We start from the raw sequence: 60,948 nt of genomic DNA on the forward strand, positions 1-60,948 counted from the left end.
AGGGGGGCTCATAGCAATCAAGGACCCCGGTCATGCCCGTGGAGGCAGCGTTAGAAGACCCTGCATGTGAGAAACTGGAGGAAATTGTTATAGATGATGACCCGGAGAAATTTTTTCAGGTCGGAGCTCAGTTGCCTTCCCAAGAGAAGAAGGAGATGGTTATATTTTTGAAGAGGAACATCGATGTATTCTCATGGAATGCTTATGAAGCCCCCAAGGTAGACCTAAATTTCATTTGCCATCACCTAAATGTCAACCCAGAAGTCTCCCCAAAGAAGCTACCACATCGGCGTTCATATAAGGAGCATTTTGATGTTGTTAAGGTGGAAGTAAACAAGCTCAAGCAGGCAGGGGCTATCAAAGAAGTGTTCTACCCGAAGTGGTTAGCCAATACAGTAGTGGTAAAGAAGAAGAATGGGAAGTGGCATATATTTGTCGACTTCACAGCTTTGAATAAAGCTTGTTCCAAGGATCCTTTCCCCATGTCTCGGATAGACTAGTTGGTCAATACTATTGTGGGTCATCCTCGGATGAGTTTTCTGGACGCTTTTCAAGAATATCATCAGATACCTTTGGCTTTAGCTGACCAAGAAAAGACAGCTTTTGTTACTCCTATAGGGAATTATCACTACAAGGTAATGCCTTTTGATTTAAAGAACGCAGGGGTTACTTATCAAAGGATGATGACTAGGATGTTTGAGCCATAACTAGGTAAAACTATTAAGGTTTACATAGATAACATGGTAGTGAAGAGTAAGGTGGCGTCCGGGCATGTGGGAGACCTAGGGAACACCTTTCAAATACTAAGGAAACACAAATTGCACCTCAATGCTTCTAAATGTTCCTTTGGTATGGGATCAGGTAAATTTCTGGGTTATATGGTCACTCATCGAGGAATTGAAGTTAACTCTGAACAAGTTAGATAAATTAACAGCTTGCAGTCACCTTAGAATCCCAAAGAAGTTCAGAAGTTAATAGGGTTGACTATTACCTTAAACCGGTTTATCTCTCAGTTCGCGGATAGATGTAGGCCTTTTTTCCAATTATTGAATAAGTGGAAGGGATTTGAATGAACTGAGGAATGCGCTTTAGCCTTTCAGCAGCTCAAGGAATATCTTTCTTGGCCGCTTGTTATATCTAGACCCGAAGTGGATGAAGTTCTATTTACCTACATTGTTGTGGCTCGTCATGCCATTAGTTTGGTGCTGATACGGGTTGATGGCGGTGTACATAGGCCAGTTTATTATGTGAGCAAGTCACTACATGAGGCTAAGGTTCATTATTTACTGCTGGAAAAAGCTATTTTAGCAGTGGTGCATGCTACGCGTAAGCTTCTCCATTACTTCCAATCCAATACAGTTGTTGTTTTGACTCAACTTCCACTTAAATCAATACTTCGAAACGCTGACTACATGGGAAGGATTGCCAAGTGGGGTACCATCCTAGGAGCTTTTGATATCAAGTATATGTCTCGCACCTCTGTAAAAGGCCAAGTCCTTACCGTTGTGGCTGAGTTCGCTGAGCCCTCACTAGAAAAGAATGTCAAGAGGCTGGACATGAATGAAAAATCAGTTGGCATGATTTCCCTCAAGGAACCTTTGTTATGGAAGGTGTATGTTGACGGAGCAGCAAATCAAAGAGGATTTGGAGTGAGGCTAGTTTTGGTATCTCCTGAGGAAATTACTATTGAAAAATCCCTAAGATTGGGATCCTCGGCCACCAATAATGAAGTTGAGTATAAAACTCTACTAGTAGGAATGTCTATGGTTCTAAAGATGAGGAGAAAAACAGTGCAGATGTTCTCAGACTCACGATTAGTTGTGGGCTAGGTGGAAGGAGAGTTGAAGGCTAGGGATCCAAGAATGCAAGAGTATTTGAACTAGGTAAGACATTTACAGTCAAAGTTTGAATCTTTTGCTTTAGTACAGATCCCCAAGAATAGGAATACCCATGCAGATTCCCTGGCCACCCTCGCGACATCCTCAACGCAAGGCCTACCTCAGGTTATCCTTATTGAAGATCTGTGCAAACCTACGGAAATGAACGGTGACATTATCTGAATTCATTAGATCACGATGGGACCTAGTTGGATGGACCCATAGTGCTATTCCTTAAGGAATATATCTTGCTCGAAGAGAAGTCCGAGGCAGATAAAGTGCGTAGAAAGGCTCCTCGGTTCTGGCTATCCGAGAACCAAAAGTTGTACAAACGCTCTTTTTCTGGACCGTATCTATTGTGTATACACCTTGAAGCAACAGAACTACTTCTGGAAGAGTTGCATGAAGGGATTTGTAGAAGTCATAAGGAAGGAAGGTCTTTATCTTATAGCATTCTTACACAAGGGTATTAGTGGCCAAATATGCAGAGGGAAGCACAAGAGTATGCGAAGAAGTATGACTAATGTCAGAGGTTTGCTCCCAACATTCATCAACTAAGGGGCATCCTTAATCCTCTATCCAGCCATTGGTCTTTTGCTTAATGGGGCTTGGATATTGTAGAACCCTTCCCTAAGGCAGCAGGGAATAGGAGATAGCTGCTCGTCGGCACAGATTATTTTACTAAATGGGTTAAAGTTGAGCCACTATCAAATATCAGGGTTTTGGATGCAAACAGATTTGTTTGGAAAAACATTGTCACCAGATTTGGAATTCCTCCCACCCTTATTTTAGATAACGGCCTTTAGTTTGATAGTAAGGTCTTCAGAAGATATTGTTGTGATCTAAGCATTACAAACAGATATTCCACCCTGGCCTACCCACAGGGGAATGGACAGGCCAAGACTTTCAGTAAAGTAATAGTGAATGGACTCAAGAAGAGGTTGGATGACGCTAAGGGAAAATGGGTGGAAGAATTGCCACACGTCCTTTGGACGTATCGAACTACCCCCCGAAGATCAACAGGGGAGACACCCTTTTCAATGACCTATGGGGCCGAGGCTGTAATTCCTCTTGAAACCAATTTCCCAACACTAAGGACGAGCTTTTTCACTCCAGACAATAACGATGAGTTATTAGGAAGAAGCTTGGATTTGGTCGAAGAATGAAGAGAGAACGCCACGGTTCAATTAGCCTATTATTAATATAAGCTCAAACAAGGCTATGATTCAAACGTGAAGCTAAGGCCATTAGTGCCAGGGGATTTGGATTTAAGGAAAGTTCTGGATACTGCAAAAAACCCAGCGTAGGGAAAATTAGGGCCCAACTTGGAAGGGTCATATTGTATAACCTCAGTGGCTGGGATAGGAGCTTATTATCTTAAAGATTTAGATGAAAATGTTGTACCACATCCTTGAATGTAAATAACTTGCGAATGTATTATTATTAATGAAAGTTCTTTATGTTATATATCGTTTATTACTTTATACTGTGCATTTTTCATTATGGTTAATTATCAAACAAAACCTTGGTCATGCCTGGCTCCTTAGACCACATACCTTGGGTAAATTGATATTTATAGTTATTTTACTAAGTGTTAAATAGAACCTTAGTTATGTTTGGTTCCTCGGACCATCTACTTTAGTTAAATTAACACTTCAAGTTATTTTTCTAAGTATCAAACATAACCTTGGTCATGCCTGGCTCCTCGGACCACATACCTTGGATAAATTGATATTTCAAGTCATCTTTCTAAGTATTAAACAGAACCTTGGTCAACCTTGGTCATACTTGGCTCCTCGGACCACATACCTTGGGTAAATTGATATTTTCAGTTATTTTACTAAGTGTTAAACAGAACCTTAGTTATGTTTGACTCCTCGAATCATCTACTTTGGGTATATTAATACTTCAAGTCATTCTTCCAAGTATCAAATAGAGCATTGGTCATGCCTAGATCCTCGGATCACATACCTCGAAGACCCCCAAAACAATGATTTGAACAAGTGAAAGTTCATAAGCATCACTTGAAGTATTTGTAAGTATATTAAACATATTTGTTGTTTGGTCTATATCTGATTACTTCCTTAAGATCATTAAGTTATATGGGGAATGATGTGAATGATTGTTCTGTTGTGATGTATAGATTTTGCAGTTACAAGGGTGTTTTGCTAATTTTGTTGACTTATTAATTTTTGATTCTGTTGATTAGTTAGAAAGGTATTACCACTTATACATATAACAAAGTGGGGCATATCTCATTGTCCTGTTGATTAAGTGCTAAGTAAAATAGAAATTATACAAGGAAAATATACAAGCCTAACAATCATGAATAAAGGAATCATAACTTTCATTGATTTAAGCCTCGAGAAGAGGCATGCTTACAAAAGCTCAAGTTACATTATAGTTATAAAAAAAAAAGTCTAAGAAATAAAAAAAGTAAACAAGGACAAGTTAGGGATTCATCTTTAGCACAAGTTTGTCTTTGGAAGTCTTTGAAGGCTGGTTGAGAGCAGTGTCAGTAGAAGCAAGCCCCTTACCCTTAGAGTCCTCCTTAAGGGGGATGAGGAGGGTCGCCAGCACAATTTCCATCGGCTAGGTAGATTCCTTCTCCTTTACAAGCTCCTTGGGGGCATTAGGGACTTGGGCAAGATCATGAGCTACTTCTTGGGTGGTTTTTGTTGGTTTTCTAGTAGCCTCAGACTGCTTAGTCTCCTCAAACAGATGACCAGAGGAAGGAAGGACTTTGACGGGACTGTCCTCTCCAGCATCTTCTCCTTGGGAGGTGGCATCAACCTTGGAGACAAATGGACTAGGTGCTTGAATGGATGGAGGATAATAGACATTTTCTGTCTTCTAGAGGGCAGAAGAGGCATCAATCCCAGCCTAGGTAAGTGCCTCATTCCGCACTTGGAGGCAATAATGTCTACATACCTTTGAGACCTCCAACCTAAGGTTTTCCTCGGTCTCAGCCACCCCAGCGTCGTATCCGTCCTGCTCAACTTGATCCTTTGCCTTCTCGGCTTCCTCCTTAGCTTTTTCTACTTCTTCTTTGGCTTTATTTGCCTCTTCCCTAGCCTTCTCAGACTCCCTTAGACTCTTGTTGAGGGCCTCTATTTGCTTTTTCGCCGCCACATAATCTTCATTGGCTTGGCAAAGTTGCAGGCATTGAGTCTCGGCCTACCTCTCAGCTACTTTAAGAGCTGCCTCGATGCCCTTTCTATCTTTCTTCCAAGTTTAAATTGGCAGTTACCTCTTACAACTTTTTCTCTACCACCTCGAAGGTCTTCTGGGCAGTAACTCGCCTGGCCTCCTCGTCCTTCATTGCTCTATGCGAGTTGATGATTATCTCCTCAGCCCTATGAGCAGCTTGGACAGCCTATTCCCAGAAGTAAAGAGGAACAAAGAGGCATAGTCAGTTCAAAAAAATTAAGTATAAACAAAATAAAAATAATAAAAGAAATGAGTGAAAATTGGAGAAGAGTCGGATGGTAATCTTACTAGAGCGAGCTCCTTCTTCAATGTCATGAAGACCTCGTGCTTCCTTATCTGCCTCAACTCGGCCATATCCTCAGGCAGTAAAATAGCTTGCTCTAACGCGTCAGCCACGCAAGCAATTGTTCCTAGGTCAGAATTTCTAATTGAGGCATCAATAATGACAGCGTGATCGTTTAGGATCATGGATAGGGCCCAAACTGGAGCAGATGCAGGGACTTAAACCTCGGCCCTCTTCTTCAAGGCCATCTGAGATGTCTGGGCCTGCTTGGCCCCTTTTTGGGGTTCAACTTCCTTGGAAGGAAGACTCTTTCTCCCCTCTACCACATCTTTTCCCTTAGGCTGGTCCCCTTTTCTTTTGAGATTAGCCTGATTAATACGTGGAGGTTGGGTGGGTGAAAGGGAGGGAAGCTTGGGCTGTCTAGACTTCCTTTGCTCTTGGTCCTTGGGGGAGGGAGATTTGGTTTTAGCAATCTCATTGGGCTCTTGACCCTTCACCTGAGACTCCATCAGGTCTCGGTGGTTTTGTCGGGTCCTGTGTTCAATCGACATCATGTTTGAGGTAGTGATTTCTTCTTGCAGGAAGCTTGCTGGTTCTGAAGATGAAGTGTCGAGGTCACCAGCTGGACTTCCCGAGGAAGTAGGTTGGTTGAAAAAATCAAATTCGTCCTTAAAATCTGAGACTTCAACAATTTCTTCCTCTTCCTTGATGATGGGTTGGGAGGAGGTCGCTTCATTAGTTGCATGTTGGGGTGGAAAAGGTACTGTAGGGATGCCTTCTAGTATGGATTGTGTGGTGAGAGTACCTTTTGGAGATAAGAGCGCCCTCGGGAAGAAGGAAACCCTCAGCAACAACACTTATCCGGTGTAGGTATGGTTCTTTTGCTCTGATCACACACTTTGGTGCTTGGAAGGATTTGGAGATGGGAATATAGCCGAGGATCAAATGTGCTGCTCGAAGCTGATTATCAGTGTGAAAAAACACTTCAACCTTCAGTATCTTGTCTAACTTCGATTGGTTGACAAAAGTGAAGTTCAAAATAGCAGCGCGTTTATCTGCAAAACCATCATGAAAAGCAAAAACATCTTCAACAAAAACAAGATTAAATCAAAGGAAAATTTCTATATAGACACAAATTAAAGAAGAAGAAGAGGGGGTGATTATTAATAGTTAACCTAAACCTAGAGCCCCACTTGGTTGCCCCTCTCTCGTCAGATAGGGGAGGTCATCATGGCATTCCCTAGATACGATCAAAAAATCTTTTTTTAGGCCCTTGTTGAAATCAGGAAGGCATTGGATGAGTCTAACCTCGGGATATTTAGATTTTAGGTAGTAAACCTATCCAGTTAGGTGGTGGAGATTGCAAATCCAATTAACTTCGTGATGGGTGAGTCCCAAAACCATCCTCTCATTAAGCGCATCTACACAACCTAGGATTCTAAACATGTTTGGGGCACACTGGGTAGAAGCTAATCTATGGGCCCTGAAGTAATCCCTAGTGACTGTGCCCATGTGGAGTCTCATTCCCCCCTCTATAAAGGCAATCATTGGGATTACTACTTCTCCCTCCCGCCTTTGCTCATGCCACTCTCCTTCCTTACAATATCTAATAGACACCCTTAGCGGAATCCTATATTGAGTTTTGAAAGCCTCTAGTTTCTCCTCAAAATCTACCAAAGAAGCAAATCTACCCATTTTCAAAAAAGGTTTGAAGGTATTAAAATGAAAAATAAAGGGATGAGGAGCCAAGGAGAAAAAGACAGAAAAAAGAGAAGTAGATGAAAAGAAAATGAACAAAGAGATTTATGAAGACTTACGCTAGGAAGAAAAATCTCCTCGGACTAGTTCTTGGTAATTGTGAGGGCACATGTAGACTGGGAAATTTTGCAGGTTCGTTGTATGAGTGTTGAAGTAAGAAGAATGATTTGATTTAGATGATATTTATGTCAAATGAGGGTTACAAGCGGGAAAATTCCCGCCTGGGTTCCAGCAGGATCCTCAACCGTTGGATTCACATCGCTCCGTAGAACGTGAGGGAAATAAAGCCGTAGAAATTTAATGAGGGTGCGTCTCGTAAGCCGAAGCGTTAGGAATGTGCCTCGGGCAGTTAAAAAGGCATTCGTGTGGTTAGAGGATATATGTAATGGGCACAGAATGACTATGGTGACATCGAAATCCTCCTTTCTCACCAAGGAGCCAGAAAGAAGAATCTTGAGGGGTTATTGTGGGGGAGGTGGGTCCAAGAGTACATATTTATATGCATATTGGGCTGGGGGCCCAATCCGAGAACATTAAGTAATCCGAGGATGGGTAAACATCTTACTAAGGGTCCATGTTAGTTTATAGAGAAGCGAAGTCTGATCGTGATCATCCGAGAAGTTGGTCCAAGGAGGAATATATCTTTGGATCAGCTAAGCAGAGGTCGGAATGTGTTATCTGCCATCCTGAGGCAATTTCCCATGAGACTCTGTTGATAAGGACGTGCATCACAGGAGTATCCATGAAATATCTAAAGAAAAAGCCGCTACCACCGCATTGAATACTCTGCAACAGCCTCTCTGGCCGCATTAATGAGAAAGTGATGCCTGAGTAGCAGTGTTCAGCTTTATAGCTATCTTCAAAATTTTCAGGAATGTGTTGATGGGACAAGTATCCTGCCCAGCAATCTGTTTCATATATGGAGGGTAGAGAGAGGAGAAAGGAAAGTATAAAAGGAAGAGGAAAGCCCCAAGATAAGGGGATCGAGAGAGGAAGAAATGAAACGCTATAGACATTAGAACAATATCTGTAATCTGGCTTTGAGAAAGAGAAATATAAGATCCAGTCTCCTCGGCTTGAGTTCGAGGATAATTTTCGTTACACAAACTATCTCATCTGTGTCATATTGTGATCTAGCCCATTGTCTTTATTATCTAAACTCACTAAAATCCATATTTCTAACCCACTCTCTACAAATTCATTATATTGGGCTTTTTGGACCTATTCCTTTCTTGTTTTTGGGCTTAGGTGCAAATTGTGTCTTTACAATATATACACACACACACACACGCTCATAGCAAATCTTATAAATTTACATATGTGAAAATGTATAATGAAATTGTAAATATCTAGGCATGTGAGGAGATGTAGTACACACACACACACACACACACACACACAAAACCCACAAACGCATTTCATAAGATTATAGGTGCATAATTTTTTTTATTATTTAAGAGTCTTTATAGGTGTGTAAAAAATTCATTATAGTTTCTTATAAAGTTTAAGATGTATTTTATTTTATTTCTAACCTTTTATTAAAAAAAAGTTTTATATTTGAAATTTTAAATGAAAAAGACAGGTCCAAGAAATCATTTGAGTAACATACTACAAACTATCACTAACTTACTATCTCAACACCATGCATTATATCAACATCCATTATAAACACCGTCAACACTCTGTACTATCCCTCCATAATATCCAGATTTGACAGCATTAATATCAAGAGGCGAAAATAGCCAAATACCACTGTTTGGGAAAATATGTATGGATCTACCACTGTTTGCAAAATATTTAGCAATCTACCACCTTTTTGAAACTTGAATTTGTGAAACTCGAGTTTTCCGTATAACTCAAGTTTCAAAAACTCGAATTTTTTGAAAAAATAGCCTTCAAATTGGCCATGCGATTTTTTATGGAATTTGAGTTCTTGGAACTCAAGTTACATAAAAAAATTTCAAAATATTTCCATAGTACTTGAGTTCCCAATTAGTGGCAGATTCCTACATATTTCAGAAACAGTGGTAAATTTCAAAATATTTTCAAAAACAGAGTGGTATTTGATCATTTTGGCCAATATCAAGAAGTCAAATGTCCACCACCATGGAGTGTGGCTTGGTGGTAAGAGTCATCGTATCATTTTACATAATGTTTGGCAAGAGTTGAGCTATTAGAGTAGTGGTAAATCAATGAATGTGTTGTGCCCACAATGTTAGCCCTATCAAGGCCTAATGGTACACATGGAATAGGATTAATTGACCAAATAGATTAATCAATCAAAATAGCTCACGATCATATAATTAAGAGAAACGAAAAGTCAAACCAAGTGTGGTACCACAATTTAACAAATGCATCATTTTTTTTCTCAAAAAAAAAAACAGAAAAAGATTACGACCTGCATATTCCAAAACCACTCACCATACTTCCATTCTACAAACATTTACATTCATTAATTAATCAATAAATTAGCCCAACAACCACAAGATCCAAAAAAAAAAATTACATTTTTGAAAAATTAAACCACATCTTGCCTTTACCAAAAAAAAAAAAAATGATTTCCACGCATAGTTTCACTTGTTTGTTGTTTTTCTCAGCCTTTCGATCCTTTTCTTACCAATTTGAGATTGCGGCTTTGAATACATTGATGAATTGTTAAAGTAAAGAGAATCGAGAGTTCTTGAGGATGCCTGCATTGGATAGTTCTTGCTTTGTAAAAAAATATTATTTCCATTTCTCGATTAATTTACAAAGTAGAAAAAAAATATTAAAAAATTAAAGATGGAAAATAAATAATAACATATCATATTCATGTTTTCAAGTGGTTTAGATTAAAGAAAGGAAAAAAACAACTCAAAACATATCAAATTTCTCATCTTCATCTATTCATTTATTAAATCCATAAAAGAAAGCTAAGATTGACATCTGGTTATGATCAAACAATGCAAGAAATTGCAGCCGTGTTGAGTATTTATTTATCATCAGTTGAAAATTCTCTTTGGATTATGAAAGCCAAGTTTTTGCCTACGCACCCCAATTGGCTAAAGAATGTATGAACCTTGAAATTGGTATTATAAAATTTTATGTAAAAAAAAACTACTGTAAAAAAAACCCTATCAAATGAGTGTAAAATATATGTTAATGCAATTCAATAATAAGGAAGAAATGGATCCAGGGCAACATACCTTGGACAAAGAAACATAAGGAATCGATACGTCTATAAAGAATCCAAAGACGATTCCTAAACACAACACTTCCAAAACCAAGATTCAATTCTTTTGCTTATTATGCATACACTTAATCCAAGTAGTAGATCATACCCACGCTGTATGGTCCATCCATTGTGTTTTGCGATTAAAAAAAGTTTTTTTCTTTTTCCTTGCAAAAACTGAACTCTCTAATATAAGAGATAAGGAGATTGTAAACCGTTAAGAATGTGAATTTAGTTGGAGGTTTTAATTTGAATGATAATTGATGAGCCAGTTTAGTAACTTGAGATATAGAGTTAACAAAAAAAAAATGATATATATTAGAGAGTTGGAACTAAAACTTAGGAACAAACTAGCCTCTGAACACGCGCTCACGCGCGTGTTCAGAGGCTCTTCTAATTTTTTTTTATTTTTTTTATATAAATGTTAATAATTTGAATCTTAGGCTTAGAACTAAAAAGCTCTTGTTCTCTCCGTAAATCTCAGATTTGTAGGAAAATAAGTAAAACTCGAAAGAAAAAAAAAATCAAGATTTACATGATGATTGCTAAACAAAGGTCAATTTGAAAATCCAAGAAAAAATTCCATCAAAGCAAAACCCTATATTATAAACTCAATAAAAAATAAAAACAAACAAACAAATGGCACACTAAATCAGCATTCATAAAATACCAGTAATTTACCACCAAAAAAAAAATTCTCAGTAAAAACATCATACCTTTTAGATGGGGTAATCCATGATTCTAAGGTTTGGACTTCGCAAACTTGAATCTCATAACAGGTTCCACACTACAACCATCAGTTAACTTTTGGAGGGAGAAGTTTGAAGTGTGCAGTTTTGCAATTTTGAGAGAAATGCATGTGCAGGGGAAGGAGCAAAAAAAGAGGGGAAAAGAAAATTTGAAAAACTGAATGGAGGGTGTGGAGTGTGTAGATAAGAACGTGTATTAGGGAGTTAACTTATTTTTCTATTTAAAAAATAAATAAATAAACGTATAGTTACTTTGAAAAAGTTGGTTAGTGAAAGAGTGGTCTTATTTTGTTGGCAATGTTTTAGTGGGAGTTAAAAGATGTAGTTTTACCAAACTATCCTTTAGTTCTGTCTCTACTTAAACTTAGGGACATAGGGGTATTTTGGAACAAAAAAAATCCAGTCCAAACAGGGGTAGCTATTTAAATAGTAGTATAGATAATTGGTAAATTGCTTAACCGTGAGAAAGATATATTAGAGAGTTGGAACTAAAATTTAGGACCAAGTAGTTTGTAAATTGCTTTTTTTAAATTTAGCTAAAATTTAGGATTTTTTTTTTTAAATTAGCAATTTTACATATATAACCCTATTATTTAAGCTTTATAAACTGGTAAATTTAAGGGTATTTTGGGTATCAAAATCGAGGATCCCAAACAAGGAAAACCCCTTAAATAGTAGTACTAGCCTCATTACACTAAATGGTCAGTTGAGAAAAAGAATGAGATACTTGGTTTCTACAGTTTCTCTAGAAATTAGAGAAGGCTTCAACAAGCAAAAGGAGGGGAAAATAGAAAATAAATAAATAAAGAGAAGCACAAATGGATAGAGCAACAAAGAAGAAATAGCAAAGGAGAAAGTGAGAGCAAGTGAAAAGAAAAGGAAGAGGACGTAGAGGCTTGGAAAAGTTTTAGCAATAGGTTTGTATGTGGGATTTCACCAGTCCCTTCTTCTCTCTCTCTCTCTCTCTCTCTCTCTCTCTCTCTCTCTCTCTCTCTCTCTCTCTCTCTCTCTCTCTCTCAAAACAGAATTTTTGTTTGGTAAAACAAATTGGGTCAGGTTCATGAGGAGTTCCTAACTCCATACATGAAACTTAGAGTATGAATCTCTGACTCACAGATCCTATTTGAGGATTAACAAATAAAAATTCTCTCAAGCTTTTGTCTAGTATTTTCTCAATTAGAGTCATTGACTCTACCAAATCAAATATGTCAATAGAGTCATTGACTCTACCATTAAGAATTAATTCATTAGAGTCCTTGACTCTACCAATTATACAAATCAATGGAGTCATTGACTCTATTATTATGCATTAAAGGAGTTCTTAACTCTACCATTATGAATTGATTTAATCGAGTCCTTGACTCTACCAATTTCAATATTAGAGCCCTTGGCTCTACCATCATGAACAAATGGAATCCTTGATTCCACCATTATGAATTAATTCATTAGAGTCCTTGACTCTAGCAATTTAAAATGGAATCCTTGATTCCACCATTATGAATTAATGGAGTCAATGACTTTACCAATTAAACAAATTAAGAGAGTCCTTAACTCTAACATTATGAATTAATTTTAATGGATTGGAATATTTAACTTCACCAACTAAATAATTTTGAGTTCTTCACATCACCAATTTAAAATGATATGATCTAATGGAATCCTTGATTCTTCAAATTATTTTTAATGGAGTGAAACTTCTAATTCTTTCAAATTAATTCAATGAAGTATTTACCTCTAACATGATTAATTCTTTGGGATTCCTAATTCCTCAACCAAAATTGGAGTTGCTAATTCCCAAAATAAAATGATCATAAAATTGATTTGAGAAAATTTTCCAATTCCTAATCTCTAAAAATGTTCATAAAAATTGATGATGCAAGAAACTTAGTAGGCCGGAATGCTTTGGGCTATGGTGATAGTTTTATGACCTAAAAGAAAAGAAAAAATTGTCAAGGGTGGCTGATGTAACCCAGCTAAGGACCCTACGATGATTAAGTCAGCTTTCTCTCTAGAACACTAGGATAAAAAACTGTGAATAGTAAAATCTTACCTTGGATGAATGGGACTTGATCCTTTTATAGAGACTTGAAAGTAGGTCTACTTGTTCAAATCCACCACCATCATGGGAGATGTGTGGAGTTAATGGAGAAAACTGAGAAAATGGAGCACGTGGAGCGGATTACGAGGAATCCTCCCCACGTTTTAGGAATAGTGCATCATGGTCTGATTATACTAAACCTTTGAAAAGTTCTTTTAAAATTCACTAAGTGTTGTTTGGTTGTCCATGCCCTTGGGTCATGGACGACTATCTTGGAACTGGATGACCTCATTACCCATGGACGGATCCTATTCATGCCCATGACACTTCCATTGGGTTTCTTTCATCACAAAACCTTCTGGACGTGGTCTGATCATGGATGATCATTGTGGACGAACCAACACTAAATTGAACCCCATCAAAAATAAATTGTTTCAAAGGAATATTCAATACCTCAATTAATTTTGGGGACTTCAATCAAAATATCATTACTTGTTAAAATTCCTACAAAGAAGCAAATGAAAGAAAGGGAAATTTGTTTAGAAATTCAATTTCTCAAAAAGAGAGTCTTTGGTTCAATTTCCATAAAAATATGGGTTTATCCTTGAGATTAAAATGAATTATCTCACCCAGAAACAAAATTAAGTCAATGCTTAATTAAATACCTAGTATTTAACTTTAAAGTCTATCATTTAGTGTAGACAAAACCATAGTTGAAGATTTTAAATCTTAAACCCCAATTAAAGAACTACGAATTGGCTTGACGCCGACCAAGGGTACGTAGGCAACCTAATACATTATTAAGTGCAACCACAAATAAATAAAAACACATATCCCCTCAAATACAAAAATAAATAAATAAATGTACAAAGGCAGCGTGGTTGAAATCAAAAGGTCTTCCCTTGAAACAATGAATTATAATTAAGAGATCTGTTATCTTCAATGGACACTACTTAAATCAATAAAAACCCATATGCCCAAACGTTTATGGCTGAAATTATGTTTGATGGATTTTACTGTATAACAATTTTTGTCCAACATGGTTAATACAATCATGTGTTTGAATTTATTTGATAAACCTAATTTATATCTCCTAAGAAACTGTAGCTAGATTTTTCTTTTTTCACCATGGTTTAATTTGGGGTGTCATTTGTAGTGGTTGATTTCGCTGCGGGTAGTTGTGGGTGTTGCCTTTTTGGGCATCATAGCTCACTGAGCGGTGGTGGGTCAAGGGTTATTGGGTAATAGTTGGAAAGCACGAACGTGACATTGGGCTATCGTGCCCATGTCCAACACGTAGAGGACATAAAAAGCACATTGGACATGACACGTGCCGTAGCTTCTTTTTTTTTTTGCTGTTGAAAAATGATGAATAGGGCAATGACATGGCCGGGTCACGGCCTGTGCCCAAATAAATAAAAACAGAAACGCATTACATCTCACACCACTCTCCTCCCCTGCTGGTCTTCTTCTTTAGCTCTTAGATCTATTTCTCTTTTACAATTTTCCCTCTTTGCTCTTTATCCTTATTTTGTCTATGTGCCATTTTATTGTTTTGTTTGCCTCATAGTGTCACATATGAAGAGCTCTTTTATTTCTAGCCACATATGCGAACAAAATATGTGTAAATAGGTAGTTCTTTTCAAATTTTTGTCTTTAATGAGTTAAAGTTCACCACCTATCAAGCCAGGTAGTTTACTTTTTACAATTATTTTTTCATTATCTATGTAGACAGTAGACGTGTATATATATTATTAGTGGCTAGGTTTTAATATGATTCTAAAAGAATTTGGAACAATTATTTAAAAACAAATAATATTTTTGTTATAAAAAATTACAAGCTTTGAATATATATATATATATATATATATATTTAATTAATATACATATCCCCTTCATTCTCATGTCCTAAGTTTTTAAAAATTATCGCGTCGCCGTGTTGTACCCGTATTTGTGTTCGTGCATGGCCATGGATAATTGGGCATTGGGTTATGAAAAAAAATATAAATAAATAAATGCTATTTTAGAATTTATTAATAGGATGTACTATAAAATGAAAAATGAGATATATAATGCATTATTGAAGTGAATAATTAAAGTATAAAAAGTGAATTTTTCAAGAGGTAATTTATGCAAATGTTTTTTGGTTTCATTGACCAAAATTTATATTGCCTTTTTGGATAACATGTCACACCCCAACTCCCAATTGGCAAGATATTTTTTGCTTTGGTCACATATGCCACATGGTTTTGTTCTTCCTAACGTGATACAACCTTGTGGTAAAAGGTCTCTCTCTCTCTCTCTCTCTCTCTCTCTCTTGTTAGAGTCCAAGGTATAAAGGGCAAAATCTCCTCCTATCTAGGCAACCTTACCAATTACCATTGTATCTCATGCGAGGAAGAATAAAAAAGGCCTATTAAGTAGGGTTATAAAAACCATATTGGAGGTTGACCTGGTTGAAGAATTGGTTCACTAGTTCATTGGTTCAACCAGTGGTTCATTGGTTCAATTGTAGGTTTATTAATTAATTAAATAATATATATTTTATCATTATAAAAGACAACTAAAATAAAATAAAAATAATCCATTTAAGTAAATTAATAAATTATATCAACTGTATCCCCACTCTAACAAAAAAAAAAATTATAACAATAAAAAATCACATCATCTATATATATATATATATATATATATATATATATATATATATATATATATAATATTAATAGTCAAAACTCTGAGAAAATCCAATTAGATTTTAATTAGATTCTCAATTTTGTGTCATGTGTCCCATTTAATTTTTAATTTTGTACCAAGTTAATTATTGATTGTAAAAATCGAAGAGTCCAAATCTAATTATATTCTAAATTAGAGTCCAATTTTTCACCACATGTCCATCTAAGTTTTTAATTTTTGTAACAAGTGAATTATTAGGTACACAAACTAATTCTAAAATCAATTAAATTCAAAATAATATATATATATATATATATATGAGAAACCATTACATATTTTAGAAATGTATGGTTTAAATAAAGTGTAAGCTAATTACCATGTATGATTTGAACCATATAATTGTGATTGTTTTTAATTGTACCCGTGTATATGCATAGGGTTATACACTAGTATGACATAAAGTTAGAGAGTATTAAAAAAACACACACACACACACACACACACATCATTCACATAAATCATCCAGTAAGCAAGTTATATAGTTCAAAAGTCTTGAAAAAACATATCTAATAGAAATTCAAAATAAATTTTTAGCTTAATCATTAAATCCTAAAGGATCACAAAATTATTTAAATCTCCAAATACAACTGATGATTAAAATCAATCAAGTGTTATCGTTGTGATATTGGTTGCTTGTGTTCTATGCAGACCAATAGGTATTTTTTTGGTTTTATCCATGGGTTAAAAAGATTAACCCGTGAAATATGTTGGTTTACCTGGTTTAATAATGGGTCATTATCAGGGCTGGCCCTAGGCCATGGCCTAAGGCCCCCTAAAATAGAAAGGCCCCCATATATGGGGTAATAAGGTTTTTTTTTTTTTAGGAAAGAAAAAAAAATGTGAGTTAGGTGTACATTTTTTCACCACTCAAGGCCTAAAATGTTAGAGTTGTGCTAGTATATTACAAGTTTTATTATATATGTCCTATAAATTGATATGTCACCAATCACAAGAAGTAATTCAATACTCATTTATTCTTTTGTTGAAAACTTGAAGTGCCACTTTATTGCCACATTAATTTGTAAGTTTTTTGCAATAAAATTTGCAGTAAGTTTAGCATTTTCTCCAAAAAAAATCTGAATTAATAGAAAGACAACCCAATCACCATTAAGTGAATAAAAAATGCTAAACCTAATACAAATTTTACCATAAAAAATTTATAAACTGATGTAATAAGAATATGATCAGTGTCACTTTAAACAATATAATAGATAAATGTTTGAATAATTTTTTTTATTGGTGGTATGCTAGTTTATAAAACCTATATAGTAAGTATCATTAGCTCACTTTGGGTGAATTTTTCATATTAATAAGTAAGAATTAATAACAGATTTGAAAAAAAAAACTAAATACTATTTAAATGATATTTAAATGTAAAAATGCTTCTTTAAAATTTTCTCCTTAGGCTTCAAATCCGGTGGTTTGGTACAGTTTTTATAACTATGCTCTTAAGTGGGGCTAGATGAAGGAGAACTAAATTTTAATTCAGTACCACATCATCTAGTAGGGTCCTGTGCCTTTTGGCAATGCAGAAAATATTGCCTTTTGGCGATCCTTTTTGACAATTACACTTTCTACAACATTGCTCATCCAAAATTGCACTAACTTTCGAAGAAGGTGTTAAACTCTAAAAATGCACATAGCAAAGCAAACTTTGTGACTTGCTTGGTAGGGTGCACCAGGCCCGAGTTGTAGTGCAACACAAGGGCAACGCTTAAGAGCCACGGTAGCAAGGTACTGAAACAGGCCCTCCCCCATCATAAATTGATTTAATATCGTGTGAATCAATGACTCACATGGCAAATATTAAACTGATAAGAACAGGTACTACACTTGATCTTAGCCAAAAGGCTGAGAAAGGTATGCTTTGAAATGTGCTTTACGGCATTATTTATCTCACACTCCTTTCTCCTTGTTTCTTTGCCTACCGGTGTGGGATAAACACCGCTTTGCAAATCTCCCACCTCACTGATTGTAAGAGCAACCGCATTAGTTAGTGTAAAATTTTCATTCTATTTTACATTAAAAGCCTATTTTTTTCTATTTTACACACCCATTTTTACAAAACACCCACATCAGTCTGTCTATTCTACCATCTATTTTATTTAAATAATCATTTTTCTCACTTTTTTTATTATTTTATCTCAAACTCTCTCTCTCCACTCACGACACTCCCTCTGTTCCAAACTCCTCTCTAAAACTCTCTCTATACCAAACTCTTCTCTGAAACTCTGATCCAAGCACAGCGCCGATCTATTCCATCTGAAACTCCGATCCAAGCACGGCGAGAAACTCTTCTCTTTGAAACTCTAATCCAAGCACCAATACTCACTGATCCAAGCATCGATACTCACCAATCCACAAGCACCGATCTACAAGCACTAATCCACTCTCTCTGTTTTTGTTGGCGTGTCCGTATGTGGGTGTGTTTGGTTTTGTGGTGTCTATGGTTGATTTTGTAGTTGATTTTTGATTTTTGTGGTTGATTTTTGATTTTGTGTCTATGGGAGTGTGTGTATCAAAGGAAGAAGTAGATGATGAGGGTGTTGGTTTTGCAGATGGAGAAGAGAGAGAAAAAAGGAGCGAAACTGAAAATTATTAAAATAATGTATAGAAGAGCTTCAGTAACCCACTGATGTTAGTGTTTTTTTGGTCAAAATGTATAAAATAAGTTGTTTTTTGTATTTTGCAAGATTATCCATGGACTGATGCGGTTACTCCAAAGTTCAACTTTTCAATAGCTAAAATGGTATCTTTATCTCTCTTTTTTCCTTTTAAACATGTAAGGTACAAAGAGACGTAGAAGTAGAACATATACAATTCTTTTTTCTCTTTTTGTTCCTATACATTCCTTTAAATATTCAATCTAAACTCTTAAAAGGGGACTCATATAAATTGATATGTTGAACTGAAGTGATGGATGCCTTGCCCAAAAAAAAAAGTTTAAAATTGATGTATGAAAAAGGTCTACTATGGCAACCATATTTGATCAAATAAAAGACCAAAATTCTCACAGAATATATAGTGCTATAGGAATTGTCTTGAATTTACTTAATTGTCATGCTGGTTTGAAATTATAGGCGCAGTCTTAAGTTGAAAATAATAATGTCAATCAGCATTCACAATGGTCAACCCATGATAAATTGAATGGAAAAATTGGAAGGACAGCAGTCCTGTTAAGCTACAAAATAAACTGAATGAACAAATTGACAATTGCGATGCACTGAGGCAGGCAAGCCTTTGACCCGGCATCAGCATTCACAATGGTCAAACTATGATACCTTCAATTAACGCTATATATTATATTGCACGCCTAATTCTAGCATTGCAAAGCTCATAAAAAATACATAAATAAATAGATAAAAATGTTGACATTGTAAGTTGCGATAATTAATATCATTTTTAGATAAATGACTAAAACTAACACAAATTTTGTTAGTATCAATCACATCATGATATCTTGGAATAATTGTGAAAAAGATTATAGAAATTATTGTATCTCTAAATAGATTGTTTACATATTTCTTAAATGCTATCCTCTTTCGCATGCATTAAAAAAGTTTCTGTTTTTCATTATGTCTTACTTGTTATATTGGCTCAATTTCATGTGTGGACTTTTATGGCTTGTTTGGATTGGAGGGATGGAAAGGGAGTGGAGAGTAGTATAATAAAGTTGGTTAAAAATAGGCTAATTTTTGCTAGAATTTCATGTATATAACCTCTCTCTCTCTCTCTTTTTCTTTTTATAATCCGAAAAGGGGGCGAGCTTGTGCATGTGGTCATTGTCCTCCACTCACTTAACCCAACTCGTGTATAGCATGAAGTTGCTCGAGCAATAATGGAGCTTGTCACTACTCGAATCCATAATTTCTAAACTCGCGCGTGTGATGAGTCACAAAAACTTCCTACCATTAGACTATGCACTCATGTGGAATATAAATATCTTTTTTTATAGTTTATTTTGCTTAATACAATGCATATTTAATTCTCCTTTTACACGCTTGAACAAAGTGAACATTGTCTATATAGAGTGTAGCTGTAGATCTTGATAGCTTCTGATTAATTTCTTGCGGCACTCTTGACTCTTGAGAGTTGGGACTCAAATTCATGAGATCTCACATTTTTGAGTAATTGAATAAATGGTCGTTGGTTGTACTTGTACCAACATGACGTTGCAGGTGGTGGTGGGGCCAAGTGAAGAAAAATGCCTAGTATAATTTAGGTAGAACGTTTCAGCACCTGTCTATTGAGTATTGAGTATTGAGTACAGTTGCAGCTATATCTCTTGATATGATTTAATGGTTAATGATTCAGCCCCAATTAACTAAAATGTAATTACAGAAAGAAGTGAGTTGTGGCCTTTGCTTGACCTTTTATTCCCAGCGCTGGTGATGAGCACTGTAAGGTCTGTGACTGACTGGGCAACTTGCCAAAGAATCTTTTCAACCAATTGTTAATTATAAACCCACTAACCCAGTTTTCAAATTGGGATTTTACTAATGTGTATCTTTTTTTTTCTATTTTCTTTTTTGTCATTTTCCAACCTCTATCACAAGCACCAACAAACAAGTAAAGTCCATGACTTATTCGCTTTCAAACCCTGAAATTTTATAGAAATGAAGATCGATTATGATATTGAAATTGACTCTTTTGCTTTTTGACCAAATCATCATAGTGTCCAGCTATACTGGGGAAATTGCAGGAGCTGTACTAAGTTGATTTTATACCTAAAAAAGAGTTGATTTTATACCTAAAAAAACAGGATTCTATTTATTTGAGAAAGGAACAAATTGAATATATGAAGAAGAAGGAGCATATTTGCTTGCTTAGTAGACATAGATGAGGGTGTTCCTTCACATTTTAGTACTGTAATTATAGCGGATTTGGCTAGTTTAACTTAATAAAACCTGCATCATTCTTTTCAAAAAAAAAAAAGTTATATTATTATTATTATTTTATAATTTGCCTTGTTTTATTTATATAGAATTTGGCTTTATTTACACGCCATACCTAAATTACATGGAGGATGGTGGTACTTTTAAAATGTGCTTGACACTCACGTTTATAAATTGCAATCACTTCATCCACTCTTCTTTCTTAATTTATATATTAGCGTATGAAAAAAAAAAAAATATATATATATATATAGATGCTACGTTTACAATATTTTTACAACAAATCACAAGTAGTTAGTTGTTATTGGTTCAAATTTGAATCTAACACTAAGATTACTTTTTTGCCCAATAATAACAACCAGGTGCAACCTGCCACTTAAAATTTGTTGTAAAAATATTGTGGACATATCAAAAGGCTTTTTGATAATTCATGACATTGATGATGAGTCTTAATCTTAAAGAATTAGATAGGTTTATTTTTAGTTTTTACTGTTTTATATTATTATTCTTATCATATGTCATGTTAGGTTAAAATAATTCATTGGAGTTATGTTTGTGGCTTCTTTTTTTTTTTTTTTCTGAGTTATAGTTTTTTGGATTTCTTTTTTATTTTTTGAGAAACAAACCCACACAACAAAAGAGAAATGATATTCTAACCTAAATGATATTCTAACCTAAAGGCACACTACAAACTATAATTTTTTAGACTTAAAAGTACATGGTAAAAAAGTGTCACCTTCTATGATGTATAATATTGCAATCAATTTTCACATACTTGTTTTGAAATTGGGTTTTTCTAACTTTCAGTAAATGTAATGAAATGAAAATGTTTTACACGCACCATGGCACCAGTCCACAGTCCACACACCCAACGAGTACGTAGTCAATTGTGGGGGCTACAAATATAAAAAATTGTGAACATGGATGCGAATGTGAACAAATAAATAAATAGAGGCTGTAGGTGGCGGCTCCAACAACAACAATAAAAAAAAAATACGGAAGTAATTAGTGGTGTTTGGTAGAGTAGTTTGAGATGAAATTTTTGTAATTTTTTAAAATACGTGTAGGTAAAAATATGTGTGAAAATGTGTATAATATAGTTTAAAATATAAAAATGTGAGTTTGAACTTAAAAACTAAATAGACCTTAAAGTTTACAATTACTTTTTACGAGTTTTTATATTTTGAAATCGTTGTATAATAATCTCATTATTAATGCTACAAACTACATCTTTTAACATACACAACTAAATAATCATTCATTCACTGAATATAAAACAAATTATAGAGCAAAATTTAATTTTATTGATATAAAAAAAAAATTTTGAGAGTGTACCTAATTTTTTTTTAGGGATAAACAAATAAAAAAATTTAAATTATTATATATAAATTTTTTTTTTTTTTTCAAGTCAGGGTGGTCCCAGACCACTCTGACCTTAACATGGCGCCGCCCATGGCTGTAGGTGTAAAATCTTGAATGGTTTGTCTTTTAAGTGGCTTGGCGTAGAGGAATGGGTACCCGATGATTCGGTAGAAAATCAAAGCTTGAACCAACTGAAGAGAATCCTTTTAGACTACGAAAGTAATGGTCCTTAATTTATTAAATTTATATATATTGCAATAATTCTTTTCTATTAAAATTATATATATATATGTGTGTGTGCGCGCAATATTTCTTTTCTTGTATCTGTAGTAACTAGTAAGGCTTGAGGTTACCAATATATTCTTAGATTGATTAAGAAAGACAAAAGAAAAACTTTAGTCGATAGATATAGATTATTAGATTAAACAAGCTAGGTGAGTTTACATCAAATAAATAATGTGAGGTTTTGGGTCTGTTTGAGATTCACTTATTTTACTAAAATTATAATTTTTTTGTTGAAAGTACTTGTAGATAAAAGTAAAAATTAACAAAAATAGTACAATGAGATTTATGAATAGTATCAAAAAAGTGCAGCAAAGTCTATAAATAGTAGCAAAAATAAGTTGAATAGTAAAATAAGTTGACAAAAAAAAGCTATCCAAACAAAGTTTTCATAAGCAAATAAGTCTAAGTAGGAACAAAATAATTTTCTCCTATAACTATTGACGAATATATCGTGATTGATACTAATAAAAATTATCTTAGTGATGTAGCCATGTAAAAGTGATATATATATATATATATATATATATATATATATATATATATATATATATTATTGGTAGGAATGTATAAGTGTTATTAATCTAATAATAACTTATCATGTTTATAGGAATTTTTCCTTGTAATTATTCGGTATGTGTAAAATAGGGAAATGCACATGCTCAAAAGAATAGTCAAATATTTGAAGATGTCTGGACATCATTGTTATAAAAAAAAATATAAAAAATAAAAACTTATCATGTCTATAAATATTTTAAAAATTTTGAAAACAACATAACAAATTTAGATTTGACTTAATGGCTACTTGTGTTGTTTACTTGTTTTAGTGAAATTTCAGAAGTTCCTCTAACAATTATAGTTGTGGGGGGCAAAAAGATCCTGATGAGAATGTGGGCCTTTTGGGCCGTGTTAAGGAAGGCCGACCTGCTCCTGGGTTTAGAATTTGTTAGTACTATGGGTCGGCCCATACGCCGAGGATCCGAGGATCCAGCCGAGGGTGAACTTACCCTCGGATGGACACCGAAGAACTCGGGATTTTGTAGTAAAGATTAGGGGATGACACGGTTAAGGCCAATGGTTAAAAGGGGGAAACCCTAGAATGCCCCAGAAGCACTGGTGTTGAAGAAATGTCAAAGATAAAGGCTGCCACCTCCACATTAAAGACCCTGCACCTACCACCCTGGCCGCATTTATGGGGAAGTGACACCTGAACAGTGGAAGAGAAACTTCTGGTTACTATTCAAAGGCACTGAGAAAAGAAATATCTAGGCTAAGGGGGAGGTGAGGCAACACGTGTACAAATTATTCAAAAGAGTAGTATTTAAAGAGCAATCTAAGACAGAAAAAGGGGATCCCTTCTTTGTAACCTAAAGGAAAGAGTAAAAGAGAGAGAGAAATAATATAAGAACAGTTCTCGGCTTATGTCCGAGCAGATTGACTTATAGTATTCTTTGTTGTTTTTAAGTGTTTATAATCTTTAGCTTGCCATTTAATCCTCAAACACTTCTAACCTGGGTTTCAAGCCCACACTCTACAAATTACATTGTTTAAGGCTTGTTGGGCCTGAGCCCGTATCTGTTCTTGGGGCCAGGTGCAATTGTGCACTTACAATAGTGATAAGAACTTGGGAATAGCTAGGAAGGAAGTTTCAATAATTGTAAATTTGAGGTGCTAATTTGGTTGAAGTGACTTATAAAAATTACATTTGACAAAAGTGAAAATGACTTATATATAAATTCTATAATTAACAAAAGTGTTAGGTACAATGTCCCCTGATGTTAGTTACCCGGCTGTTGGACCAATATGCCCTTCCACTTAATTGGATGTACAAATTGGTTTCTGAGTTTTGTTTATTTAGCAGAAAATTTTGATGAACAATTGAAAACATTTAAACATGTTGATATTTATTTATTTTTAATTTCTACAACTTCCATTAATTTGCAGATATATTTAGATTTTTTTTCTTACAACTTGCATGCATTAGTTTATACTTTAGACCTCAAAAAATAAATAAAATAACGTTGCTCCATTTTGACTATGAAGGTTTTTTTCTTTTTCTTTTTTTGGGAAGTTATAGTATATACTTGCAGCAAATCATTCTATTCCTTTGTTCAGAAAAAGAAGAGGTCAATTACTTTGACTTTGCACAAGGTATATTAATTAGGGTGAAGAACTGAAGATGCACATTGCTTGGATTATTAATTTTTTAAATTGAATTCAGTCATAGACGACATGCAAATGGCAATTACCTATTCAAGTGTAGCATTATATCGCTTGTCGAGGGAATTTCTTCTAATGATTTTACCCTTTTATAGAAATAATAATAATAAGAATAAATTAAAAAAATTAGAAAAGAAGAGGGAGTGGATGTGGATGTCTTTGATTCAAATACTTGAGGGCAAGTAATCTTAGTTAAGTTATAAGGTTTTTGACATTAAAATATCCCTTGACTCACTTATTATTATTATTATTATTATTATTATTATTATTCAATATAAAATTTTGCCTTATAATCAATCAATCATCTCACACTTGAATATTCTAACATATTCGGTATAATGTTAAATTGTTATAAACTGTGTACATAACATATTTTATCTTTCAACTCAAAAAAATAAAAATAAATAACCACTGGTGAGTTGAGCCGGTCTAGTCGGATGGTACCACCTCATGCTTTAAGTGGGGAACATAGGGTCCCACTTAAAGTCCTGAGAGAGAGGGGTGAGATATTTACATAGTAATATTTCTAACCGGTTAAAAAAATCAATAAAAAAAGGGAGAAAAAAGCTATGATATAATGGTAAAATCAATTCCATTTTCTCTATTTTTTATCTTCTAAATACCCAATTAATATGAGATAAATTTTCTAATCATACTTTTTTTTTCTTTTTCCTAGGCCAGACATTATCCTCTCAGCCCTTTCTTCAAAACTTCAAACAATAGAGTTAGACAAAGAACAATCCATATAAACAAATCTTGTACTATTTTATTAAAATTTAATCAAATATATTATTTTTACCTCTAAATTTTACATGAAGTTCATTTTTCGTCTCTAAACTTTTTAAAAAAAAATTTGCCCTAAACCATTGAAAATATTACATTTTCAGTTACTGTTCTTAAAAAAAAAAATCCTTAACTATTGAAAAAAAAAACTTATATTTTGTATTTAAGCTTAAATAACATCATTATATTGTGCGTGTGACCAATAATTTTGTACCATCTATTCACCACATGTGTGTTCTTTCTTTATTTTTTAATCTCATGGCCAAGATAGACATGTCAAATTCTCTAATGCCAATAATAATAATAATAATAATAATAGTAGTTATTATTATGGACAAAACTTAGATACAGTACCTTAAGTATTGTTCGTTAGATATCCCTTTTAAAATTTAGCCACCTATCTATTCACTTAACGGAGCAAACGTGCGTTAACAGTTAACATCCTTTTTCCATATTTCTTTTTCTTCTTTTTATTTTTAGTCGTGTCCTTCAAATCTGAAAGCCATAGTTAACATCTTTCCTTTTTTTTTTTTGGCCTTCTCCTTCAGATGTGTGAAAACCAGAGTTCATGACCCAGATTTTGAAGATTAATGTCCCTTTTCTCACACTCTCAGACCTCTAGATTTTGAAGAAATCAAGATTTCAAAAGGAGGAAAGGGCTGGCTTGTGTGTTTCGCGTTGTCAATTGAACGATTTGTTGGATGCCAGTCTCTATTTCTTTCTTTGTTCCTCTCTTTTTCTGATCTCTCTTGATAATTATTTTTCCCGATCTAACCCTTAAACAGTCGGAAAGTTGATGGGGTTGCTGGCTTTTGATCTCAAAGATTTGAACTTTGGTTTGCAATTTGAACGACTGGTTGGGCTCGGTAGGTGCCTGACTTTGGTGGCTGACAAAGATACTGATCTTAATTCCATATTGGAGTGTGGATTCTAAATAATTACTACATGGGTTAATGATAATGTTTCTAAGAAAAAAGAAGGAGAGAAAGAAGGAAAATTCTGGGTCATGAACTTTGGCTTTCAGATCCGAAGGACATGGTCAAAAAGAAAAAGAAGAAAAAAAAATATGGAAAAAGGATGTTAACTGTTAACGTTGCTCCGTTAAGTGAATAGACAAGTGGCTAAATTTTAAAAGGGGTACCTAACGAACAATACCTAAAGTACTATATCTAAGTTTTGTCCTATTATTATTATTATTATTATTGAGTGTTGACATTATTTTCTAGGGTGAGATTTAGGTCTAGTGCCCAATTGCACTGAATCCGTTAAGATAATGACACGTGTCACAATCTAAACAGATCCAGCGCACTGGATGTACTGGACCTAAACCTTACCTTATTTTCTATGAAAAATGTGCAAAAATCATAAGTAATAAATGCATCATTACTTCGCAAATAAATTATCCTTTTTTAAAGAACTAACTCATAGGAAACGAGACCACGTAAGCATTAATAGTGTCACAATAATGTCTAAATCAGAAAATCCAAGCTACTCCACGTGAAAAATTAGGCTGCGTTTGTTTCGACTAAAAAAGTTTTCAGGAAATTATTTTTCAGCTTTTTGTGTGTTTGGTAGCTACAGAAAATTCGATCAAACGAAAATTCAAATCCACATTGACCGGAAAATAAACCCTTTCACCCGTAAATCCATTTCCATTCTTATTTTACCTTCAATGAATTTCCGAAAAATACACACCCGAAGAGAGAGAGCTCAAGCACACTCCACCTAAAGAACTCAGGCACATCCTCGTCGGTCAAATCGCCGTCCTTGTTCGAACCCATCCTCGCCGGTGATGCCCAGAACCACCCCTCTACACACGGCCTCACTGTCGCATGCAAGCCACTTTGCCGACCCATCCCTTGTCCTCGTCCTCCACCGACCCATCCCTCATCCTCACCGACCCATCCCCCATCCTCGTCCTCACCGACCCACCTCCATCCACCCATCCCTCGTTCGAACCAACCCATACCTTCAAATCAAGTTTTATGCTTTGAAACCAGACACGAGAGAGAGAGAGAGCTTGAAGGGAAAGTGAAATCGAAGAGAGAGAGAGCTTGAACCTAGGAGAATTAGGTTGCCGCCGCCGGAAGCTCGTCGTCACCGCCAAACACAGATCGAAGCCTTGTCATCTCGTTCTCGTCGCCGCTGAAGCTCGTCGGCAACGCCAACACACAGATCGGAGCCTTGACCCGATTTCAACCTCTCTCGATCTCTCACTCTTTCTTCCTCCCCCTCTCTGTTTGACCAAGTTAATGGTTTTATTTTGATTTTTGTTTCTTTAAAAGGTTTACATCTTGCAATTTTCTGTTATAAATTTGTTTGGAATCTGAGAAAATTGCTAAGAAAATGTGAGAAACCAATAGAAAATTTGTATTTTTCAGAATGTTACCAAACACATGAAAATATTTTATAATACAATTTTCAAAATGCAACCAAACACTAAAAAAATATTTTCTTTTCTTGAAAATATTTTCACCTGAAAATATTTTACACTCGGAAAATATTTTCCATTCAACCAAACGCAGCCTTAAGCTCAAATTGCTTTTAAATCTATAAGCACCCATAGCAAGCTATTGGACCACCATGGAAATTGTTACATTTAAGGCTACGTGACAAAAAATACCATCCTTTAAAGAAGAAAACCAATCCGAATTTCACAGAGTTTTTTGTTTTTCGTACAAAAGGGAACGGCTCTTTCAAATTGGTGGAACAAAACATTAGGGGGTTCCATGACCATTTATTAGGTTAAAGGTTAATTAAACTTTTCCCCTTTAACTAACATTCTCATAAACTTTAAAATTAAGCAATGTTCCTTCTTAATTATTGATAATAAACACTTTACCTTATGATTTTTGTTAAATTTAATGAAATTAAAAAAAAAAGATTACTATAATATAAGTTTTTCGTTAAATTTGATGAAAATTTTAATGGTAGTTGGTAGTAACAAAGCATTTATTAGGTGAATATTGCTAAAAGAGTTAGGAGAATGTTGTAACTATACTATATATACCGTAGTTAAAGAGAAAGATACCATATGCACTAAGATTAAAAAAAATAGTAACTCTTTATTCATCTCTACTATAAACTGGCTAGTATTTAAATTCTAGCCACTACTCTAAGCAAACCAATCTAGCTTTTACCGAAGAGTTACACAATTCATGCAACTAAACGTGAGCAAGAATTCTTTTTGCTAAATGTAGTAAAATCTATAATATTTTGTCTTGAAAAATGTTACGTACAAATTATTATTAACGATGACTAATGTGCAAAAAAATAATTTCAATAATGAGACTCAAATTAAAATCAAATATAATTGGGTTATATTAACGGGTATCTTTAGGACAATTGTTAAGAGCATCCACACCAGCCCATGTAAAATTATCTATAATGCAAAAATTGAAAAAATTTACACAATTTGAGAAAAAAATACCCACATCAGTGGGTGTAAAATCATGTAAAAACGTGGAAAGTCATTAACCGGCTACAGTGTCGTGTAAATATACACAGAACACTGTAGCTCTGTTATCCCATATTTTATTATTAACTTTGTACGTATAAAAACATTTTTGGCTCCTTTTTTTCTCTCTCATCTCGCTGAGCAACCTCTTACTCTCAGCTTCTCTCTCCCTGTTTCATTCCTGAGCAACACCCACAATCTCCGGCGTCGCTCGATCTCTCTGTTTCTCAATCTCCGGCGTCGCTCGATCTTGCTGTTGCTCAGGCCGGCGGCGCTGGATCTCGCTGTTGCTCAAGCCAACGGCGCTCGATCTCGCTGTTGCTCAGGCCGGCGCCGCTCGATCTCGCTGTTGCTCAGGCCGGCGCCGCTCGATCTCGCTGTTGCTCAGGCCGGCGCCGCTCGATCTCGCTGTTGCTCAGTCAGGCGCCGCTCGATCTCGCTGTTGCTCAGGCCGGCGTCGCTCGATCTCATTGTTGCTCAGGTCATTGCTCGTTGTTGCTTAGGTTTTCTGGTTTTTTTTTTTTTTTGGTTGGATGCTGGTGTTGATCTTGTTGCTCAGGGGGAGGCTGGAGGCTGGGTTGATGACGGTGGCTGTGGGCTGTGTTGAGAGATGACTGTGTAAAAAAAAAAATTATTTTATTGAATAAACGTGGAGGATAGATAAACTGATGTGGGAACTTTGTAAAGTTGTGCAAAAGTGAGTGTGTAAAATAGAAAAAGTTGGTTTTTTCTTGTAAAATAGATGAAAATTTTACAAGGACTGGTGTGGATGCTCTTAATAAATTATATTAGGAAAGTTTTGACACAATTTTTATAAAAAATATAAAAAATTATCAATAAAATTAATTACTTTATTATTTTTCTATAAAATGTTTATAAAAATAATTCTTAAACTAATGTCCTTAAAATATTCATTAACATTTCTGATAATAATTTATCAGATCAAATTTATTTTAAAAAATATTATAAATATATTGTGTATGTATACACTAACCACTATTAATGTCTATAAATGTTTATCTCATACATTCATAATAATGCATGAGTGAAGCCGACAAGTGTGAAAAAAAAGAACCGTGAGAAGTCGACAAACAATGAACGTGGATGGTTCATTCAAATTTCCTAGTCTTAATGGCAGGTTAGTAGTTTACGCTTCGTTCAAGGGCCATTCACTAGTTGGCATTCATATCTTCTCTTTCAAAATATTAATAGACAGTACGTTGAAAAAAAAAGAGCCAAACATTTTTTTGGGGTCAAGCGACTCAAGCCAACCTTTCGATCCACCTACCACACACACACACACACACACCAGCCAATTTCACTGGGCCCACTCCTCGTTTCTCAATTCTCTCTCTCAAATGCAACCGTTACAACCATAAAGCACGTTTTAATATAAGAAAAATGATAGGTCCATAATATCTTCATAATAATTTTATAATAAATTTTAGGTGTTAGGTTGTTACTAGTTATTATTATTTGGGTAAAAAAGTAATCTTAGTATTAGGTTCAAATTTGAACTAATAATAATTAACCACCTATGATTTGTTCTGAAAATACTATGGATGTAGCACCTTCGTTAATACTAGCATCTGGACACGCGTGTGTTTAAAGGTTCTTTTATTTTTTTTTTGTAAAGGCTAATAATTTATATTCATTATAATTTTCAACATAATAACACACCAGTTATGTTAAAACTAATGTCCAACATCTTGAGGGATTTATCCTCACCTAGACGTCCATAAAATAAGGAAGAGAAATTGTTGGGAGTTCAAAATATAGCCCCATAGAAAATGCATTTCTTAACACAAAAAAGAAAAGGCTTACACATAGTATAATAAATAAAAGATAATCATAAGGAAATAAGAAAATGAAGACCACCCAGACGCATGAGTTTGTTTGTTTGTTTTTTTTTTAAAGAAAAAATTCAAAACAAAGATATTTGAATAAAAAAATACCAATGTGAGATGAGATTAAGGAGAAGGATAATGATAACAAAGTAAGGAAACCAAATATAAACCAAATACAGGAAAACAAATACTGAACGACACCTTACTAAAAAAAAAAAAAAAACTTAATTTGTTGTAATAATGAGAACCCAACACTCATGAGGCATCTAAATAGAGGTAATCAAATATACTTACATTTTTGCTACGGAAATCTTGACGATCCACACCCAGTGCACGTTCCTTGAAGTTTAGGTACGAAAATCTTGAAGATAGACAAAAAAAAAAAAAAAAAAAAAAATATATATATATATATATATATATATATATATATATATATATCATTCTCACTCAAATAAAAGTACTCATTACTTAGAGAAAATATTAAACACCAATCAACTGACCAAATAAAAGAAAAGAAAATATTAAAAAAGATAAGATAGGATACGATAAGATAATGATATAAAAATGATAATGATAACAAAGTTTGATCATATTTTGTAGATAGTATTTCAGGTGAGAGTTAAAAGAATTTTTTTTTTTCCCTTTTAGACTCTAAATCACGATAATAGAATAAGATTCCCCCCCCCCCCCTAAACTCTAAGAGGACGTTTGGATGCAGCGTCCACGTTTTGCGTCCAAATTTTGCTCTTTTTTTTTTTTTTTTTGCTGCCGCAGGAGACAAGCGCGCAGTGCGCGCACTGTGCGTGTACTGTGCGCGCACTGTGCATGTACTTTTTTAGCAATTTTTTATTAAAAGTGGGTCTCGCAGCACTATTTACACATTTAAAAATTATTTTGCTACAGTGTTTTCAGTTTTCAGCAATAAATTCTATCCAAACAGACCCTAAGTCAGCATTGAACTAATTTTAAAAAAAAAAATCAATTTGAGTTTTAAAAAACTAATTTTAGTTCAAATAGAACTCATATTTGAAAATGTGAACATGACTATTAGTTTGTGAAAGTTAACTGTATAAAAGCTGAAAAGCAAACATTCCCTCACTGTTACGTTTTTTTTTTCTTCCTTTTTTTAAAGGGAAATACCGTTATGTTAAGAATAATTTGCATTGATCCATTGAATTGCATGTGATGACATTTAGGAATATAAGAACTCATATTTGAAAATGTGAATATAAGAAGATTTGAGTTCAAATAGAACTCATAAATTATCTGACATGAATGGAAAGAAAATGATGAGTAAATAGCTTTTTGAGTGGCTTCCTCTGGTACGTAGTCACCTATTACTATTTTTCCTCTGAGTATAAAAAGCAGGGACTTGAGGGTGGAGGGTGGAGAGTGGAGATGAGAAGTATTTTCTTTGTTATGGAAGAGATGAGAAGTAATTTGATAACATTATAACTGCTTAATGACAATGGAAAGATTTAAATTTGTTAGGTAGAAGTTTGGAGTTGTGTGTGACTAAAATGTGGATGTACTTTTCAGTAATTGTAGAAGTTTGGAGTTGTAGTTTTTCTTGACCCTCCGTCGGAGGTGTCCTTACTTTTGAATTTAGATTCGGCTGAAATTTTGTATGATCACAGCATTGTTGTTTCTGTTTTCTCTGCTTAGTTGCTTTTAATAAAACCCCAGTTTACCCAAAAAAGAAAAGAAAAAAGATATGTTTAAACACCCACATTTTATCAGTACTTGTGTTAGTTTTTTTAATCAGTATGCGTGTTAGATTTTTATTATTATTATTTATAACTATTTAGTTTTTTTTTTAAATAATTATCAATACGTGGGGTGTTTAAAAAAAAATAATAGTATTTTTTTTAAAAAATAATTGTGTAGTTGCTTTGAAAAAGTGGGTTAGTGGGAGAGTTTTCCTATTTTGTAGGCAATATTTAATGCAAGTAAGACATGTATTTTTATCTCTACTTAAACTTAGAGAAATAGGTGTATTTTGGAATAAAAAAAAATTAGGTCCAAACAGGGAAAGCCCCTTAAATAGTAGTAAGATGAATATGATACTTATAATCCATAATAATAAAATAATAAAAAACGTTTAACTTTTGGTTTATTTATAAGATTTTGTCATATAACTTTTAACTATCATTATTCTATTATATTTATCTTTTAATTAATTTTAAATTATATTCCATATTTAAATAATCAATTAAAACCTTACCAAATTATATACAAAATCATAATAAATACATAGTACCTATGACTAATTATCATAATTATTAAATTTCATATGTATACAAAAAATAAAAGAGAAAAAAAATTATATATTGTTAATTTTTTCCATGCCTTGCACATGTTATTAACTAGTAATAAACATATTTTGAATAGATTTTTCTTATATTTTGTCATTTTTAAAATTTTCATTAATTTTTATCCCGTGCATTTAATTATGTGGCATCATTTTTAGCGCTTGATAATTATTTTTAAAATAAAGAGATTGAACATGTGACACCAAACTATTGATTACACACAAGATACGAAATATTCTTTAAAGATTTTGTTAATGGATGTTGTAAGGGAACTTGATAGTGAACAATTTTAGAAAAGCTTTTATGGGAAAAAAAGTGGTATAAAAACTTTTTTAAAATAATAGTTTATTAACAAATACCTTAATGTGGCGTTTGGTACGTGGGAATCTACATTACTCTTGGCATCTAAATTTCTAGGAATGTGATTTATAGGAATCACATTCCTAAGAACGTAGCTATTCCTATGTTTGGTTTCATTGGGAATATCTTAAGATTCCTAGAAATGTGAGATGATAATGTTTGGTTTATTCTCATGAATCTTAAATGAATTATATATTTTTCCTATTCTATCCTTAGATTTGAATGTGAACTACCAAGTCCTTAAAAAAAAATCTTCCTCTAAATAAATAATGAAAAACCAAATTTAAACAATTAATTATGAAAAATTCATTAAAATTATAGTCTAACATTTCAAAATGACAGGTATAATACAAAAATAACTATTTAAATTCTCAAATGATTTTATTCTTAATAATAATTTTAAAATAGTTTAATCCATAATAATTTGTTTTATATTTTATCTTAATTGATTAAATGATAATAAAAAAGGGTTAAAATTGTCAATCTATAAAAAATACAGTTTCCTTTAAGCTTGGGAATCTAGATTCCCACCTGTTTTAAAGGGAATCCACATTCCCACTGAGAGGGGAATCCAGATTCCCCTGGCATCTGATTCCTTAGCGTGATTTGCAACCAAACATGGGAATCTTTAAACATTCCTAGGAATCCTAAAACATTACTAAGTACCAAACGCCACATAAGGGCAGTTTGAGAGAGAGAGAAAAAACCTTATCTTAAAGCCTAATACACATACACTAGCCTCTTCGCAATGAGGCTTTATTTATTTATTTTGGGTTTAGTGTTGTAATTTTTCATTCATTCCAATTTGAGATTTATACGTTTTCCTACTAATATTGCATGCCTCTTTGAAAAGAAAAATGGCGATGAAGTGAGATAAAAAATTTGTGAAGATCAAAGGAACTATGGAAAGAGACTTGAGAAAGAGATAAAGAATAAGAGATTAAAATAAAAGATTAGTAAAAAATTACAAAAATAAAAATATGCGAACTTACAAAATAATGATATCAACAATATAAAATGAAGCAAACCTTTTTCTAAATTTGGAGATGGTGATGAAGTGAGTAAAAAATTAAGGCAATCCAAAAGCTTGTGCAAAGAAACTAAAAAAGAGACGTGTGAGATATAGCTAAATAAAGATAGTGTGTGTCAATTTTTAGGAAAAAGATGTGTCAAATGTAGTTATTGACTTATTGGCTTGTTTCTAACCGTTTATAATTTTTTGATAAAGAAAACATGTTTTAGGAAATTATTAAAAAGACATAAATTTCAATATTAAAAAGGAGAGAGATAAAAGAGGCTAAAATTTAGGAGTTTTAAATTTAAAATGTGGAAAGGAGAAAGGTGAATGAGAAAGCAATTTTATTTATTTATTTATAATTTATCTAAAATTTAAGAGTTTTAAAATGAGTGATTTTACATCTCTAATTCTATAATTTTAACTTTTTAAAATTTGAATTTTAGGATATTTTAAGTATTAACAAAAGTATAAATTCAAACAGTAAAAACTCCTCAAATAATAGTTTAGTACATATACCAGTTGTTGTAATTTGATAAAAAAACAAAAGGGTTGTTGTAATAAAACTTCAATCACAGTCGTGAGCTAACTAACAAGCGCCACGTGCGCAACTCACCCTCTATGCGAGTCAGTGTGTTTAATGTGTAGATCGTCTCGTGGTAGCTCCACTCTCTCTCTCTAAACTCTCATTTTCTATATAAACTCATCTACCCCTCCCTCCATTTTTCCAGTATTCCAATACCCCGTCTCATTGATTCAACCACCACCGCCTTTCCAAACCAATTCCAACGAGGCCTTTCACTCACCCCCCCCTTTTTTCTTCTCTGCCAGGTACAACCCTTTTCCCAAACTTTCTTTCTTTCTTTCTTTTCTTGGTTTTTGTTTTCGTTGACCCAACTTTAACTACTGCAATTCTTATTCCGGATCTGGGTTTTTTTTTTAGTCTTTTCCATTTTCTCGTGGATTCCAATTCCTGTTTGTATTTCAACTCCAATAACTTAGATTTTTCGACTTTTTCGAGGTTGAGAGCAAAAATGCTCTGTTTTGTTTGTTAGTGAGCTGTTTGGAGGTTTCAAAAGTTTGGTACTATTTAGTATTTACTTATTAAAGCGCGAGATCTGGTCGTTGTTTTGGAATTGTATCTAATAGTGATTCGTTTGAGCTAAAGTTGTTGGATTCTATATTGGGTTTCGTTAACACACATTGTGTGTTTTGCTTATTGAATCAAAAACTGGGATCTGGGTTGGTTATAGTTTAAGATTAGGTGCACTTTCTTTCCCATTTGTATTTTTGTATTTTTTTGGATGGATACAATAAGATTTGAACCTATGGCATCCACTATTGCTATGTAGGTGGTATTCGATCTCAGGTTCTTAGTTGAAGACAATAGACTTTAGCAGTTGAGCTAACTTTAGATCTGCCTTATGGATTTATTTGATGCAGGCCTTTTCTTTTTTTACTTTATTGTTACAGAGTTCTATACTATATTGTTGTTTAGTAACAGAACTTATTCGAATCTGGTTGGTCTTTATTCGAGAATATGGTCAATGGATTAGAGGTGGATAATAAAGTGCTAGCCTATGAATATCCTAGAGCAATTTAAATAATGTTTCATACACCAAATGAAGATTGGAGTTGATAAAGAGTTAAATACAAGTGTGATCTAAAGTTTTTGCAGCAATTTTAGATATAATTGTGGTAACTTCTAATGCTCCTTCTATATTTGATTGACTTTCCTAAAGTATATATCTTGTTCTTAGGTGTGTAAAGGCCTCTTTGACTCTACGCCATGGCCACCGGGCAGCTATTCTCCCGCACCACACAAGCTTTATTTTACAATTACAAGCAACTTCCGATTCAGCGGATGCTTGATTTTGACTTCCTTTGCGGTGTGCATCAAATCCCTTCTCTCTTTCATTTTGCAAATATTTATTTATTTTAATGAGAATATAATGATATAATGATTGAATTTTTGTTAGTGTCATGGATTAGTTTTCCATCTTTGTTGGTATTATTGGATTTTGGTGTTAATAGAGTGTTCATACTTGTATCTTTAGGGAGGGAAACACCATCAGTAGCTGGAATCATTAACCCTGGTGGCGATGGATTTCAGAAACTTTTTTTTGGTCAAGAGGAAATTGCTATCCCTGTGCACTCAGCGTATGTCATGTTTCTTGCTTTCTGTTTCTATGTTAAATCATTTTTCAATTATTATCAAATTTTGGATTTAGAATAGGTAACTTTTATATGGTCAAACACACTTTGATCCGTTTTGTTTGACTATCCCCCGATGTAATTTCTTTCTACTAACAATATACATACTTATAACAAAATATATTGGTTAATGCAAAAATGACTTTTTTCTTTGGTTTTGTTTTTATCTTTGTCCAATATAATAAACTACTTATGCATAACATATTGCTTACATAAAATAAACGATGTAAGGAACTACTTGGTATTGATAATTTATGCATAGATATGACCCATTATAAATAATGGAGTACATTTTTATCAACACACATGGGACACAATCGGAGTTTTACTTGTATTAGTCCTAAGTATCAATGTTGCATGCAAAATGCCGTAAATGTTGACCATAAATCACAATATTGCAGTATGCAAACTAAACTTTCAATACAATAGGTGTTTTGAAGATTCTGAGAGATCTATTCCTGACCTCAAGTTATTTTTCTTTAGAACTTTTTTGGATTGGTTGTTTGCCTCATGAAACCAATCATTCTCTTCTATCTTTGATTTTCTTGATTCTTGTAATTTCTGTATTTGACCCCTGTACACTCCTTGTGTACTAGGGTGTCCTTTTTTGATATCAATAAATCTTATTCCTTATAAAAAAAAACTTTCAATACAATGAACATACTTGATACTGCTGTTTATATCCATCACATTTACATTACATGTTAGAGAATACAAAGCAGCTTAATTGTGGTTTCTGAACAATGAACTTGAATTTCTGAGTTAAATTCTCTCACCTTCATGTCAATTTCTTTTGCAGCATTGACGCAGCTTGTGCTGCACATCCCACTGCTGATGTCTTTATCAACTTTGCATCATTTAGAAGGTTAGCATTTATTGTATTAACTATATTTTGAAGTGCCAGACTTCTTTAGTTGTATTTTATAATTAATCATGTATTGATGAATATGCAGTGCCGCTGCTTCATCTATGGCTGCTCTGAAGCAACCAACCATTCGAGTTGTGGCTATCATTGCTGAAGGTGTTCCTGAGTCAGACACTAAGCAATTGATTGCATATGCACGGGCAAACAATAAGGTGAGAGGAATGTTGCATATTTAACTAGATAAAGAGAATAACCAAGCAGTGCTAATTTTAATGCTGCTGCTGCAGGTTGTTATAGGCCCAGCAACTGTTGGAGGAATTCAAGCTGGAGCTTTTAAGATAGGCGACACTGCTGGAACTATTGATAATATAATTCAATGCAAGCTGTACAGGCCTGGATCCGTTGGTTTTGTCTCCAAATCTGTATGTAGTCAATCCAGCCTTTTGTCTCTTCCTAGCATGTATAGTTCTGAAATTATGGACAACTCTGCCCTGAACTCCTTAGAAACTTCCTAGTAATAAGTACAACTTTCAGACTGCTCTATGGTTTTCTTATAAGAAATCTAGAACAGCATAATGTGCTTTTATGTGTTAAAGCCAGTTGCATGATGGGTTAAATTAATTCTCAAGTTCGTTCTTCACCTTCTGAATCCTGTGTCTGATGTGAGGTTTGTTCATATCTTTTGTGTACCCATCAACTTAAAATACAGATGCAAGTAGAGATGTAAAAAATAGTATAGAATAAGGATTCTGTAGGAAACATAGGGTTGGGCAGTTTTTGTGGCCGGGTCTTGAACAGACTCTAATCTATGAACCACAATTTACTACTTTATTTGGCAGATGGACCTGTGCAATCTTTAAAAAGGTTGTCCCAGTGCACAAAGCTTCCACTTGTGTAATCTTTAAATTTGCTGAAATTTTGTTTAATCTTTGAATGCAAAGTGAGATTTAATGTCGTTTTTACATGTCTGGAACTTCCTCTGGACTTGTTCAATTTGGTTTTCTAGCACTGAACACTGTTGTGTTTGCCTAGAATGTCATGTGGGTGTTGATGCTTAAACAATTTCTTACAATTACAGGGTGGGATGTCTAATGAATTATACAATACTATTGCCCGTGTTACTGATGGAATTTATGAAGGTATGCATATGCTAGCTATATTGTTTTTTTTTTCTTCTTAATTTTGGCCTTAATCTCTGTGGATTTAGGTTGTAATCTAAACTTGAATGTTATTGGAACTGCTTCAGGTATTGCAATTGGAGGAGATGTGTTCCCAGGCTCCACTCTATCTGATCATGTTTTGCGGTTTAACAATATCCCACAGGTATGTTATTGCTTTTATTTATTTCCTTTTTGGTGCCCTGCCAACTGTTTCCCACTGTATGTGCAGTTTTCCTTTGTGACAAGCAATGAAGCCATCTACATATTTGAACTGTCTTGCTATTCACATTCTGCATGATAAGTCCATATTTTTTGGTCCAAAAATTTACGTTCTCAATATCATGTGAATGCAATTTTGTATTGTGAAGATTTGTAGATTCTGTACTTTGACTAGCATGAAAGCTGACAAAATTTATGACACTGTAACCAAGTTTTCTTATGTTGGACAATTTTAATTTTTTGTTGTACATCTATCTGAGTTTTTGGGGCTATGACTTCCTCAGATTAAAATGATAGTTGTACTAGGGGAGCTTGGTGGGCAAGATGAATATTCCTTAGTTGAAGCCCTGAAGCAGGGAAAAGTAACTAAACCAGTGGTTGCTTGGGTTAGTGGAACTTGTGCACGACTCTTCAAATCTGAAGTACAATTTGGTCATGCTGTAAGCAATTACCTCAACTGTCTTTTACTAATCGCTGGTTAATGCAAGTATTCTGTAGCATAAGAGGGGCATCATTTCTAAATGAAAATATTTTTGGTATTGTCTAAATTCAGGGTGCTAAAAGTGGTGGTGACATGGAGTCTGCACAAGGCAAAAATCAAGCACTAAGAGAAGCTGGAGCTGTTGTTCCCACATCATATGAGGCTTTAGAAGCTGCGATTAACGAAACTTTTGAGAAACTGGTTAGTTTATTTGTATAATAAAACCAAAGGAAAAAGGTTTACATGAATTCTCTTGGGCTCTTCAACTAGCTGTAATTGGCTTCTAAAAAAAAGAAAAACTAACTGTAATTGTAATTTTTTTCCCTGATAGGTTGAAGGAGGGAATATTACAGCAGTAAAGGAAGTTACACCTCCACAAATCCCTGAGGATCTTAACACAGCCATTAAGAGTGGGAAAGTTCGTGCTCCAACTCATATTATTTCCACAATCTCTGATGACAGGGGTACCTTTCAAACCCATAGTATTCTAATTTAGCATTCATGTGTTTTATAGCTTAGATATCATTTGCACTAAAATCTTTTTTCAATCAATTTGCAGGTGAGGAGCCATGCTATGCTGGTGTACCGATGTCTTCCATTGTTGAACAAGGTTATGGTGTTGGTGATGTTATCTCTCTTTTGTGGTTCAAACGCAGCCTTCCCCGTTACTGCACAAAATTTATTGAGGTAGGTTGTTAATGACCGTATAGATTAGTGGGAATATGAAAATTTTGGGTTAAGAGAGAGAAGAGAAAGAAGGTTTAGGGCTTGATCAGTTAGTTCCTTACTGTAACACATATTTATATCATAGTGATATGGCAAGATTACATAGATATCCCCACGCTAATATAAAATAATAAGAGCAACTCCAACAAGATTGTTTTTGTTTGTAAACTTGTATTTGTTTAAAGTTTTTACCTGATTTAGTTGAGTGTCCTGCTTATTTTCCATTTAAATAAACACTTCTTCTGAAAGAACATGCGTTTACTTGTCCTTTATCTAATACATATGGAATTGGTCAGATATGTATCATGTTATGTGCCGACCATGGTCCTTGTGTCTCTGGTGCTCACAACACTATAGTAACAGCAAGAGCTGGAAAGGACCTTGTTTCCAGCCTAGTCTCAGGTATATAGTTTGCCATCTGAACTTATTACTTAAAATTGTTGAATGGACTTGCTCCTGTGAGCTGAACTGATTATGGAATAGTGAATGATGAACTTGTTAAACAGGTTTGCTTACAATTGGTCCCCGATTTGGTGGTGCCATCGATGATGCTGCTCGATACTTCAAGGATGCTTATGACAGGGTGAGACCTGATGGCACTATGAGGGAAACTCTTTTTTTTTTTTGGTTGGTTTGCAAATACTATGATGATTTGGAGATTTTGATATGTATACCACTGCTGTGTTTGCCAGAATTTGACACCTTATGAGTTTGTTGAAAGCATGAAAAAGAAGGGCATTCGTGTACCAGGAATTGGGCACAGGTATGGAGAGATTTTTACTGTCAGTATTTTTTCAGATTATGCAAGACTAGAAACCATGGAAATTTTTATAAAAATTATGCTTTTAATGGCTATATTGCAAATCTGACTGTTTGAAACTCTTGTTTGCTGTGGAAAGGATTAAGAGAGGTGACAACAGAGACAAGAGAGTAGAGCTGCTACAACTGTTTGCACGCACAAATTTTCCTTCTGTGAAGTACATGGAATATGCTGTGCAAGTTGAAACCTACACTCTCTCAAAGGCAAACAACCTGGTGCTCAATGTAGATGGTGCAATTGGGTCCCTTTTCTTGGATCTCCTTGCAGGCAGTGGAATGTTCACCAAGCAAGAGATTGATGAGATTGTCGAGATTGGCTATCTGAATGGACTCTTTGTGCTGGCACGCTCCATTGGTCTGATTGGGTGAGTTAGATTACGCTAAGTATTTTCTTATCCAGTCCTTTGGGTTATGTTTTGTGTTGCTTATTAAGGTACAATCAAATCCTTGATATTGACACATTGGCAGTTGGAATACTGACCCATCTGGCCTTTTTATCCACAAGGGTGATACCGTCCGACATTATATGGTCCCATAAGAGGCTAGATGGTCCTATTTTTACTAATACATACATGACTTGTTAGTGACTAGAATATATACTTCCAAAACTTTGAGTATCTAGTTTCCATTATGCACCTGAATGTGGCCTACTAGGACCAAAAACAAAAGGTGAGCAAGGAGGAGAAGAAAAATAAATAAAAAAACACCAGCACTATGATACAAACTATAGTGGTGATTCAGATGACTAAGCAAGGGTGGGGGAGGTGGAGGGGGGGTCAGCATGTACTTCCCAAACATGTGGATTTTCTTTTAAAGGCCTTATAGTTCTATCTCACTGATTGCTCCTTATTCAAAAACAGGCACACCTTTGACCAGAAGAGATTAAAACAGCCGCTATACCGCCACCCATGGGAGGATGTTCTCTACACCAAGTGAAAGCATTTTCAATTTGCTGGAACAGCTCCAACGGTCCAACCTGCTTTTAAGTAGCAATTTATTGTTGAAGTTTCTACAATTGGCTGAAATGATCGTCTGTTGTTAGGCTAGTGTTTGTACTTTGTACTACTAATGTCAAGTGTCTTCATTTGTAAGCTGTATCGAAATTCATAAGACTGAACTCTCAAACCACCTTGTTCAACGAAGTTACATTTCCATTAAGAAATCCTGCTTTTTGTTTTGTATCAAGAAGAGATAGGCATGTAAGTGAAATTGTGCAGAGCATGCAGGTCATTATGTTCTTCCTATTTTGGGTTATGTTAGTAATTTTGATATGAATAATACCATTTCTATGTCCTTTCTCGTCCACATATGAGACGGATCATTTGAAAGAAGCTTGAAAGTTCCCAAGCATGAAAATAATGTCTTCCTTAAAAATTTCATAAAATTAAATAAGATTGAACATTGAAATTTCTGTTTAGACCCCAATGATTAATTAGCTAAATTATCAAATTATATTGGTGAAGTGATCCACTGAGACAATTAATTTTTCACTGAAGTTTTTTTTTTTTTTTTAAACAAGAGTACAACTACAAAAAGGCCTAATTTTTGTAGTTGTAAATTGGGGTTATAAACAATGGACATTAGACACACATCTTTTTTTTAGTAAACAACAATACTTATTAGTATACACACGAAAATAGTAATATTAATGTTTTAAATCGGGTTTATAATACATTATTTAACCAGAGTACAACTACAAAAGAACCCAACTTTTGTAATTATAGACTGGGGTTATAAACAGCAGATACTAGACACATACAACTGATGTGGAATAAATATCCCTTTTTTTTTTATTTTTTTATGAACATCAATACTTATTAGAACATACACAAAAATAATAATATTAGTGAATTAACAAATCAATAAGTAATATAAAGAGCACAATTAAAACATGACATAACATTTGGTGACGAAGTGGAAAATCAAAGAAGAATATCTTTAACGGAGACACCACTTCGGGGACACAAACAATCTTGAAGAAAATTCACTGAGATGAGAAGAGTAGTTACAACTTACAACCATAACTTAAAAGAGTTTTGTACAACTAGAACCTTTATTGTAACATATGCAAATATCCTGCACTACAAGGGACATCCTTAAAGATTTTGTTGTAGTGAATCTCATTGAAAAAAGACAATGCATGGTTTCAAACTCACAAGCTTCACTTTGGAATTGCAAGTAGAGGCAATAAACGAATGTTGTTTTTTATGAAGCACAAAGAAAAAAAAAAGGCACAGAGTTTTCTCTCTGAATGGCATAGGCCATGGCATTTTGTTTTCCCTTTATTGAAAACTTGTGCAAAGCATACTTTATATAGTTGAACGATAGGGTTTAAAGAGACGACATAAAACTTATTTGTAAATAGATTTTCACGACCTCACTCAAGCGAGAGACATGTAAAACTCTCGGACCTTTAGGGCTTGTTTAGCAGCATAGTTATAATACATTTTCACACATTTTAAACAACATTACACACTTTTTCACCCACACGTATATCAAAAACACTCAAACAACATAACTCAAACTACTCTTCCAAACACCCCCTTAATGTTCCGCTTAAGCAAGTTTACCATCTCGCTTGAGCACACCTCACATCGCACTTAATTGATCTTGACCTTCACTCAAGCAAACCTCTTTAGTAAGCATTTCTTTGAGTATCTCTAAATATTAATTAAAAAATTAATTAGATTTTCAAACATATAAAATTACATCAATAAGTATATGTTTGGGAATAGCTTATTTAGTTGAAACTGAAATTTTTTTTGTTGAAAGTATTGTAGATAAAGTTGAAAGGTAATTGAAATAGTACAGTGGAATCTATGAATAGTACCAAAAAGTCCAATGAGACCTATGAATAGTAGCAAAAATAAGCTGAATAGTAAAAATAGCTGGCCTTTTAGCCATGTCAAACGCGCACTAAATTTGAATTTATTACCATAAAATGTTATAGAATGTGGGGGGGGGGGGGGGGTAAAAGCTATTGAATAAATGTTTGGGCTTTGGGCCTAATTGACTGGTACCAGTTTGTTTTGATTAGGGTCTTTAGGCCCACAAGTCGATCTACACTGTAGAGTTCCGAGGAGTTATCCGAGGAGGAATGTCTCCTCGGACAGGCTCGGCAATGACCTTGGGACTTGCTAAAGAGGTTAGAGGCAAGATTTTGGAAAAACTGATGGGTAAGAGAGTGATCCAAGCACCCTTTAAAAGCAAGGATACGTGGAAAATATTTGAGAAATAAACTGCTGCCACCACATTAAAGATCCTGCATCTACCTCCCTGGCCGCATTAATGGGGAAATGACCTCTGAACAATATAATTTAGCCTTTCTGTTGTTGTTTGAAGACTTCAAGGTGATGGATGAGACAAGTATCTAAGGGAAAGATTTGTACGACACGTGGATGAACTAGTGAAGAAGAAGTATATAAGGAAACAAGATAGGAAAGAGAGGGGGATCGACACTTTTTGCTAAGAAAAATAGGAACTAAGAATTGTAAATTTTGGCATAGAATGAGAATATTTATACAACTCGTCCTCAGCTTACGTTCGAGGAGGTTTCTTTGTTATATTTGTTCATCAGTTGCACAGTTTGTGGCATTCTAGCTTGTTAACCAAACTTCCAACATCCTGAACCTAAATTTCAAATCCATTCTCTACAAATTTTATTGTATAAGGCTCATTGGGCCTGAGCCCAACACTTGTTTTTTGGTTCGAGTACAATTGTGCACTTACAGAATGGATCAACACTAAAATTCTAACACACGTAATCCTAATTCATAGTGTAATCAATAAGCTTAGTGGCACAATTTAAATGAAAAAAAATTCCACAGCTGTTAATATAGTCTATTATAATCGGTTCATAAGAAAATAGTATCAATGATGAGTTTATGTGAAATTAAAAAATGATCACTTGTATGCTTAATGTGGATTATGAACATACATAGAGAGGTGATCAAAAGGATGCTGTTGTGGTGTTGATCACAAGGTCTTAGATGTTTAAATTAATAAATTTCTCTCTTTTGAAAAAATAATCTCATAATAAATGAGTTCTTTAATCATAATAAGAAGATTCCTTTATAATGATTCTTGATGGCATATTATGGATGCAAGATTTTGGTAACATGTTTATTACTATCATGTTTAAATTGACTGGCCTTTGTGTAAGTCGAGTTGAAATCATGCTTGGTCATCTTGACCTAATTCAAATTAGGTTGATTCTAATGTAATTTATGCAAACCGAGTAGATTACATAGGATTTTTTATGTTTTGTAACAAAGGTATTGTTGGAGCATTTTAATATTAAATAATTAAAATGAATAAATGTTACAACATAAATGTAAAGATATCGGAGTGAATACGGAAGATGAGGAGTTAGTGAAAATGTTTAATCCCACATTGAAAAGGAGAGAGACTATTTTATTCTTTTTAATTGTGGTGATTAATGGGCTAACATGAATTGTCTCAGATATTGGATTAGATACGTGCGCAAGGGAGAGATGAAGGGTGAAGGTGGATTAATATCCAACAATTAATCTTGTAACACCCACGACACTTGTTGGATTATTGTATCCTGGGGGAGACAAGTCAGAGACAGTCTGTACCGGTTACAAAGTTTAGCCAACCAAGGGTTTGAATCTCCATAAAGAGAGCAAGTGTCGCGCCTTAATCCAAATAGTGTTGTGTAATTTCTCTCTTTAAATTAATAAAAATTTAAAAGTATTATTCAGTTTCTCTTTGTGTTATTTCCATTATCATTGTGTTTGCACCAACAATTTTAAAGAGATTTATTACATAGAGCCTACACAAGAGAAGCCATTTGTGTTATTTCCATTATCATTGTGTTTGCACCAACAATTTTAAGGAGATTTATTACATAGAGCCTACACAAGAAAAGCCAAATGAGCCTGTTGGAGATTTCAACAAGCCCTTTCGCTTTAAGGGAGCCCACTTCAAGAGGTGGAAAGGAAAGGTTCTCTTCTACTTGAGCCTTCTTAAAGTTGCCTACATCCTCACTAACAAGAATCCATTAAAGGTTCCTACCGATGAGATGAGTGAGAAAGAATATAGTCTCCATCAAGAAAAGATAGATAAGTATACAAAAGATGAATACAATTGTCGTTCTTATCTTTTGAATTGTCTTACCGATCATTTTTATGATTATTATGATACAACTTATAATTTTGCCAGGAAAATTTGGAAAGCTTTACAAAGCAAGTATGATACCGAGGAGGCAGGTGCAAAGAAGTATGCTGCTAGTAGATTTTTCCGTTACCAAATGGTGGATGAAAAATCAATGGTGGATCAAGCACAAGGCTTTCAAATGATTATAGCAGAATTGAGATTCGAAGGCATAAAGATTGTAGACAATTTGGTGGTAGTTGGCATAATTGATAAACTTCCACAGTCTTGGAGGGAGTTCCGAAAGACTTTGCGGCATAAACAAAAGGAGACATCCTTGGAGACTTTGATCACATGCATCTGTGTGGTGGAGGAGGAGGCTAGAGGACAAGATGCACTCATGACATAAGAAAGCAATGGTAATTCAACACAAAGGTAAATATTATTTCAGCCAATAATTATATGCCAAAAATCATTTTTCTAGAAATAGTCAATTGAAGCCTAAAAAGAGAGCCTTTAAAAATAATAATAGACCTCAAGGAAGGGAAAATATGAATAAAAATTACAATAAGAACCAATGACCCCTTCACAAGATCAATTTAATAGATCCTATTATGTTTGTGGCAAGAGTGGGCATATTGCTCGATTTTGCAATTTTCGGAAATGTGAATCTGTCCCGCAGGCTAACGTAACCAAAAAGCCTTTAATGGCTATGATTACAGACATCAATATGGTGCAATATGTTGAAGGGTGGTGGGCAAATTTTGGTGCTAATAGGCACGTCTGCTATGACAAAAATTGGTTCAAATTGTACACTCCTTTTGAAGAAGAAAAAACCGTTATACTTGGTGACTCTAGCAAAACCAAGGTTCTTGGGAGTGGTGAGGTTGAATTGAAATTCACTTCTGGACGTAAGCTAATTTTGAAAGATGTACTTTACACTCCGTCTATGAGGAAGAATTTGATGTCAAGTTTTTTGCTTAACAATGCTGGCTTCAAGCAAACTATGAAATCTGATAATTATTTAATCATTAAAAAGGGCCTATTTGTTGGCAAGGGTTATGCTTGAGATAAAATGTTTAAATTGAATGTTGAGAATAATAAAGCATCTACCAGTTCATTTTATATGCTTTCTTCTATTAGTTTTTGGCATGCTCGTTTGTGTCATATAAATAGTAGATATGTGTGAATCATGAGTAGTTTATGATTAATTCCAAGACTATCAAAAGATTTTGAAATATGTGAAACTTGTAGTCAAACTAAGACTACAAAAAGGCCTCATAAAAGTGTTGTAAAAAATACCGAATTGCTTGATTAATTCACTCTGATTTATGTGAATTTGAGGAAATTTTAACTCGTAGAGGAAATAGATATATTATCACTTTTATTGATGATTTCTCAAAATATACAACTATTTATTTGTTGAAAAATAAAAGTGATTCTTTTGAAAAATTTCAAGATTTTTTAAAAGAAGTTGAAAATCAATTCGGTAGAAAAAGAAAAAGAAAAAGAAGTGATAGAGGCCGTGAGTATGAATCAGGTCCATTCAACTCAGTTGTTTAATCTTTGGGAATTATCCATGAAACTATTGCACCATATTCACTTGCTTCTAATGGTGTGGCTGAAAGAAAAAATAAAACTTTAATTGAGTTAACAAATGCCATGTTAATTGAATCTGGTGCACCTTTACATTTTTGGGGTGAAGCTATTTTAACTGCATGTCATGTTTTGAATAGGGTGCCACATAAAAATTCACACACCACACCTTTTGAGATGTGGAATAAGCCAAATTTGAGATATTTGAGAGTATTGGGTTGACTTGCTTATGTAAAGCTTCCTGATTCTAAAATGCCTAAATTAAGTATAAAAGCTACTACCTATGCTTTTCTTGGTTATGCGTTTAATAGTGCAGCCTATAGATTTTTGGATCTTGAAAACAAAATAATTATTGAATTTGGTGATGCAATTTTTCATGAAAAAAAATTTCATTTTAAATTGAAACATAGTGGGGGTGAAGAAAATATTTTGTCACAACCTAGTTTTTCTACTTCACATTTACAAAATCAAGAAAATTTTGAAATGGAACCTAGAATGAGTAAAAGAGCTAGAGTTGAAAAGGATTTTGGTTCTGATTATTTTGTTTTTAACATTGAGAAAATTCCCCAAAATTTAAAAGAGGCTTTAACATCACTCGATGTTATATTTTGGAAAGAGGCTATAAATGATGAGATAGAATCTCTAATTTCTAATAAAACTTGAAAATTAGTAGATCTTCCATCGGGTTGTAAAACCATAGGCTATAAATGGGTCATTAGAAAAAAGTTGAAACCGGATAGGTCAATAAATAAGTTTAAAGCTAGACTTGTTGCAAAAGGCTTTAAATAAAAAGCTGATCTAGATTTCTTTGATATATTTTCTCCGTTAACAAGAATTATATCTATTAGATTATTAATTGTTATTGCTGCAATCTTTGATTTGAAAATTCAATAAATGGATGTAAAAACTGCTTTTCTAAATGGGGACCTAAAGGAAGAGACTTATATGGATCAACCCAAACGCTTTGTAGAGCATGGACAAGAAAGTAAAGTATGTAAGCTAATTAAATCCTTATATGGCTTAAAACAAGCACCTAAGCAGTGGCATGAAAAGTTTGATTCCTGCATGATTGAGAATGACTATAAATCAAATGAGTGTAATAAATGTATTTATTCTAAATCATTGAATAATTTACATGTTATTATTAGCCTATATGTAGATGATATGTTGATTTTTGACTCAAATATGCATGTTATAAATAAGACAAAATATATGCTTAAAAGCCATTTTGATATATAAGATCTTGGTGAGGCTAATTTTATTTTGGGCATGAAAATTACAAAAACATTTGATAAAATATTTCTTGATCAATCACATTATGTTGAGAAAATATTGAGAAAATATAATTTTCATGATCACAAAAGTGTAGCTACTCCTTTTGATTCTAGTGTTCATTTATTTCCTGTGAATAATGATGATGAGATTTTTAATCAAAAGGATTATGTTAGCATCATTGGTAGTTTGCGTTATGCTACTGATTAAACTAGACCTGACATTGCGTATGCAATAGGAGTGCTTAGTAGATTTACTAGCAAGCCTAATAAAGATCATTGACTAGCTATTGAGCGAGTCATGAGATATTTAATTGGTACAAAAAACTATGGCTTACTTTATAAAAAGTACCCTATTGTGATTGAAGCTTTTAATGATGCCGATTGGATTACTTTGTCAGGTGATTCTCTCTCTACCACTGGTTACATTTTTACCTTAGATAGTGGTGCTATTTGTTGGAAATCTAAAAAATAAACAATTATTGCTAATTCAATAATGGAAGCTAAATTAATAGCATTAGCTTCAACTCATGAAGAGGCAAATTGGCTTAGAGATTTGATATATGAAATTCCACTTTGGGAAAAACCAATTCCACCTATATTAATTCATTGTGATAGCACTGCCGCAATTGGTAGAGTTAAAAACGGTTATTACAACGGTAAATCCAGACCTATAAGAAGAAAGCACAGTACTGTGCGATTTTATTTGAGTAGTGGCATCATAACTGTGTGTGGATTATATTAAATCTAATGATAATCTTGCAGATCCATTTACCAAGGTCTTGGCAAAAGACAGAGTCTGGAATACATTGAGGGGGATGAGACTAAAGTCCATAAAATCATGAGCCATGTATGAGGGTACCTAACTCAAGGACCAGAGATCCTGAGAATTGAGTTCAATGGGAAAAACGAATCATACAATGGTCGTAAGAAATGCACAATTTATTTTTTTAATTATTTATTTTGTAAATAAATTTTTAATTGTTCATCTCTATGATGTAAATGCATTTATCCTGTAATGTGGAGATGTTGAGTAAAAAACTCTTAATGAAATTTGTAACTCATATGAGTAGGGTGTTAGAATTATGGGCCCTTAATAAAATTTCACCTATGTGAGTGTGGGGGTGGGGCCGCTCCCTATGAGATTTGGACTTAATCTCAAATACACTTATGAAACCGGGATCAGCACACGGCCGTAAAGTGCTAGCTATAAAAGCTCATGTCAACACCTGAGTTGTTATGTGTAAGCAGTGACGCTTAATTTCCTTAAAGCAGTCCTAGTTCAAGTCGGATACCACTACGATCCTGGAGTTGAGATCGTTGTTTTACTAAGTGAAGGTTCAATGTAGAGCACACCTTCATGATGCATAATGACCCATCTTTGCCTGGTAATCTTTTTTTAACTAAAATTTAATATTAAAATAAATAAATGTTACAACATAAATGTAAAGATATGAGAGTAAATATAGTAGATGAGGAATTGGTGAAAATATTTAATCTCACATTGAAAATGAGAGAGACTATTTTATTCTTTTTAATTGTGGTGATTAATGAGCTAATATGAATTATCTCAAATATTGAGCTAGATATGTGTGTAAGGGAAGGTGCCCATTTAAAGTAATTAACATATCCGTAATGAGGTGCATCCTAGTTACAATGCTGATCATTCATACAAGTAAAAAATAGAGTTTTGTTTTGCGTTAAAGGAGTTGATGAGATTTGGAAAAAGTTTGAAATCTTTTTGGCTGTAAAACATCTTCTTGCTCAACTGAAAATATTTTTGGATTAATCAAAATTTTATACTAAATAAACACTTGTTTATTTAGTAACAAGTGTTTATACTAAATAAACACTTGCAATTAAAAAAAATTGCAAGTAAAAGAACTGTTAACTCTAAATCAAATGCATCTCCCTTCCTTTGCCACTAGATGACCTGTGAGGGGTGAAAATATAGACTCACATAGACCCCTCATTTTATTTCTACAACTTAATCTAAAGTAGTGGAAATTGTTTCGAAACTAGACATAAAAAAAATAAAAAGAAACTAGACTTGCGCGGTTGCGCCTTTGAAAAACAAAATTGCAAAGGTAAAAGATAAAGATGACAGAGGTGGCCCCATAGCAGAAAGTAAAATAAAAAATCTGCAGTTTTTTTCTTGCATGGGCATGGCCCCACTTCCCAAACAACAGAACATGGCCACGAATCCAAATGGCCTCATATTCCCACCAGCGTTAGCTTTTCTTATACCCACAAGTATTTCCAGCACAGCAAAATGAAAAAGAAAAAGAAAGAAAGAAAAAAAAAAACACAAACAAAAGGAACAAAATAACAGCGACCAAAAAAAAAAAAAAAAAAAGAGAGGAAGAACAAGAACCCTCAAAATCAAAAAAGCAAAGAAAGACCTCAATCAAAAAGAAGTTCAATCAAACCCCAAATAATTTTTTTTTCTTCGCCTTTTCCCACTTCTCAAAGGGCATCACATAATGCAACCAACAACACCTACAAAAATAGCAACACCTAACACCAAACACCAACAACACCAAATTTAGCAAACCTCGAAGCAAACACTTTTTGACTAAAAAAAACCTTAATCATGCCTTAACAACTCTCTAATCAGCACTGAGAAAGCGAGAATTTTTCCATGCTCATGTGGGTTTTTGAGTATTTTAAGGTTTGAGGTTATTTTTCATCACCAAATCTGACAAACTCTGAAACCAATTGGGAAAAAAAGAGAGAGATACCAAACTCATCAATGGCTTCAAGTAGCAGAGCTACACACTCACACAGCATCAAAACCAACACCAACACCAACACCAACACCAACAATAGCCAAGCTCAAAACATGAGGCTTCAACAAAGTGAGTCTACAATCCCCAAAGCCATTGCACAGTACACAGTGGATGCTCGTCTTCACGCTGTGTTTGAACAGTCTGGTGAGTCAGGTAAGTCCTTTGATTACTCTCAGTCCATTAGAACCACAACAGACTCAGTACCTGAGGAACAGATCACAGCTTACTTGTCTAGAATCCAAAGGGGTGGTCATATCCAACCTTTTGGTTGTATGATTGCTGTAGACGAAGTTTCTTTCAGTGTAATTGGTTATAGTGAAAACGCACGCGACATGCTTGCTCTTTTGCCTCAGTCAGTTCCCAGTTTAGAAAAGCCTGAGAATTTGACAATTGGGACTGATGTGAGGACGCTCTTCACGCCCTCCAGCTCTGTTTTGCTTGAGAAGGCGTTTGGAGCTAGGGAAATAACGTTGTTGAACCCGGTTTGGATTCATTCCAAGAATTCTGGGAAGCCCTTTTACGCAATTTTGCATAGGATAGATGTTGGGATTGTGATTGATTTGGAACCTGCAAGGACTGAGGACCCAGCTCTGTCGATTGCCGGGGCGGTTCAGTCACAGAAGCTGGCTGTCCGGGCGATCTCGCAGTTGCAGTCATTACCTGGTGGGGATATTAAGTTGTTGTGTGATACTGTGGTGGAGAGTGTGAGGGAGCTTACTGGGTATGATAGGGTTATGGTGTATAAGTTTCATGAGGATGAGCATGGTGAGGTTGTGGCAGAGAGTAAGAGGCCGGATTTGGAGCCGTATATTGGGTTGCATTATCCGGCCACGGATATACCTCAGGCGTCGAGGTTTTTGTTTAAGCAGAATAGGGTTAGGATGATTGTGGATTGTCATGCCATGCCGGTTAGGGTGATTCAGGATGATAGGCTTATGCAGCCTTTGTGCTTGGTTGGTTCAACGCTCCGTGCTCCTCATGGCTGTCATGCTCAGTATATGACTAATATGGGCTCGATTGCCTCATTGGCAATGGCGGTTATTATCAATGGAAATGATGAGGAAGGAGTTGGCGGGCGGAGTGCAATGAGGTTATGGGGTTTGGTGGTTTGTCATCACACTTCTGCTAGGTGCATTCCATTCCCTCTTCGCTATGCTTGTGAATTCTTAATGCAGGCTTTTGGACTCCAATTGAATATGGAGTTGCAATTGTCATCACAGATGTTAGAGAAACATGTTTTAAGGACGCAGACCCTCTTGTGTGATATGCTTCTTCGTGACTCACCTACTGGGATCGTTACTCAAAGCCCTAGTATTATGAACCTTGTGAAGTGTGATGGGGCAGCCCTCTTCTATCAAGGGAAGTACTACCCTCTGGGTGTGACCCCAACTGAGGCCCAGATAAAGGACATAGTAGAGTGGTTGTTGGCTTTCCATGGAGATTCCACAGGTTTGAGCACAGACAGTTTGGGTGATGCTGGGTACGATGGAGCAGCCTCACTTGGAGATGAAGTTTGTGGAATGGCTGTTGCTTATATCACAAAAAGGGATTTCCTGTTCTGGTTCCGGTCCCACACTGCAAAAGAGATCAAATGGGGTGGCGCAAAGCATCACCCTGAGGACAAGGATGATGGGCAGAGGATGCATCCACGTTCTTCTTTCAAGGCATTTCTGGAAGTGGTAAAAAGCCGCAGCTCGCCATGGGAGAATGCAGAAATGGATGCAATCCACTCTCTGCAGCTTATTCTGCGAGACTCATTTAGAGATGCTGAGCCACGCAATTCTAAGGCTGTTGTACATGCTCAGCTTGGGGACTTGGAGTTGCAAGGTATGGATGAACTCAGTTCGGTTGCAAGAGAAATGGTCAGGTTGATAGAGACTGCAACTGCTCCTATATTTGCTGTAGATGTTGATGGCTGTATAAATGGGTGGAATGCAAAGGTTGCAGAGTTGACAGGGCTCTCAGTTGAAGAAGCTATGGGGAAGTCTTTGGTTCATGATCTTATTTATAAAGAATACGAAGAAACAGTAGACAAGCTTCTTTCTCGAGCTTTAAGAGGTAGTCGATTCACACATAATGTCTTTGTTCCTGCCAATTTTAAAAGTTTAATAAGGGGGTTGTATTGGCATCCTGTAGAAATGTTTTGGCCTAGTTCATTCTGTATTGCATCAAAAGGCACAAAGAAAACCATTGATCTTAAAATAATTGCAAAAAATGAGTTCTTTGCTGACAATAAAAGTTGCAAGTATGTTGCATTAATTTTGATTTTTTTTTTTTTGAATCTGAAGTGCATGTTGCGGATTAGATTTAAAGCAAGAAGTTGCTCACTTTCTCTACGTATGCTGTGATGGCTTCGTTTGAATGGGATGTCCTAAATCTCATCAGTTGACCATTATATGTTAGCTTGCCTCTTAAATTATTCTTCCCATTTGACAGAGTAAATTTGTAATCTGCCAAAAGTTTAGTTGTTGCTTGTGCTGTGTCAATATATTTGCATTATATCTGCAAGATATTAGGACATTTGAAACCATCCCTTACTATAAGTAGGTTTTACTAAAAAGTTGAAGTTTCCACTATGTTCTCCTTAAAAAACCTAATGGATGTCCTATCATGTGGTTGCTGATCATGTAGCTAGCATCCTGACATGGAGAGTGGCATGATGTCCAATATACATAAGAAATGCCAACACAGTGACAAAACTAAAATAGACCTGAACATGATGTTGGTGTTCAAAAATGGATTCTTGTGCCAAAAAGAGAGAGAAAACCATTAATCTCCATGTTTTATGGGTTGGAATGTTAGATTCTTATTCTTACTATTGGTTTACAATATATTGATTAGTATCCGAGTTTAGAATTAACCTTCTATCTGTTGATACATAATATTTAGTATTTGCCTTGGATGGGAGTTGGTTTTGATAACATTTTGTATATCACTTTAGTTTAATCAATGCAGGTGAAGAAGATAAGAATGTAGAGATAAAACTGAGGACATTTGGCCCTGAGCATCATAAGAAGGCTGTATTTGTGGTGGTCAATGCTTGCTCTAGCAAGGATTACACAAATAATATAGTAGGAGTTTGTTTTGTTGGTCAGGATGTTACTGGTCAAAAAGTGGTGATGGACAAGTTTATCAACATTCAAGGTGATTACAAGGCTATTGTTCATAGTCCCAATCCTTTGATCCCTCCCATATTTGCTTCAGATGATAATACGTGTTGCTCTGAGTGGAACACTGCTATGGAAAAGCTCACTGGGTGGGCCCGAGGGGACATCGTAGGAAAAATGTTAGTTGGAGAGGTTTTTGGCAGTTGCTGCCGACTCAAGGGTCCAGATGCTTTGACAAAATTCATGATTGTCTTGCACAATGCAATTGGAGGGCAAGACACAGATAAGTTCCCATTTTCTTTCTTTGATCAGAATGGGAAATATGTCCAGGCTCTTTTGACTGCAAACAAGAGGGTAAATATGGATGGCCAGGTTATTGGAGCCTTCTGCTTCTTGCAGATTGCTAGTCCTGAATTGCAGCAAGCTCTGAAAGTTCAGAGGCAACAGGAGAAGAAATGCTTTGCAAGAATGAAAGAGTTGGCTTACATTTGCCAGGAAGTAAAGAATCCTTTGAGTGGTATTCGCTTTACTCACTCACTTTTGGAGGCTACAGACTTGACCGAAGATCAAAGGCAATTTCTTGAGACTAGTGCTGCTTGTGAGAAGCAGATGTTGAAGATTATAAAGGATGTTGATCTGGAGAGTATTGAAGATGGGTGAGTTTTTCTTAAACAAATCACTTAAAACTATCAGTTTATGCAAAAGAAAATGTGATGCATGTAGCAATATTTTTTGTCAATTGCCTACTAAAGTCTTACAAATTTATTTCATATGTAATGTGTACTAGTTGTAAGTTATCAACATCTCTGTATTGACTTTACAGGGAATCTAAATAGTACTGTAAATGTACTTAAATATATGACTATATAGATGGTGATATCCTTCATAGTACTGTAAATGTACTTAAAAAGTTTTGGGGATCCCAACAAATCTACTAATGTGGATCCAGGCTAAAGAAATGTGAATTTATCCAACTAACTTTATTATTTTCCCCGCTGGTTCCACAGATTGTGGTCCATAGCCCTGTTAAGGAGAAGAAACATTTAAGGAGAAGAAACATCATAATTCCTATCTGTTAAAAATGTATAATGGCTCTAAGAATTGCCAACACATGCTCAATTTGTAATTCTGATAATAAAATATTTTATTGCCTTGCTTCTCCTTTTCATTTCCTTTTCCATTTCTCATTTTTAGCTCTATAGAAATGCTTTTGAAAGGCTGCATCTCAGAGTCATGCTTTTAGAGTCTTATTTTGGTTCATTTTTTTCGTTTAAAAGGTCCTTGATTGATGTCATAGTGTGCTATGATGTTGTTATTGATCCAAATCTAGTGACTTCGCGTATCACTTGATTGCCGTTAGCTCATTAAAAACTATTTTGACTGGCTACGAGTATTTTCTGAATTATCATTTCACACACACACAAGTATTATTAATGGTGTTAATTATAAGCTTTCCTGCTAAAATATGTTAAAAGAGGGAAATTCACACAATGTTCACGCTGATAGAATAAATAATCAGTTCTTTTATTTTAAATTTGCTTTGTGTTTTTGGTGAATTGTGCCCTTTGATTGAACATGATGCCTTTTATTTTTATTATGTCTTAATTCATTGCTACCATGTTTAAATTCGTGTTTGTCTTAACACCTCATCTGAACTTCAATGTTATTTTGTTAATGTGAAAGATATGACTTGAGTTTTTAATTTAATTTTATTTGGAATCAGTTCATTGGAGCTTGAGAAGGGAGAATTCTTTCTCGGGAGTGTCATAAATTCTGTTGTTAGCCAAGTAATGCTGCTGCTGAGGGAAAAAAATTTGCAATTGATTCGTGATATTCCAGAAGAAATCAAATCATTGGCTGTTTATGGTGATCAAATAAGAGTTCAACAGGTCCTAGCTGATTTTTTGTTGAATATGGTGCGTTATGCACCATCACCAGAAGGTTGGGTAGAGATTCATGTTCGTCCAAGCTTGAAGCAAATTTCTGATGTACACACTCTTGTGCGTACAGAATTCAGGTATGTTGGATTCCAATTCATTTTTACCTTTTTTCTAGTTATACCTTGATGGATTATTACCTATTTATTAGAAAGGAATAATTCCTTCATTTTATTTTCCCCATAAAGTTGAGCTGGTCTCAATAATGTATATGTTTTGTCTGTGTGTGCCCAAACATAATTTTGCTGGTTTTAATTAATGGTTGTCTTAATTTTGATTGCTGCTTTCATCTCATTTTGTCCTTCAACACTCCTAACCATCAGTATACTCAGTTCTCGTTAATAATTTGTGTTCTTTTTTTTTTTTTAAAAAGTGTCATATTGGACTGATTCAAACAAGTTAAGCATTCAATCAGATCTGAAGTGGTTGAGTCATCGTGTGAGTTTAACAAAATCATTTGACTAACGCTTATCATGTAGGTGTTTTATGGTGGCAACTATTGGTCCTAGAATGGATTGTTGTTTGTACTATCTCTGTAAAATTTCACAATATGATGGTTTGAAGTTGTAAGTATTCCTCATACCTACAACATGCAGAGGCTTTTCCTTAGTTGCCCTTATCAGTGCCAAAGAGGCTTGTGACTTGGGTTCTGTAGATATGCGACATATCCTTACAGTAATCTTGAGGTCTGGAAGGTTGACTACACTTTGAGCTGTCATGTGAGGTTCTCTAACATAATCTTGAGGTCCTATGAAACTTAGATGCCTTCTTAGACTTGCTTGCATCATCAATTTTTTAGATTTATGCTAATCCATCAACACCTTGTTGATTTGTTCGCCAACACTGAAATCCTGCTAAATACTGTTAAATGTTTGGGTTTTTTTAATACTTTTTATTTATAATAATTAAAAATGTTGGAATTAGACTAACCAGTCAGAGTTGCATCCCTAATATATGATAATTTATTTTTTTGGGGTAGAATTTATCATGTAAATCTCTTAAAGCAGCAATTTTACAATCATGCGCTTTATGCAAGTTAGTTGCTTGATATTTGGTGAATAAACTTGTGTTACCATACTTATGATTCCCCTGTGCATTATGTTGGCATGGTCTTACTGATACGTGCTTTTGATTTAATTTCAATTATGGATTCCTTGTTAGCCAACTTCTTTTGTAAAAACAGATTATTTGGAAGTTATTTTTGATTACTTGCAAGTTGCAACTTATTTTATCTTTATGTATATGTGTGTTTGTGTGGACATGGATCTTATTATTAATTTCTTTGATGTTGATTCAACTAATATTGATCTTATTTATGAAGGATGGTAAGCCCTGGTGAAGGTCTTCCTCCTGAACTGGTTCAGGACATGTTTCATAGCAGTCGATGGTTGACTCAAGAAGGCCTAGGGCTGAGCATGTGTAGAAAGATTCTAAAGCTTATGAATGGTGAAGTCCAATATATCAGAGAGTCAGAAAGAAGTTACTTCTTAGTTATTCTAGAACTTCCTATGCCTCGGAGAGGCTTAAAGAGTATTGACTAGATTATTAGCATTAAAAGAGGCCCCAAAATCAAAGCCTTTTAGTTTCAACCTGAGATACTTCTTCTGGCATATACCCTTTGGATGGCTTCCATAACCTGGTTGGTTACAAGGATTACACTTGCACCAAAGTTCATTCAGCTATGAGTATTGAATAAGATTAAGAACATGTCCTTCTACCCACTTGGCATGTTATTCACATTGCTTTTAGGCAAACACCAGTCTCAAATACCAAACACAATTTCTACTTATATAAGATAGCTGATTGATTTCTAGCTTAAGTGTAGTCTTAAGAAGATCTCTCAGATATAGTTATGTGCCAACCTTTGTTGCATGGTGTGCCACCACGTGTATTTATCACGTGAGCAAGTGCAAGCGGGTGCCATTCGAGATTGGTATTGAGGATTCAATTGTGAGAAGCAGTTGCTTTCATGGAATTACGGCAAGATTGACTAGCATCTTTCTACTGCCATAAGCATGTCTTGTAGCAATTGTTTGTACTATATATCTTCTCAAGTTCCCAAAAATAAATGTAAAATATTCTACTGCTTTTGGGTTACTCCTCCTAAATATAGTTTGTTGTATATCCTTTCTATCTGTGTAATAAAACCAATAATCCTGCTATAGTCGTTAAATTTTTGTGTTAAAAGTTGTGTGAATCTGAGTATATGTTTTTGGTCCATTCGGTAGACAAGTCTATTTTTAACTCATGGTCTTGTCTACTTAATGACTCACGATTTGGCGAAGGCATCTCATGAATAAAATTCCTTTGTCTCATCTCATGAATAAAAATCCCGTGTATCAGTATCACCACTAGTGTTCTAATTTATGTTTCATTAATCGCAACTTGTTATATCTTTTTCTTTTTATAAGAAAAAAAAAATCAATTGAAGTTTAAAAAGAAGAAAAAAAAAATCATACATATGACGGATTATGATTAAAGGAGCATAAAGTTGATTATTAAAAATGGGATAGAGAATTTTTATTTGCGTTTCATGCATCGTGTATCCTTCCTCTCATAATGTGTGAATTTCACATGGCCATGGAGCTTGCACATTGTAAAGGTGATAATGCATGTATCAAATACATGAGTTATTGTATTGTTCCATTTTGTTGTATAGCAGCAACAGATGCCAAGCGATATGTGAGATTTGGTGTCAAGAACATCTTTGAGCATGTGGGTGGTCCATTCAGTTTGCCGTTGATATTCTGCAGTCGTTTTTCCCCCCATAAAGCCATTCTAAAAAAAAAAGGTGGAAGGAAACCTGGAGAGATTATTCCATAGTGTAGTAGGACATGTGAAAAGGGACAATGAATGATCACCACCAATTTCCCCATCTCTCTAGATGGGGATGTTCCATTGTCCTTTAACATTATGGTATGGATATGGTAGCTCTATCAGATTAAAAGTTGACCTATTGAAAGTTTAAAGTTAGCTGAGATGGTTTTGCAATTATTTTTTGGACTGTTGTCCAAGCTGCCAAAAAAGTTTGGTTCATTGGGATAAAGTGTACCCGGAGATATTAGTTTCAATAAAACATTTTAAAAATATGCTGAAGCACAAACTGTATAATTAATTGAAGATAATGTACCTTTTAAAATTGGGAATTGGATGTGACTGGCTTAAGCAATTTTATAACTGTGAATGGGTGGTGAGCTTTTAAGGTCTACTTTGGTAGTTCGGTCTGAGTTCAAAGATCATGGGTTTATATTATATTTTAGGGTATAAGGTGGAAATATGGATGCAAACCAATGCCATCTTATAGAGCTTATTAAGGGCTTTTCCTTAAAAATGATAAAAGCTCAGCCGTAATGGAAGTGTCACTTGTTTCCCTTATTAATGGCAAAAGTTATCCTCTAAGTTGGGAAAGAGAATTTTGAAGATTTGATGCTACCTCTAGTTGTCTCTATCACACTCACAAGTCTAGTGTGCGTGCACGCCCTTAATTATGCTGTGCACGCAAACAAAGTTCCAGCGAGAATAGCAAAGTTTGAGAGAGAGAGAAACTTGTGTCTTGCTTTCGAGTTTCAACGGTGAAAGCGAGAGTAAATTAGTAAGGTCAGGTTAATATATACCTTTAGCTATATATTAATCATTAATTTTAAGAAATTTTTTATAAAAAATTGAAAAAGTTGTCAAAAAATTTGACAATTTTTTCAATTTCTCATCAAACATTTCCTAAAATAGTTTATTAATGTAAGCCTTAAGGGCGCATACTTTAGTAAAACCCCATTACTAATACAAGGTATACCAAAATTTGCACAATTATTAATATAGCATGTTATGATTGGAACATGTCTCTTATCGGTGTCTATTATTAATATTATTTTTATTATGACAAATGCGGTTGTAAAAAAAATTTGTCTCTGGACTAGTGGACTTATTACTAGAAAAGGAAGGGAAAGTGAGAAAAAAAGCAAAGAAAAAAGAAAAGAAAGAGCAGACACTGTTCTTTGGAGTTAGGGGGACAATTAATAGAGAGAGTCGAAGGTTAAGAACACAAAAAAGATAAACGAAGTCATATATTATATGTTTTCTATTTAATTTGTTTGTTTTCACTTGCATTAATAAAGCCTCTGTGTATTGAACTTTGGCGTCTGGGTGAAGAGAGGTAACAAACAATTTCTTTTATTGTGGTCCTCCCAGTGTTTACTTATTCCTAAAATGTCAACAAAGCCAGATGAATATGATCTAGACAGCTTCTAGAGACAAGCA

The 60,948-nt window shown here is 34.5% G+C and overlaps 3 protein-coding genes and 1 non-coding gene across 5 annotated transcripts; 3 read left to right on the top strand and 1 right to left on the bottom strand.

The window, feature by feature from the left end:
• Positions 1–32: 32 nt before the first annotated feature.
• LOC142624900 (uncharacterized) lies at positions 33–500 on the top strand. The gene has a single exon (XM_075798630.1). It carries the CDS (start codon positions 33–35, stop codon positions 498–500), a length of 468 nt encoding a protein of 155 aa, XP_075654745.1.
• A 17,030-nt stretch (positions 501–17,530) lies between these two features.
• On the bottom strand, positions 17,531–17,726 carry LOC142626577 (U2 spliceosomal RNA). The gene has a single exon (XR_012842571.1). It is a non-coding gene; the product is annotated as a U2 spliceosomal RNA (small nuclear RNA).
• A 17,290-nt stretch (positions 17,727–35,016) lies between these two features.
• Positions 35,017–42,172, top strand: LOC142626014 (ATP-citrate synthase beta chain protein 1). Of its 2 annotated transcripts, none has more exons than XM_075799779.1 (17): positions 35,017–35,226; positions 36,156–36,284; positions 36,453–36,555; positions 37,409–37,474; positions 37,563–37,686; positions 37,762–37,896; positions 38,553–38,613; positions 38,721–38,797; positions 39,138–39,293; positions 39,407–39,535; positions 39,666–39,798; positions 39,894–40,021; positions 40,357–40,462; positions 40,567–40,643; positions 40,753–40,823; positions 40,960–41,244; positions 41,740–42,172. In XM_075799779.1, exons 2-17 carry the CDS (start codon positions 36,185–36,187, stop codon positions 41,813–41,815), a joined length of 1,827 nt encoding a protein of 608 aa, XP_075655894.1. In that variant the 5' UTR covers positions 35,017–35,226; positions 36,156–36,184; the 3' UTR covers positions 41,816–42,172. The 2 variants fall into 2 exon arrangements, with proteins under 2 accessions (XP_075655894.1, XP_075655895.1); XM_075799780.1 differs by having other exon boundaries at positions 35,208–35,226; positions 36,166–36,284.
• Positions 42,173–51,288: 9,116 nt separating this feature from the next.
• On the top strand, positions 51,289–58,881 carry LOC142624452 (phytochrome B). The gene is made up of 4 exons (XM_075798020.1): positions 51,289–53,708; positions 54,606–55,413; positions 56,481–56,774; positions 58,016–58,881. The coding sequence occupies exons 1-4, from the start codon at positions 51,614–51,616 to the stop codon at positions 58,233–58,235; spliced, it is 3,417 nt and encodes a 1,138-aa protein (XP_075654135.1). The 5' UTR covers positions 51,289–51,613; the 3' UTR covers positions 58,236–58,881.
• The last annotated feature ends 2,067 nt before the right edge of the window (positions 58,882–60,948 follow it).

This window comes from Castanea sativa, chromosome 2 (assembly GCF_040712315.1).
Source record: "Castanea sativa cultivar Marrone di Chiusa Pesio chromosome 2, ASM4071231v1".
In the NCBI taxonomy this organism is placed as follows: domain Eukaryota; kingdom Viridiplantae; phylum Streptophyta; class Magnoliopsida; order Fagales; family Fagaceae; genus Castanea; species Castanea sativa.

Excerpts from the sequence above, each read along its gene's own strand:
- LOC142624900 (XM_075798630.1), top strand. The coding sequence starts at position 33 with ATGCCCGTGGAGGCAGCGTTAGAAGACCCTGCATGTGAGAAACTGGAG.
- LOC142626014 (XM_075799779.1), top strand. The coding sequence starts at position 36,185 with ATGGCCACCGGGCAGCTATTCTCCCGCACCACACAAGCTTTATTTTAC. Across the intron at positions 39,799-39,893 it reads CACAATCTCTGATGACAGGG|GTGAGGAGCCATGCTATGCT; the intron begins GTACCTTTCAAA and ends ATCAATTTGCAG. Across the intron at positions 40,644-40,752 it reads TCAAGGATGCTTATGACAGG|AATTTGACACCTTATGAGTT; the intron begins GTGAGACCTGAT and ends TGTGTTTGCCAG.
- LOC142624452 (XM_075798020.1), top strand. The coding sequence starts at position 51,614 with ATGGCTTCAAGTAGCAGAGCTACACACTCACACAGCATCAAAACCAAC. Across the intron at positions 53,709-54,605 it reads TCTTTCTCGAGCTTTAAGAG|GTGAAGAAGATAAGAATGTA; the intron begins GTAGTCGATTCA and ends TAATCAATGCAG. Across the intron at positions 55,414-56,480 it reads CTGGAGAGTATTGAAGATGG|TTCATTGGAGCTTGAGAAGG; the intron begins GTGAGTTTTTCT and ends ATTTGGAATCAG.